We start from the raw sequence: 52,008 nt of genomic DNA on the forward strand, positions 1-52,008 counted from the left end.
TTGCTTAATCTTTCAAAAAATTTCGCTCCCACGAGTTTTCGACGAAGGGGGCGGGCCTGTGTAACGAAGAATATCGACCCGGGTTGAAAATTGACCCGGGGGTCATTTTTCAACGCTGACTATTGATCCGGGGGGGGGGGGGGTCATTTATTTTTCAACTTTGAAAATTGAGACCAAAATCGTGAAATTTATACCCGGGGTCATTTTTCAACGGTATGAGAAAGTTTTTTCTAAACTCTGATGACCTCGACACGTTGAAAATTGATCCTGTTGAGAATTGACCCCAACCTCAGAGTTTTGATCTGAACTGGAACTTACTCTACACGGTTTAAATATACAATCAAGCACATATTTGAAAGTTTCAGTTTTAAAATGTTCACACTGTCCGATACATATGCGGACGTGGCTAATTTCTTTATGGTTGATATGTCCGATTAATCATTAGGTTTGAGACTGAAAATATGATATCCATGTATTATTACAATACTATGTAAATAAAGCTAAGAAGATGACCGTTTGCCTTCGAATGGAACAGGTGAGTAGGGCTAGAATACTTTTTGACATAGATGACATAGTTTTATTCCCTGGTGTGACAGAATTTAAAGTTTAAACTTGTCATAATCTCTGATAAATATATCTAATTAATGTATTGCCCGTTATCGTCACTTTAAAGACAATTCAACATAGCTCTATTCGACAGGCACTCTGACGTATATTTTTCTAATAATTGAAAATATATAACCTCTATACTGTTTTATTGGGTAAAGGGTATATATATTTATATCAAGACAAAAGGATATAATGTCAGATACCTATGCTTAATTTGAAGAAGTCAGAATATTTCCCGGACAAAATAAAAAATGAATGGTTGTCACATTTTCCCCCTTTTTTATATATACTGTTTTATACCTATATACACAGCATATACATATTTACACATGTTTTTAATTTTTTTTTTACGACTTAGCAATAATTTTTCATAAACTTGTCAGATTAACTTTAAAGCACAATCCAATTTTCTGCATTTACAGAGTCAGAGTTCTATTTGAAAAACGCAATTTATATCTATCATTTTGAGTTTCAATTCTATTATTTACCTGTAAATTAGAAGCACAGGCAACTGACGTAATATATTTTCTCAAAATTAAAAACATATATCCTCTACAGCAAAAATGTTATCAATTTTTGAAAAAAAGTAGGTTTGTATCTAAATATACAGTCGGAGGATGGTTGATCTAATTATATTAATGGTATACATGAAAGGGCATGCAAAAAATTGAATATATTAAGATTACTCAAGCGTACAATTGATAGATAAACACTTGTTAAAATTCGGCTTTTATCAGACCTAGATTGAAATATGGTGATGTTGTTTGGAGCAGCTGTATCATGGAAAAATCCGAATTGCTTAAACATGTAAAAATTGAAGCAACCAGGACAGTGACAGGGATCAGAGTTAATTCTTCTAAAATCATTTTATATAGTGAGCTTAATTTGGAAACCTTGCAATCTCGAAGGGATAAACATAAACTAATTATATTCTAATAGATTACAAATGGTTTGACACCACAAGATATGTTAGATTGAATTCAGTCATATTTTCTAACTGAACATGCATATAATCTTAGGTCGAATGAGCTCATTTACTACTTACCACTATATACTTATTACAATAGCTTTGCTCCGTCTACATGTAGATTATGGAATAATCTTCATGCAGAAAAGAAAATTTCATCAACTTTATCTTTCTTTTAAGTCAAAACTTAAAAAACAAAATATACCTAGAGCTTACAAACCTTTCAGTTAAGGCTAAAGGAAATATTATTTTTCGTCAATTACGGAATAAATCTACTAAAGCTTACTTATTTAAGGATTGTTTTAACTGATGTGAGTCGATGTTTATACTGTGGGTCTAAATCTGAAGGAAGTGTGATTTTTTTCCCCCTTGGATATCCAAGATACACTCAACAAATTAAAGAGACGAACTTTTTAAACAACTTATTGACATTGGTGTACCTTTTTATATGAACTATATACTTTATGATAGTTTTGATTTTTTAGGTCACCTGAGTCACATTTTTAACTTCTTTTTAAAAACTACCAGGCCAATCGTTACCATTTTTGGTGTGAAGCATTTCTATGGTAAGAAGAATCTTAATTGTGAAATTCATGGCTCTACCACCCCTGGGGTGACACGGGCGGGGCCAAATATGCAAAAAAGCCAAATTTTCAAAAATCTTCTTCTCTACTTCCACACATGTGAGGAAAAAACTGAATGCATGGTTATGATGACCATGAGGCCCTCAACCAAAATTGTGAAATTCATGGCCTCTGGTTCAGGGGTTCACGCTCTAGGGTGGGGCCAATATGGCCATATAGTAAAAATGTATCATATCTTAAAAATCTTCTTCTCTACTCCCATTTATATTTGTTAAAAACTAAATGCATGATTATGATGTCCATGACGCCTTCTACCAAAATTGTGAAATTCATGACCCCTGGGTCAGGGGTTCAGGCTCTAGGGTGGGGCCAATATGGCCATATAGTTAAAATGTATTAAATCTTAAAAAATCTTCTCTACTTCCATATATATATTTGTTAAAAACTAAGTGCATGATTATGATGTCCATGAGGCCCTCTACCAAATTTGTGAAATTCATGACCCCTGGGTCAGGGGTTCAGGCTCTAGGGTGGGGCCAATATGGCCATATAGTAAAAATGTATTAAATCTTAGAAAATCTTCTTCTTTACTCCCATATATATTTGTTTAAAACTATGTGCATGATTATGATGTCCATGAAGCCCTCTACTAAAATTGCGAAATTCATGACCCCTGGGTCATGGGTCCAGACTCTAGGGTGGGGCCAATATGGCCATATAGTAAAAATGTATTAAATCTTAGAAAATCTTCTTCTCTACTCCCATATATATTTGTTCAAAACTAAATGCCTGGTTATAATGTCCATGAAGCCCTCTACCAAAATTGTAAAATTCTTGACCCCTTTGTTAGGGGTTCAGGCTCTAGGGTGGGGCCAATATGGCCATATTGTAAAAATGTTTTAAATCTTAAAAAATCTTGTTCTCTACTCCCACACATGTGGGCAAAAAACTGAATAAATGGTTATGATGTCCACTTACTCCTCTACCTAAATTGTGAAATTCATGGCCTCTGGGTCAGGGGTTCAGGACATCAGGTGGGGGGGGGGGCAATATGGAAATATAGTGTTTATGCATATAATGTTTAAAATTTTCTTATCTATTCTCACACATCTGTATTAAAAACTGACTTATAATTATATTTAATTTTCATTTCCCCTGGAGTATGGGTTTTGATTCTAGGACAGGGCCAAAATAGATGTATAGGTGTTAATGCATATAATGTTAAAAAATTATCCTCTTTACTCCCACACACCTGAAAGGAAAACTGAATTCATGATTTTGTAGACCAGATCTTTAAGATTTTTGCCAAAATTATAGGTTTCATAGTTCTTTTTGAAAGATTTCAGGCAAGGAGGTGGTCGTCATTACAAATTTATAATTTTTCTACTCCAGAATGAAACCTAATTAATTAAATACATATATGAGACTCCTCGACAAGTTTGTGTATTGGGTTATATGCTACTCGGGTGACCGTTAAGGCCAATTGGCCTCTTGTCATATAGATAAAATTGTTTTCCATGTTTATACTTATATTAGAGGTCCAAAGCGTTTTTGATTCTCTTATGGTACACTGTTTAAACACTTTAAGTATTATACATGTATATTTACTTATTATACAGTTCCCTTTTATTTACTGTTTTTTTTCAAATGGGCTGGATCAAGAAAATCTCATTCTTATGTTTGTATCTCTGCAAGTATAAATGAAGGTTTGTAAATGTAGGTGTGAGTGAACATGTCTACCAAAAATATGTCATACAATAATATATGATAAATATTCAGATAATTATTTAATATTCAAGTATCTCCTGTCTTATATACACATAATATACACATTTAACACGTTTAAATTAAATTAATAATGTAGGTGGCTGTGATAGGAAGATCAACCATCTACTCCAACGCTGCTGTATGATCTTCTACTACATATATAGTTTCTATTCAAATCAAAGTACTGAAGTACTGACGGGAGTTGATTTTATCGATTATCATTTACATGTATTTTAAAATCAACTTATCTTGCATAGCAATTAGTTTCTAGTCTATATTTGAATTATGCACTTTTTCATTATATGAATTTTAGACTTTTCCGAAAAGAATTTCGAGAAACCTCATTTGAGTCCATCTTCGCTAGCCAAGGGTTTTCGGTCCACTTTGCTCCCCATAAACCCTTGGCGGATTTCATTACGAAAACTCGGTGATGTGGTGGCGCTATCTAGCGAGCAACTTGAGTTGCGCCCCTTGCATATTTACATTTTAATCGAATTAAACAACGGGTTATATATACATGTACACTACGGTATTAATACAACTTAAAAACATGTTGACTACCGAATGTCGGAACATAATTAACGATGCTTTTAAACATGTTAAATACGAATTAAGTAATAACCAAGGGAAAGCACAGAATGTTTTATTCATCGTGTTTTGTAAGGACCGAGAGTGAGAAAGTCGCCGATTTATATGAAAGCTTTTATGCCATAAAACCAGGTATCGCTGTCGTTAGTATTGCGGACCAAAGAAATTAAATAAAACGAAGATCATCGAATCTTTAAAAGCAATACAAATAAGCAGGAACGTATATACTAACGGGATAGGCAACTTCTACATTCGCCATGTTTACTTCCCATGCTGATCACGCGAGCCTTGACAAGTTTGTAGAACTACATGTTCAATCCCAGTAAAATATATAGGTTTTAAAGCGATCTGGTTAGACCATCGTTGGAGAAGCACTGTACTCGAGAACTTGTGTCTCAACTTGTTAAAAGCACCGAATATTTTTACCAAAGATTCCACATGTGTTTCTTTTAAATTTTATATTTACATGCACTGTGATTGGATCAGCTACTCGCAGCTGCAGCCAATCATAAAGCGGAGCTTGTCACCGAGTTTTCATAATGAAATCCGCCAAGGGTTTATGGGGAGCAAAGCGGACCGAAAACCCTTGGCTAGCGAAGATGATTTGAGTCATGTTATGTAATATTTAAAGATAGATTTGAAACTATGTATAAGTAATCGAAGCAATTCTAAAAATTTTATGGATCCAAGCACTATTGATATCGAACTCTAGTCTCGTTCAACCAGACGCTCGGCTGTCTCCGTTAATCTCCGACAAGCAAGAGGGCCTTTTTGCTTGTCGGAGATTTACGGAGACAGCCGAGCGTTTGGTTGAATGAGGCTATATTAAACTCTGGCGTAGGAATACATGAGACTATAAAAATATCACAGTTGTTCGTATTATATAAAATCTGACTATTTTCAAAGTGTTTATTGATAAGTGTCCTTGAAAAACAATGCTTCAGCATACATTACTTTGAATTTTTCTATTATTTTCAAGAACTAAGTCTTGTCAGCGGTGATGATTTGTGCTTAGGTCCAAACACTGTTTCACTTTCGTTTTACCAGAGTAACTGCATAGGACAGTTGATTAAAATCAACTCCCAAAAATGCAATTTATTGACGAAAACAATTTCTGTTAGTAAATTTATGATAAATTTTTGTGATCAAAAAAATTCAGAAACTATTAAAGCAAAATTATTTTATTGTCATCCTGTACAAAAATTAGGTTGCTAACTTGCTACAGATTCCATGAAGCAGAATTGTTTATGCCTAGAAAAATTAGCGATTTGATGATATTTAGTTACATTAGAAGTTATCCTAACGGAACAAATAAAAAAAATATCGGCTCTCAAGATATATAGTTACTAAGCATTGTTCATGAAAGAGTACATGTTAGCATATGAACATTTTGAAAACTGTTATTGGCTGGATGCATGTGTGTGAATACAAAATTCAGATAGTCACAGTTTTAACAAACTGAGTGGGTGCAAACACAAAAATCTCCATATGACATACTGTAAATTTTGTATTTACACCCACCCAGAAAATTTGCAATGAACAATATCAAAGTTTCAATTTACTGGGTGAACATAGAACCAAAATTAAACATATGACGTATTGTAATTTTTTAAAAACATTTATATTTGTACAGTTCTCCAGCAAATTAAAAAAAAGGAGTTTTACTGAATTGAATATTTTAACGTGTAACCATGTATACAAATATTACTAAAAAACATATATTTCTTTAAAAGAAATAGACATCACACAAAACAGCAATTATACGCGAAAAGTTTATTATGAATAAAATAGTTATTACATATTTAAAGGGATAATATGTAAATTCAACAAATAATTATTTAAATCTCATCTTAACCCCCCCCCCCCCCCTCCCGGTGAAACATGTAAACATGTAAATATATAGAATAAAAATGTAAAAACTGATAATTTTTAATTAAATAAACTCAAGTTATAATATTGATTCGTTAATTTGTGTTTATTTGTTGTTGAATTTTGAACCGGTTTCATGGTCAAAATTCCACATCGTCGGAAACCCACGGCCAGTCTCGCATATGCTTACTCAGTAGGCGTATGCGAGACTGGCCGTGGGTTTCCGACGATGAAATTCCACGATGCGGGTCAATTTTCAACGGATTAGGGTCTTTATTCAACACGTTTGGTCTCAATATTCAACGTGGAAAAGTGACCCCCGGGTTAATTTTCAACCCGGGTCAAAATTCTTCGTTACACCGGACCTGCATGTATAAATAATAATGATAAATAATAAAGTTTATGTATGCTTAAAACAATATTAAAATATCTTTTAGAACAACAAAGAATTATATTTACCTCCACAGAGTTATCTTATAATTCTACTGCTATATATTTAAAATCCGGATATTTAATAACAGCTAGACAAAATGGCAAAATAAGGCGTTGGATTTAATGTTTTTTCTTGTTCATTAATCATTCATATGATAAATAATGTTGAAATTGTAGATTTATATCTTATTTCAATGATACACTTTTAAAGTACTCCTCCGGAACAAATAAAGTTTTTGCAACAGTGGAAAAGAGGTGGAGAACTTGAACTAATTCATGGACTTACCACAAACTTTTTTTTCTGACTGTCTTTCGTCAGGGACCTAGACATGATTTGAGCTCAAAAATTCAAATTTTACTTTTCAATTTTAATGTCTAGAATGAATATTATGTATTATATAGAGTACTTGTCCCCCGAGTCTCATATCTGAAGATGCACGTGTTTTCGATGCACTGAGTTACCAATCTATCAAAATTTTATTATGTACCATTTTATATGAGCAATGAAAAAAGAGCACGTGATTCTAGAAGTTTAGCGCACTACATTTTATGAAAGTTCCATCAACCTCGCCCTTTTAAGCCAGAATGCCGTGGATGACGATTGTGATTTTATGCTCTGGCAATTCTTAAGATATAGTGGAAACTGAATTCCTTAGGTAAATTAGGAAACCTAAACATTCACAATCTGTTGATATGCATCTCCGGGATGAAGATCCTAAACGAACACAAAGATGCTGAATTACTGGTTACGACGCTTTGTGTTATAGAGGTACATAAACAGGATGGCAGTGAATACCCCCCACGTCCTCTATTCATTGTGTGCGGATTACTGCGTCACTCATTCAAAATTTGAATTTTCTTGATGAACATGACCTCTCTGTCGTTTTCCGCAAAGTTTTAGACGTTTGCATGAAGGAGTTATATTATCAAAGGGCTCAGATACCAAAGTGCGACAAGTTGATTCGATAATGCCGGAAGATGAGGAAAAAATCTTGACTCGTGGAGTATTCGGGTTAGATTCTTCTCAAGAACTAAAGTATACAGATATTCGGTCTAAGGACAATTGACGAACACCGGATTTAGTTATTTATGGGTTGTTTTTTTTTCGAGCGATAAGTGGCTGTATAAGCAGTAAAAAATTGATCAGTTTTCTTGTAATAATTTTTATAGCTGCTTTAAACATTTCACAGAAACTGTTATGTTCTTTGAACTTCCTGAATGACAAAAATTTGTAAATGATAAATAAATTTTCTTATTTTTTGCTACTCTTTATTTTTTTTTAAGTGTGATCTATCACAGATACACCACATAGAACTGTTGTGCATCAAGAAAAAATGAATTGCTGACATCAAAGGAAAAGCTCACAAACAATAATACAAAGGTATATTTTTAATGCTTCATCAGAATTTGAAAGTCAAATATTAAGCACCGACGATGAATATTAACTTACAAGATTCAGAATTCTTTGTTTTGTAAACAAATCTCAAGTCTTGTGATTGTTTAAAAATGTATTGTAATGTTATAAGTTTCAATCATGGCCTGTTTTTTTTTTTGTTGATTTATGAACACAATAAATTGGTTTGCATTGTCACGAGTCATTTTGTCAAAAGAAATGGTATTTTCTTACATTACATTATTTGTAAACAAATATATGACTCGAGCTTTCTGTACATGATAATGAATTTTTAACCCCTATCTCGCTGGTAACGTGATCTCTAAAATTCAAATTTTGTTAAATTATTCAAAATACAAAATTAAAACCTTTTTATACATAAAAATAAAACGTAAAATTTTGATATCAAATCGTGTCTAAGTCCCCTTACCTTTTTTTATTTCGATTAGAAGAGGCTGATTGGGGAAAAAAATTACCTGGTACTTAACAGATTTGCCGTAGAAGTTTAAAAACATGTAGGATGTACATGTATTTGACCATAAACTTTTTTAGCGTTGTCTTGTTGTAAATTTTGAACCTACCGGGTGGCAGTAGATACAAAATTTACAAAATGACAATCATGTTGTAACTTTTGTAAATAAAGTAAGTAAGTAAGTAAGTAAGTACGTAGGTAAGTAAGTAAGTAAGATTTGAACATTTTCCAATATGTTTTGCGGAGCTCTTTGACTTAAGGATGTTAATATAGTCTGAAAATTACCATTCAATTAACCATCAGATCTACAGATTCCCAAGTTATACATGATCTTTTTAGCCATAAACTATCATTTAGTATACAGTTCTGTATTATTTTAGTCTAAAAATTTGAACATTTTCGTTTATTTTTATACAAATCTCCCTCTTATCATAAAGGAGATCAATAATAAAGTTTTGGCCACGACCATCCAATTACTCTCATTAATTAAACATACACTGTATTATATAAACTATGCAAACTCAAGGTTCTGAAGAAAGTTTTATACTCATACATGTATTTTTTAAATCATATCTTTGTTTACCGCTTGATGCTGTGTTATTTTCCTTTTCTTTTTTCATGTATTATGTGTTGAAAGTGGCATATAGGCCCGACGGGCCGGGTGTTTAATCGATGCTGACTATTGTTAATATTACACTTGGAAATGTATACACTTGTCACTATAAATAAACAAATTACTTACTTACTCTCTTAAGAGGGCTCAATTGTCATTTTCAGATTGTATTTGTCTTCTTGAAAAGAAAAGCTTCATATAAAAGTATAGAAAATTACCCAGATTTAAAAGGTATATTTTACGGATTTTTCTTTCCTTAATTATAGTTTATAGCTTAAAAATTCATTTTAGGTAGATCTGATGGTTAATTTGTTGATCATCCAGTCTCCTTTAAAGTTGTTGAGTTTTTACTAGTTTTGATATGAATAACGTTTTATCTACATGTACGGAGCGAGATACAGAGCTTACAACTCTTTGTTATGTAAACAAATGTTTTATCATATGTACGTATATTAAATATGAAATACATGGTTAAAAAACCTTGACAAACACTAAATATTGCTTCTTATGTGTTCAAAACAAACTAGCACGAAGAAATGGAGAATAACAATCTCTAAAATTGTTTTTGTTTTGTTACTTGATATATATGTGTGCTGCGTAGGATGAATCATGAAAATTTGCTGTCAGTTGTTTTCTTGCATTCCAGCACAACTCATTAAAAGAGACGTGTGCATGTGGTGCACTACGAACAACTAGCATTTGGCTGATAAGCTATTAGAGAAATGCTACAATCGAACAGCTGAATTTCATAATCATGCACGTGTAGATTTCGAGTTACAGTAAAAAGATAATTGAAAAGTTGAATATAGTCTACCAAATTTTATTGTCTTTAAAGCAAATCAATTAATGGTATGGATGTCGTAAAAATGAATATATAATACCAAATAACAATGATATATTTCGTACGAATTCACTGCAAGTATCCCTCCTTCCTATGCTTCGATTCTAACACCTATACTCGATCCTTCGTCAGTAGACATCAATATTTGTGTATAATTTATTCAATCAGATTTGTAAAATGAATCCCTGAAAGGAAAATCCAACTAACATCCCCATTCAACCTGATTTCGAGTAAAAAAAACACAATCACACATGAGGTTATTCTAAACATGCTAAAATCTGTCGCTGAGTTAAAATTTAACCAATTCATCATCGGCTAATGGATTACGCTTTAGGCACCCCCTATCTCTCTCTCTCTCTCTCTCTCTCTCTCTCTCTCTCTTCATGGACGTAGCATCGGGATGGGGTGGGGTGGGGTGAGGGTGGGGGTTGTCCCCTCACTGTTTTTTCGAAATGATTTTTAAAATAAAAGAATGCATGCATAGATCATCGCATGGAATGCAACACAATATTTATGCATTGGTTTTTACTGAATCTTTGTTTAAAACAATGGTGTTGCAAATATATATATCAATATAACATTCTTATTTTAAATTAATATGAGGCATGAAAGTGGAAGATTTTATCATACACGTACAGGTGCGCGTGTGTGTCTCGGGCACGGCATTCTGTATATATAAAATCTATTTCCGGTTGAAGAACATTTTCCAACAAACTAAAACAATGATAAAACTATTTTCTTTAAAACAACAGAAAAAGGATGGAATTGATTCTCCCGACAGAGGATCACAGAAAAAGGCTTCAGCGGCACAACTACGTATACAGAAAGGTGTCGTATTGAGTACTGAGATAAAGTAAAAGTAATAATAAACGGAAAAGGATCTCCTTTCGTTGTGATCGGTTTACATCATATTGCGTATTACTCATGACATGAATAACAACATAAAAATAATAGATTATTTTATGTACAGATTATAATAACCTAACTATATATGAAACCTTTAAATATTTATCCCAGAAATTAAATTTTCTCATTTCTGTGAGTGTATTATTTTATATCACATTTCTTCTTCTTCTTCTTCTTCTTCTTCTTCTAATTTGATCACTTTTGTTTTGAGTTATTCACCTCAGAGACTGATATTAGGATGATTATTTGAAAGGTTAAAACATACAGTCATTAATTAATTGATACCTTTACTGGTACTGTGCCAGTTATCTGCTAAGACCAGTTATTGGCTAAACTGAGAGTTCGGGTTTATAGCACGCGACTATCTGAGATTTTTCAATTCAGTCGTCTGTTTCGAATAAAGGAAAGTAAGTTTGCTTGAAAACTTTCTTAAATATGATTTAACCATGAGATTGAACGATCATTGTTTTCCGCTGATTTACATCTTTGCACTTTCAGCAGTGGGGGAAGTGGCGTAATAAGTTAAAAGTAGATAATTGCATCTTTGTGATACGTTACCATATACCTTCTTTGATTTGACATAATATCAATACATATTACATGTACAAACAAAAGGAATTTATTAAACTCCAAGAGATTCATAGCGCAGTTGAACGCCTGATTGCACAATATTGTGTATTGAAAAGTCAACGATTTTGTGTATTATCGTATGATAACAAAGTAACAAACGAATTATTTTATGATTTTTGTTAATGTAACCCTACTACCTTTAGTCTGACCCAAAAAGGGCCATAATTCAAAGTACATTATGCAGAGTATCAAATCAACATGTACAGGGATTTTACTATGTTATTATCGCAAAGCCTATAACTGATACAGTAAATTGTAAAACATGGCGAATTCGGGGCGTGCTATAAAGCACAAAAACAATAAGTTTTGAGTTCTTAACAATGATATAATCTAACAGATGGATAAACTTAAGTTAACGTATGTCAAGTTTTATCCAAAAATATAAAGAACAAGGAAATACGAAAAGAAAATGTTAAATTTTAGCCAATAACTGGTGCAGTGCCAGTATATATTTCGATTTTGCAATATTATCATTTAAGGAATGAATGAAATATTTTTTAGTTTTATATGATATAAAATGGTTTGGGGCAGTTTACGCTTTATAAACCGCGAAGCGGTTTATAAAAAAGCGTAAACTGCCCGTAACCATTTTAAATGATAATATTGCAAAATATTAGCAAAAACTTATAAATATTGCATTCATTGCTTATAATTTAATTTTTTGCTATTAATTGTAGATAAAAACAGTCATTTGACCCTTAAATGACATCAAATTGTACAAAATTCAAACATAACGTCAGGCGGATTAATACATTTTTGACGTTAGTCTTGCTATGATGTAGGCAATCAGAAAGCGTGTTACAACCAGAATTCAATTATTTTTAAATATTTATCTTTTATATCAAACTTCAATAGTCAACCTACTCATACATTGCAAAGAAATGATTTTACATGCATGAAATATTCTGTGAACAAGAAGATTTTTACTTGCAGTAGTTTTCTATTTATCAAAATATAGAATATGTACTCTAACAAACCCCAATAAATAGCTTAGGGTAAATAACAGATTAAATGTTAAGAATATTTGTATTTTTACAAGTTAAAATACCATATTTGTAAGGGCCAAGCCCTGCGGGTTCTCTATAGTGATTAGTCTGTCAGTCTTCATCCAACATCACCTGTCCTGGCATATTGTCACTTGTCCTTCTCTGGCTTCTACTACACTGTACCTTTCGGTAAAGGTGTGCAGTGACCTTGAACCAGGTCAACTAGGAACTCTGCCAAAGATTAAGGTCATAGCAGATGTAAAATCCTTGTCTAGATAGATTATATTAAACATGTATTTGCTCCCCTTGGTCCAATTTGGCTCATATTTTACCCATAGAGCATAGATCTAGATAAAGGATGAGCAATGATCTTGAACTAAATTTTCAAAGCAGAGGTTTAGGTCCAAGTAAAATCATCTAAAAGCTTAAAATCTTAAACATGTTAAAAGGATAAGAATTAGTGATGGAATTTGAAAAAAACCTCTTATGATTCCTTGAGGCCCCTTGACTTTTACTTTTTATGACAGAAAGTTGCAACATGGCAATTTCAGCCCATTGTGAAACTGTTTATATTGTCCTACATGTATTTGGGTGTCTATCTCTATAGTGCAATTGATAAAGCTTTAGTTTACTAGCCTGCAGGTCCAGAGTTTAAGTTCTGCAAATAGTTTTGTTTTTATGAACAGTGAGAAAGTTTTTAAAGTTTGATTTTTCTTGCATATTGAACCTATTTTCTGTCATTTTAAGGTAAACACATGCAAAAATTTCATATCTCTAAGAAATATAGAAGTTTTGGAGCTTTTACCAACAGATGTGGAGGAACCTTAGAAATCATTAGAAGTCTAACTTTGATTGTGTCCTAATGATAAATCAATTCAAAATTTAGACTTGAGCCTATTCTAAGCTCTCTGAGATTGAAATAGACACATAGCTTATGCAATAAACTGCTTTTAAAGTACATGTATCAGGAAGTAACACTAGAAAACTAACTTGACATTGTGTCTTTCTTCAGCTTTTCCCTATTTTTGATATATGGTATAACATGTTACATTATAGTTGAAAATTGGTCGTGTAGTACGTCATGTAGTACCGGTACATGTTTCTGTCACTATTTTTACATTTTCTGGTACTTGCTTCTTTTAATGTGGAGATTAACATAAAATTTTCATTATTGATTTCATGTTATTTTGTCAACATTATCCTGTATTCATGATATTCTTGATTGCTTATGAAAGCTTTTAAATGTTTCTTTTCAGATATAAATGAATTAAATTTACCAAAGACGTGTCAAGTAGATTTCCCTGACCCAGATGATTTACTGAACTTCAAGCTTATAATATCTCCTGATGAAGTAAGACTTTCAACCAAAATGTACTACATATTGTCATCTATTTATGTAAGCTTGCACTTGGCACATGCCTATATAAAGTGATATTTTTACACAATTCCTGAGAGCAAATACTTTAGATATACATGTATAATATATGAATACAAATGTATTAGATTTACTAATAATTAGACATGTTCAACAATTTTCATAATGAAGTCTTATGAGTGCATGTGTCACAAAAAAAGAAAAGAAGTAAGAATCTGAAATCTACTATGCTGTGATTTTTATGTCGAGAAATACCGGTAGTACTGGTAGTTCAAAACATGTCCATATAAGGAAGACTTGACTTGGGAAGACTTGACTCAGGCTATTAAATGTCTGATCTCTCATTCGATCCATATAATATAATACTGTTATGTTACTATCTACTGGTTAATATTGTACAATTATATACAGTAACACCATCATAGTGTCAGCTGTAAAATTAGGACTTGATATCGAGTCCACAAGGGGAGCTGACTAAATCGAGCCATTATATACTGTAAGACTTATCTTTGCTAGCCAAGGGTTTCTGATCTTCACTGCTCCTTACGAACCCTTAGCATATTGTGCTATCAAACGTCAGGAATTTTTTCATCACATGATCTATCCTATTTTTAAATCAACTAAATAATGAAAGCTTTCATTGCATTGTGTCCTCCTTGGAGTTGTTAAGATGCTGCTGACTTTATGGTTTGACAAGTCACACAGGAACAGCATTTTCAGCATCTACTAAAAAATTCAGCAAGTAGACCAACGCCTTCTTAGCGTCAAAACAACCAAGTTACATCACAAGACTGCCGAGATCTTTGACTGAAGTTTCCCATTATAAGGCTGCCGAATTCAAAAACTTTCTCCTGTACTATGGACTGCCTTGCTTGTACGGAATTTTGCCAGTGAATAAAACTACTATTTCTCCCTCCTTGTGTTTTTCCTCTACATTCTTCTACAGGAAAAGATATCATCGATCAACATCCTGCACTGTACTCAACATTCCTGTGCTTTATGGAGAATGATACTTGACATCTAATGCACATCTTCTACTCCATTTGACGGACAAAGTGATGGACCTTGGACCATTGTGGGCATCATCGTGTTTCTATTTTGAAGACTTTAATGGACAACTTTGGTGCCTTTTCCATGGCACTCAGCGTATTGAAACTCAGATTGCTTTTGCTGTTGGGGTTCATCAAGGTCCTCCAAAGTTGGCAAAGTCACTAAGGCATGGAACAAGTGAAAAAGATCTCTATGCGAAAATGATGGAGAAAAAACCCTCAGAGGACCAGTGAATGTGTTGGAGATAGATTCTCTGTTGTTGGTGCTTATAACAACAGACATTTGCTCCAGATGAAGAAGAAGCAGTTTGTGATACACTTAGAGATTTTAATTCTGCACTTTTCTTCTAACGACCGTCCATAGGTCATCAAATTGTTCATAGTACAGAGTGCAAATCCAATCTTAGAAGAAACAATGCCATTGCTAAATACAAAGACAATTTTGGTGAAGTTAAAACTTTCATGAAAGTGAATGTGAAGTTAAAACTTTCATAAAAGTGAATGTTCTTGCCTTCATCCACCTGATGGGAAGATCCACTGTTGTAATCCCCAACTGTCAAAGATCTGCAAGCAGCCACTCCGTACCATTGAGGCCACCATCAAGAAGAAACATTGTACTGAAGCTGTGCCAGTGAAAGATATTTGTAATGGATGTGTGTGCGTTTTGATGAGCGATGAACTTTGTTTTGTTTCGGCAACACCCAATAGGATTGAGAAGGAGTAAGGAACTATAGACTTAGCCAAAACTGTTTGACTATTGTGATCTGTTGAAAGACTTTCTAGTGAACTGATTGTATTTCTTAAAAATATTAAATCTGTCATCTTAAATGAAACATACTGTGTAATTGTATTGTAATAAATAAGATGTTATTATTGCCTCTGAAAGCACTCAATCTGTCTATTAAATCAGGTATGTTTTGTATTTTAAAATACTGATTGGTTGAATGGTGTCAGTAAACCCCAATCAAAATCCAGGGAAAAAATCCTGACTTTTGATAGCATGATATGCCAAGAGTTCGTGAGGAGCGGTGTGGATCAAATACCTTTGGCTAGCGAAGATGTATAAGACTCAGAACAGCCTGTGATATCAAGCTCAAATTTTTTCTAACTATGAATCAGCATAACTTGTCTGCATTCCCCTATAGATCCTGCCCTGAATAATTTGTTGTCTATGATAAATGAAGATTTTAAAGCATTTATTTGAGTGCATGAAGAATCGATAAATCTATGAGGTTTCACCAACCATTCTTGTCATACGTATCGGTTGTTGTACTTTAATTATGCACACACTCTTTACAGGGGTTTTACAGAGGTGGTCGCTTTGTGTTCAGCTTTAAAGTCTTGCAAGGATATCCTCATGACCCCCCAAAGGTGAAGTGTGAAACCATGGTGTATCACCCCAATATTGATCTAGAGGGAAACGTCTGTCTAAATATACTAAGGTATGTATTTACTATGTTTTCATTTTTAGAGTATGCTAAATAGTAGATTAGAGCTGTTTTAACAAGAGCGTGGGCTTTCAATGGGATGTTGCTATCTAGTTTGCTCATCAAATATTGACCTCCTACTTCTAATTTGCTATGAGAAGCTCATTAATATTCATAGCTCAAGATGTGAAGATCGGAAAGAATTTTCCTCCCAAGAACTGCTCTGTTGTGTGAAATTGACACTGTTTTAACTGAAATATACAACCTTGGGATGAAGTCAGACAAATGTCATTGCGTTTAGTGTATTCATAACTATTAGTTAATGAATGGACAGTTTACCATGAGTAAACCTCGCCTTCATCAAATCATAGTTGAACACATGCTGCCAAAAGTCCAAGTCTTTGTTAAAGAAATGATATTATAAATATCATAATAGAAATAGATATGAATTATAAATATGGAGCACAGGAAAACCTTACGTTTTGATAATGAGAATAAAATCTAAGTGTTGTTAGAGAAAAAATAGGCAGACATTTGCTAAAATCAAAGTCCTGGCTATATAAATGGGCAAATTCCAGTATTATAAATAACGCAATACGGAAGAAACAGAGAATCAAATAGTATCAAAGCAGAAGCTTCTGGTATACAGAATACAGAGTTAAATAGTTTGTCAAATCCATATTAAAAAGAAATTTTTGTTTGAGAATAAACCTGAGCAAGGAAATAGATGTTATTCTCTGATATCTTATCCAGGTTAAGGTCACAATATTGAACGTTTGGATGCAGGTACACGACGCTCATTATATTGAAAATCATTTGAACAGCTTTATTACTATTGGGTAGTGTTGATGATAATTTGATGTTGGTTTATTTTGGTTAGTTGCAATTATTATTGTCTGACTAAAACTTTATTTTGAAAACATTATGAATGCTTTTGTCAATGTAACAGTTAAAGCTCAACATTACCCTATATATCTATATATCATATTTTGTTTTACAGAGAAGACTGGAAGCCAGTGCTTACAATAAATTCTATTGTGTATGGATTACAGTATTTATTTTTGGTAAGGAAATTACAGTACACTGACTAACATTTCAAAATGCTGTAGATCATTTAAAAGACCCAACTTTGAAGGAGCCCTCTGCAGCAAAAATTGAATGTTAAGGAAACGGATGTAGTGAGCTTGTGGCTATGATTATCAGATATCAATAAAATGAACATGGATATAATGAATTTAAACTCTTTGGAAACGGTTTCCTGGGAATATTGGCTTTCATGCACCAACGGTTTCAGTTAACCCTCTTGCACTAATGTTTGCAGTAAACCTTAAACTTAGACTTACTAAATTCACTCAAGCAAATAATTTATTAAAAGCATTTAATATTTTAGCATTATTTTCCTCTAAATTCAATCTTAACAAAGAAGTGCTTACAATATCGTAATAAATGTCTAAGTTGACCTTGTATACCTTTTAACTTTTTGACCTTTGTCATTCATCAGGAACCTAACCCAGAGGACCCACTGAACAAAGAAGCTGCTGAGGTGCTCCAGAGTAACCGGCGCTTGTTTGAACAGAACGTCACCAAGTCTATGCGCGGCGGCTACATCGGTTCCATGTACTTTGACCGCTGCTTAAAATGATGATAGCTGAGCATTAACAATGGACAAATATTGTGATCTTTATTGTTTGCTCTGTAAAAAACTGTGGCAGGAATTAGTTTATTTGTTAGAATGGCTCCTGTGAATGTGTCTGATGATGTTTTTTTAATTAATATTAATTACTGTAAGTTAGCAACCAGGATTTGAAGCTGATCTTTGTGGTTAACAGACAAACATACTGAATGTTGGAAATGAAATGGAGAGAGAGAGAGAGAGAATCATTAATGTGCGATTATTTAAGCATTGAAATAGGATTGTTTTTTCTGGTGAGCTTCAACAACCTTCTCAATCTTGCTCCATTCATGTTACTTTGAAAATTGTTTATTCGTTGTTTAAAATTCATGCATTTATTTAAGAGTATCAGTATATTCTTTATATTGTTCTATTCAACATACATGTATGTACCTTTTCACTAATTACTGGTATGTGAAATGTTAAATTTTGTCAGTGCTTAGTGTGTTGATATCCATAGACGCTATTTTGTGTGAGACTGATATATATATATATGTATAACAATATAGTACATGTATTTGTATCTGCTACACATATAGCATTGGAGTATTTATTATAGCCAGCAAGTGCTATGGAGAGGGGTTCACAGTGTTGTAATGGTATAAAGTTGTATCATATTAAAAAATGTGATATTTCCTCTTTAATAGATGTTTTAATTCTGTTGTTTGAATGTGCAGAAAATCAACCCTAGCTACCTGTCATGGGCTTTGTGTGAATGTATTATTGTGTAAAAGATGGATGCAGATTTGTCCCAATGACTGAAAAAATGATGCATATTATTTTAAGCTTCTCACTATGTTGATAATACTTAAATATCATTAGAATATATTTTGTAAGTGTGTCAAATTCAGAGCTCATTTGAAATTCTCCAGATCTTGTTTAATTTCTTAAACGAATATTTTAAATTCTGAAATATTTTTTGTTTGAGTTTATTTTTGTCCATTTGAAACAAGTTTGACACGCTTACGTACATGTAACTGATAGAAGTTTGCATAATTTTCGTATTTCGGATATTGCTTTCCTTTTGATTTTGCCTTGAAAACAAGAGAAAATTCAATAAAGAATCATTGATACATATATATTGACAGACTTTGATTTTCAATTCAACACAACCCAATTCTCATCTGCATTATATTTAAACCTAGAACTTTTTAAAATGTTGTTGTTCATGAAAAAGATTACTATTGATTTCTAGAACTAGAACTTATGATGGTTTACTTTGAAAACACAATACAATACATGTATTTGAATTTAGTCTGTTAAATGTCTGTAAATGTGGTATACTTAAATAAATGTGCATGCACTATACACATCTACAAAAGTATCTCAATTTGATACATGCATTCATGTACCTAATGGTTTACATTTAAGTAAAAAATTTGGTTTCGTATTGTTCATATAATGTATAATATCATTTTTTCTTTAAGGAACAAATATGATTGCAAGTAATTTATAGTAATTTCCAAAAATGATTGGAAGTTTATATATTTGCGGTTAAATTATCGATTTTATTTGATGAAATGAAATCTTGCAAATTATTGACTTTATCTGATATGGACATGTCACCTAACGGCAGAATAATTTTCCGAAAGATTTGATTAGACAGTTTTAAATTATCGGTATAATATATAAATCTATAAAAAAATAATCGAAAGACCTAAATTCTTTTTATGTATTTATGCCAGTCAATATGGCTTTTGTTTGTTTTACTGTGCTTCAGTCTAGAAGGTTTAACATTGTCATACTGAATGAATAGAAAGCACATTCTTAAAACAGAAAAAAACAACCACATTCCATATTCTGCCACCCCCCCCCCCCCCCCCCCCCCCGAAAAACCGACTGATCTCCAGAACAAGTTATCTTTTTTATGAAAAAACCTATTACTTCCGGTTTGGATTATCGCGTGAGTTTGTTTTCGTCAGTTCTCCATGTGAATGTTCGACGCAATACAATACTTTTTATTCAAGGATATGAATGACTAATTTACAAAAATAACAGACAGGTAATTTTTTATTTGAGGAATTTTGGCATGTGGAAAGAATAATAATTTCTCCTATTTTGTTTACAATTGTTTACTGACATGTTGATGATGTTGCATGTTGGTAACGTCTTTTGAAAGTATTACATCTGGAATTCTTGTTGTAGGTAAAGATAAATATAAAAAGGTAGTTAATATGAATTGTAGATTAAGTCTACGGAATATTTTTAACTATATGACAATTTCACGAGCATGTGATTTGTCAAATAAATTCAGCATATTAAGGGCTCTGTAACTTTCACGTAATCTGTTAAAATTCGGACGCATTTCTTTCAGAAGATTTGAAAATTTTAATTTGAACTACACAAAATTCAACGAAAACTCTATTCTTATGTGATTGTTTAGAATGCTCCTAAAGAATTGTTACGTGTAGCCTATTTAACTGTTTAATACACATGTAGTATCAGATTTTGCCATATAATTTTAAAGAAGCCACATCTCGTGATTTTTGAAGTCTTGACAAAAAAATGATCCTTATACCGGTAATTGGTAATACTCACACAATATTTTATAGAAAATATATTTAACCATTTCTTTGTTTGATGCAGTACTTTTTGTTTGTTAGAAAATGAGACAAAAGAAATTTAAAAAGTTTGCTTTAATGGTTTAATATCAATTTTTAATGGAAGGGTGAGAAGGTGTGTTGGGAGAGGCTAGTTCTTCTAGTGTAGAGCCCTAGGAGAGGACTAGACAGTCATAATGGCAGCGGTGAGGAATACCCCAGACCACATCCTAAAGTTGCACAGTACCACCGCCCACAATTGGGAGGAGGAGAAGAATAAAAACAAAGACATTCAGGATGATGGAACCATGACATTCTTCTGGTAATGCACCTCTCTATTAGTTTTATTTAAAGATCTGAAATGGGTGAAACTGCTGTGTTCTCTGTAGTTTAAATTGCTTAGTTCTGACATGAGACCATAGCAATGATAGATGAAGTCTTAAAATTAAGATAAACCAGATATATATGATCTACATATAAGCAAGAGAGAGACTAAGCTATGCAATAGACAGAGGGATGAATAGAGACAGTCATTTATGATTTAATCAATATTTATTTTTAGTGTGACTGTCAAGATCTCTTATTACCAGTTGGCAAAAAGTATAATGAAAACATTGTATTGGCAATCCCAAAAAGGAGATTGAGATGCATTGTTTGTAGATACATTGCATTACATTGTAAGGTACATGACTGATGGAATAATACAGAGTGAACAAGGTCACGGGGACCTGTTCAAGATAAACTGGACCAGTCATGGCCACTGGCAGTAAGTACCTATCAGGGTAGCCCAATTTACCTAGGATGGACTCTGTATCTGTGCTTACCTAAGAGTGTGTTCCCGCATGTGTATGGAAAATAACTGTGTCCTACCAGTTTTTCCATGTCACAAAACCACAGTTCATTCTCATGATTTTTCTCTGCAAACATAGGGTTATTTTGTAACAAAGGTTATTTTTGTTTGCATTAAAGTTAAACTTCTGTATGGATGTAAGATAAACAGCATTTGTTGTGGGCTGTTCTGACCAAAGAGCTATCCTCTGATTATCTTATAATGCTGAGTTACTGTTAAGAAGTTAGGGTGTATTTTATAATTGGATAGATTGTGGGGAAAGAAACTTTTGAATTTCCGAAATTATTATCAAGAAACTTTAGGGGGGTTATTAAATTTGAAATGTGTTTATCATTAGCGCAGGGTTCTCAGTTATTTAGTGTTTTACCGTGGTGCAAAATGCATTAACATAGATTTCAGAAATCAATGACATTTTGTCATTATGATCCACAGATCTAAATTTTTGGTGTATTACTTCTCATAATATTTAAAGTATTAGTCCCTGTTCTCCTTGTAGACTTCAGTAATTGTAGTTATGAATTTTATTATGGCAATAAAAAAATGAGATTTTATTATGACATGTTAAAAATTAACTGGTGTTCATACAAAGTAAAAAAAAAACATGAAAAAGGCATATGGAGAACCCCAATGTAAATATCCACCCTTTATAATACACACCCCCAAAATAGAATGAAAAATCTTTTCAAAAATCAAAAAACCTGTTCTTATGTATAACAATTTTTTCTTTCATACATGTTATTAAAAAAATTAAAAAATACATAAATTAAAGCATTAACAGGGCAGTTAAAATGTATATGTACCTGTAATGTAACTGTATTTTCAGGAAATGTAACACTGACTGTAGAGCTTTTATTGGAAAAAAAATTCTAATAAAACTTTTTGTTATGATAAATAGTATGATGCTCATGTATAATTCAGCATGGATGCTCTAACAGTTGAATGTATTAATCTTCATAGGTTACACTGTTAGATTGATGCAGATAAAGTGTCTCCATTAGACATACACTGTCAGGTGTTCACTTGCTCCAAGGAGAATTCAGTTGAGCACACATTTTTTTTACTGTTAAAAATTCATGGTTGAGTAATGAGTAGTGTATAATTGAAGTTTATGATGGGGTAACTTAAAAGATGAATCCTTCTCTGAGCCATGAAATGCACCAGGCCAGTGCTTATCCCTGGTTTCCGTGGTGCAAAGCAGATGAGGGTCATTGACTCCCCCTGGATGGGAGGGACACCAGTTCATTGCAGGTTAACTCCCAGCGTTAGCTGGTACTCAGTTTCAGCTTGGTGGACTGAGATATGTAGATAAAGAGCCTTGTCTGAGGACATAACACTCAGCATCAAGTGACCACTGCAGAGTTGACTGTTGATCTAATATTATGTATATAAATGTTATTGTTTATATTTATGACCGATACACAAATATATATATGTAATTTCTTTCTTTACTAAAGAACTATGTTTTATATGGTTTAATATAAGCCACCATTTCAACAAAATGTTTGAGGATCATGTTTATATTCACACAGAGAACATGTCTATCACAATAATCAAGTTATAGGTAATATTGCTCAGTATACTTGTATTAAAGACAGCAATGAAATAAAACAGCTCCCAGAAGTTCTCAAAAATGTGAAAGTATTGTTTTTCTAACTACATACAATAGAGCTACATGTACATGTCAGTACCAGTATACCATATATCCAGTAATTTTGGCAATGATCTAATTTTGCTTTTTTCGTGATCTCTGTTAAATTGCAAATTATTGAGTATGCAGAAATCATATTCTATATTATTTTCAATAAGAAACTGTTTAAATCGCAAAAAATGACTGATGCAAATTAAAAATGCTTCACATTTTATGATTTTCCCGTTTTCGCAGATTTTGTGACACACGATAAAAACCAGATATACGGTATTGGAAGAAGCACCAATATATAATTATAGAATTGATTTAGCTCTGTAAAGATGTCAGATCTGTGATTTCCAGGCAGGCACACACAATCACAGTGCTGGTGATGTTTAGCTGTATCCTGGTGTATGTTACGCTGTTTGAAGAGGAAACCTATGGTGCAGATTACAACAACAAAAGGTACATTCTTTGATTCTTTGTGGCTTACGAGGAAAATTTAGGAGAATTCCAAGTGGAGTACAAAATCTGGTTCCTGGTTTGCACTGACCTGGAACCAAGATTCCAGATCCAAGGTCATGGTCATAAGAAATCAAGAACAAAATATCTATATATGGTCCAAGGTCATATGGATCTGTATAAATGGGTATACAATGTGCAGTGACCTTGAATGAATTTCTGACTCCAAGCTCAAGGTCACAGGGAATCTTGTTCAGTGCATTATTGTTCTCTTCTTGAACCTATTGGCTCATACTTGGAGAACTTTAGTAATGATTGCCTGATACATTATTTACATCCTTCTATCTGAAATGCAGGAATACAAAAATCAAGTACATGTAGTTCTCTCCAGAACATGAACATAAACATAGAAATCAGTCAAACACTTTAGAAAAACTACCGGGAATAAGGGTCTTTTTTTATGTGATATGTATATCTAAAGGAATGGATATCCTTATTTTTATTATTGAAAAGAAAACTTGTTAAAGAGAGTAAAACTCAAAGTACCAGCTGAGAATATTTTGATGCATGTGTTTCAGGGGCATTGTTGCAATGGTGTTGACGTTTTTACTGTTTGGAGTGACACAGACCCCGGATGGTGTGTTCCGTAGACCCCACCCAGGTAAGCACTGAGAAGCACAAGTGCTCTTCTATATACTAGGATGCTATCTTATATAACTGTGTTTATTTTGAAGTTATTATTTACATTGCTTCTGCATGGCTCCTACTTAATGCAAAACACTTAAATAAATGTCAGAAGTAACACAACATGTTATCACTTCAGAAAGGAAGTGGGAAGGAAACGGCAGAAAGATTGCTTTAAGAATAATTTGAGATGCCTAGAATGAGATTACAGTACATGTTCTGATGTATATCAGTGTGTCCATCTTGAGGGGAAAAATTATCAATTTGATATAAATGAATGATTAGAATGACAGCTGATTAGATCCTACATGTATTATCAGCTGGGAAGGGATCAGTGGATCAATGTCAAATGAAAATTTATATTCATATACAGCAATTAAATAGGGGGGTAGGGAAGGAGGGAGGGGGAGGGGGTTAAGAGCCTTAAAAGTTTGTCATCCAACATGGGTGACTGCGTAAGTATACAGTATCCTAAAATATCTCTTTATTAGGGGTAATATCGTATTGTAAAATGTGCAATTAGGTCGGTCATTTTAACAAAAACTTAACATTGAGTGTAGATCTGAAACATTATTAACCCTGTTAACAACACCCGTGTTCTTCATCCCTACCAGTCTGATCTCTTAAGACACAGACTGTGATATTAAAGAATCCTTGGAAATATGATATCTCACTAGGTACAGGAGTATTTGTATGTGTAATTAAGTTAGTTGGATTGGGTCTAGACATTCTATCTGTGCTGTACAATCCAACAGTGAGGCAGTAGCTCTCTTGGGAAATCAGTTTATATTGCCTTGTCATGTCATAATTGACGATTCTACAAATGAAAACTGTACGTCAGCCATTGAGAAGTCTGAGGAAGAACTTGTGCTGTTCGTGTTTGCATGATCTTGTTGTGTCCTTTTGTATAAAGAGTTTTGTAGATTAATTGTATTGTTTAATTTACAGTGATTTTTTACAGTCATAGTAATGCACAGATGAAAGATATTAATTGGATTTACTTGTTTTAGTATTTGAAAAATTAAATCAAAGATGTTTATTGGTTTCTGTATTGTAATCAATCAATTAAAAATAAATGGGTAGAACCTTGAAATTTATTTTGCTACATTTCATTCCAACACAAGCCCATACCCAAGATTTGAATGTACTATTTGAACATGGCAATTGTAGTTTAGATAAAGACATTTTAGAATCAATAAGAATGGGAGAGGGCCAAGTCCCTGGGCCATAAAACTCAGCCAGCTCACTTTGGAGCTTAGGCTCACCTTTCAGCGGTTTACAGGAAAATATTAGCACTCATTTTATTTTTGCCCCTTTTGCCCTCAATGTCAGTGGGCGAATTTAAGACAGGGCAAACTCATCTGTCTCAAGCCCTATCTTTTTTAACACAACTTTTGTGGGCATGCAAATTCTAGACGGGACGAAACTATTTGCAAGTGTAGATGGGCCAAAAAAAATTGGTAAAATAAACCTGAATACACAGTGAGTATATTATATTTGTTTTAAAAAGCAAGATTTAGATAAAAATTGAGCTCACCAAGTTTTATGGCCCCATGGCCAGGTCCTTGATAGGGAATATTTGTGCCTTAGGGATATAAAAGGTATTGCTGTATGGTTTACTGCTGTCTTTAAATGTATCAGTAGTAACTAGTTGATTTATTTCAGTTGTAGAACAAAAAATAAAGGCTCTTTTTTGAATATTTCAAATCTGGGTATGGGCCAAATGGTAGAAAAACCCCAATGGATACAGAACTTCACTAGTGTTAAGCATGATGTTGTTTTTGTAGTGTTTTACTATTTATTTGAAATTTGAACCTTCTTCAAGTCACAGTATCACTTTAGATTATTTTTTCCTGGTTTACAGCCTTTTGGAGACTCATAATGTGCATGAGTATAGTTTATGAGCTGGGGCTGGTTTGGCTTTTATTCCAGGTAAATCACTTTTACAACTTTGTTTCTTATAAGTTTATTTATCTAGAAAATTTACTGCAATAATTATCAAAATCATCATTTGGTTTATAATTTAAAAAGTTATTCTTTGTTTCATAAAACATATCAATCGATTTCTTTCTTTTTTCCCCCACATACAGTACTTTTCTGTATAATAATTATATATTTGAAGTTATGCAGTTTCAGCAGTTCATAATATTCTGACTATTTTGTCATTGCCATTGTTGACTCAAAAAGGCAAACTCTGTTGCTAATGTAGAAAAAATAGTGAATAGTCATGTACCAATATACAAACAGCTAGAATCATTAGCATCGGCAAAATATCAAATTGGTTCATACAAATATGACAATATCCCATTCCTTTTCATTGTCTGGGGCCATCATATTAACATTAAATGCACAATCAAATAGCAACTGCCGCTGTAACAGGAAGAGAAAAGTCCATACATACATGTACTCAGTTTGGCTCCTGGAATCTGGACAGAGTTGATTCCCAGGTCACTCAATGACAGTCATGAAGTGCCTGAGCCTCTGATAACAAGTTTCTATGACTTACAATAACGGTAATACATGTACAGGGATTGTTGAAGGTTAAAGGGAAAATAGCAAACATAACTTAAGCATGGCTTAGGTCTAATCCTAATTATCAAAAAGCTAAACTTAATAAATTAAACATAGCTAAATATGTAATACTATAACCTTATGTGATCTTAGGTTTTCCCTGTGATAAAAACTAAAATTCAAAGCTTTCTGAATTGTCAAACTTGTAATACCATTTTAAAATAGTTGATACCATCTTAAAATAGTTAATACCATCTTAAAATAGTTAATACCATTTTAAAGAGGCTTTGTGGTCAACAAATTAACTACCAGATCTACCTAATTTTATTTTATTTTTTATAAAACTTTAAACTTTTTTTAATAAAGAAAACTATTTTTTATAGCTTTAAAATCTGAACATTTTCCTTTATCTTCATACAGGGGTCTTCTTCTTAGGTAGATTAATATACCCTAAAAACCGATTCAGCTCTCTTAAATGCAATTTTCTTTGACTGAATATGTGGTATTACATTTCATTTTACTACTCTAACACTTAATCAAATTATCGATATTTTTGCCAAATTATAATAATATGATAATATAATAATAGCCTTATCTCCTCTTGCAGGTTTAAGAATAAAAATATGGCTATTACTAATTAATTGTACTATAATTGAAGTGACTGTTAGTTTTAACTGAAACCAAATTTATCTTAGAAACCAGACAATACACCTCTCTCTCTCTGAATCTTTAAAAAAAATCTATTTTCAATCGCTCATCAATCAACCCAACACCACCTACGTTTCATTTAAATCTAGAAGATTTTGAGCCAACATACATGTACATGCACACACACACACTTGTTGAATGGAACTATCACAATAGTAAAATGTAATGATAAATTGCCTTTCAAAACCATCTTTAATAAGGAGCAGAATTCATACTATACACAGGTCTTTTGTTGAGTCCACTAAATTTTCTTTTCTTTTAATGGGAGTGTAGAATGTTTCGGATGCCAGGGCAGTGATGAAACATTTTGATGGAAGCCTGGGGGTAAGGCTGCCAGAGAAGGCGTACGGTGGAAGTTGTCTGCTGTTTGACCCCAATGCAACCGATCCATGGCACAATCTCTGGGTAGATATAACAACACGTTCATATCAAGTTTAGAAGAAATATCCATTTTGCTTGTACAGTAAGAACTCAGTAATAAGGAACTTAGTAATAAGGAAATTTTAGTTACGTAATTTTCCCATATTCCTCATTCTTTCTACCTGTAGTAGTCTGTATAGAAATACAAAACTGCTGTGGTACTTTTGCCAATACAGATTTCTTAATGTTTTAATATCAAATGAGATGAACAATTATATGACGTAACTAGTTGCTGTGTAATCCTGTGAGAATTTTGTCACATGCTGGCTCTGTAATGTCACAAGTACTGCTGAGCTGTGATGTATGTTGCTATAATGGTAGTCTAAGAATGACAATTGTTATAATATGTGGAGCAATTCTATATTAGATCATTTGGTACTCATACTCCTTTATTCCGTACATTACAGGATAAACTGGATGGATTTGTTCCTACTCACTTCTTTGGATGGTGGTTTAAGGTACGTTTTATATTCCATGTTCACTGTTTTTGCATTGAAGTAAAGATTTTAGAAGATAGAGAAAACATGTACTTATATACTTTTGATCAGACTTCACTGATGAAGATGAAATGTCTGGTCGGTAATTGAATCAGATTGTTTTTCCATATTTAGATTGAAAATACACTGCGTCTTTAGAGATCTTTATATAGTCTGTGTGTTTCTTAACAGACTATAACTCAGTAGGTTTTATAGGCTCTGTTTATTATAAAGAATCTAATTTTGTAGGCTTTTTTTTAGGCTGTGTATTTCTATACAGTCTCTGATCCTGTAGGCTTAGTCTCTGTATCTCTTTTACAGACTGATCCTGTAGGCTTTAAAGTCTCTGTTTCCCTTATACACTAACTGATCCTTTAGGCTTTCTAGGCTCTATGTATCTTTCATACAGAATCTGATTTTGTAGGCTTTATAATGGTTGTATATTTTTTATACAGACTCTGATCCTGTAGGCTTTATATAGGCTGTGTCCTTCTTTACATACTCTGATCCTGTAGACTTTATATAGGCTGTGTCCTTCTTTACAGACTTTGATCCTGTAGGCTTTATATAGGCAGTGTCCTTCTTTACAGACTTTGATTCTGTAGGCTTTATATAGGCTGTGTCTTTCTTTACAGACTCTGATCCTGAGGGACTGGTGGCTGTGCACAGTGCTCAGCATCATGTTCGAGATCCTTGAGTACACTTTAGAGCACCAGCTCCCAAACTTCAGCGAGTGCTGGTGGGATCATGTAAGTAATATTTTTATATTTTACAGAATTTCTGTTTTATACCGTAATATGTATATCTGTCATTTTTGTATAAATGTTTATGCTAATTTTAAATGATGAAAAAGTATACATTTCTCCTAATTAAGTCATATTCCCCATGTTTCTTGTCACTTAGACAAAGTGCAGCACTAAAATGAAGTGGAGAATTCTGATTTATCTGAATAGATACACATAACAGAGGCAGCAAATGTGTACAAATGCAAAATAACAATGTTTCCATTAAATGTCTAGCATTTAACATAAAAAAATGATAATTCAGACTTTCTCATCTCAGTTGCTTATTGCATATAACGTCTTGATTTTCATATAATGAAACAGAAAGTATGGAAAAGTGTCTGATAAAGTTTCTGCATTCTGACTTATGTATTTCAGTGGATTATGGATGCTGTCGTTTGTAATGGCTTAGGAATTTACCTTGGAATGAAAACACTGAATTATTTATCCATGAAACCTTACCACTGGAGAGGCATGTGGAACATCCCTTCATATAGGTAGGAAAACTTAGACAAACTTACAGTTCTGGCCATCTCTCTGCTGTCAACCATTTTCCTTTCATTGTACAATGTATTATAATTACGAGTGTATTTTTCATGAAATACAAGACTGAAAAGTACACAGCACCCATGAACTAGCTATTAAATACATCCTAGAGTAATGAATTAATATTGTGGAGTGAATTAGATTACCAAATACATTGTTTTCACACTGAGCTTGTGTAATGAACAATATGCAGAAATATCCATGTTAACAGTGCTGAACAGCAGTATTTTGGAGAGCTATTCTTTTCTTATCCTTTTTAAGTGTCCTGGAGGCTTCTGAAGTGCATTCAATATAAATTCTTGCTTTAAGGCATCAGAATTGAAGATTATGACAATAATTTTGAAAAATACATGTTCTGTAAGTTTTTTTTTAGCTCACCTGAGCCAAAGGCTCAAGTGAGCTTTTCTGGTCACAATTTGTCCGTTGTCTGTCGTTGTCGTCGTTGTCGTTAACTTTTCACAATTTTATCTTCTTCTCAAGAACCACTGGGCAGATTTCAACCAAATTTGGCACAAAGCACCACTAGGTGAAGGGGATTCAAGTTTGTTCAAATGAAGGGCCACGCCCTCTTTAAAGGGGAGATAATTAAGAATTATTGAAAATTTGTTGGTATTTTTCAAAAATCTTCTTCTCACACAGTATTTGGCCTGAAAAGCTAAAACTTGTGTGGAGGCATCCTCAGGTAGTGTAGATTCAAGTTTGTTCAAATCATGGTCCCCAGGGGTAGGGAGGGGCCACAATTGGGGGATCAAGTTTTACATAGGAATATATAGAGAAAATCTTTAAAAATCTTCTTCTCAAAAACTATTGGGCCAGAAAAGATCAAATTAAAATGGGAGCATCCACAGGTAGTGTAGATTCAAATTTGTTAAAATCATGGTCCCCGGGGGTAGGGTGGGGCCACAATTGGGGGATCAAGTTTTACATAGGGTTATATAGAGAAAATTTTTTAAAATCTTCTCGTCAAGAACTATTAGGCCAGGAAAGCTCAAATTTGAGTGGAAGCATCCTCAGATAGTGTAGATTCAAGTTCGTTCAAATCATGGTCCCGGGGGTAGGGTGGGGCCACAATGGGGGATGAATTTTTACATAGGAATGTATAGAGAAAATCTTGAAAAATCTTCTTCTCAAAAACTATTAAACCAGAAAAGTTCAAATTATAATGGAATCATCTTCAGTTAGTGTAGATTCAAGCTTGTACAAATCATGGTCCCTGGGGATAGGGTGGGGCCAAAATGGGGGGATCAAGTTTTACATAGGAATATATAGAGAAAATCTATAAAAATCTTCTTCTCAAAAACAATTTGGCTAGAAAAGATCAAATTAAAATGGAAGCATCCTCAGGTAGTGTAGATTCAAGTTTGTTCAAATCATGGTCCCTGGGGGTAGGGCGGGGCCACAATGGGGGATACATTTTTATACATAGAGAAAATCTCTAAAAAAAAATCTTCTTCTCAAAACTATTAGGCCAGGAAAGCCCAAATCTGAGTTTGATGAAAGCATGATACCCTAGAAAAAAGTGGGGCCACAAAATGGGGGGGGGGGGGGTATATAGGAATAGACAAAAATCTTCTTACAGGTACAACAACAAAAGGGGCTTGGTATTTACCAAAAGAAAGAGGTGGATAAAAATTAGCAGATTTTCAATTTTTTTTAGCAAGATCTACTGTACTTAGTTGTCAAGATATTTTGATACTGTAATGCTAATTTGATCAGAATTAAGGCAATTGTTGCTCAGGTGAGCGATGTGGCCCCTGGGCCTCTTGTTTTGAAAGTTTTGGCAAGACATGCCTCTCAGTTTTCTATTACCGGTACATCTTTATTTGTACCGGTAATATACTTTTACATTTTCCGAGTTAGGGTGTACTGGTACTGTACCAGTTATCCGCTAAGACCAGTTATCGGCTAAATTGAGAGTTCGGGTTTATAGCACAGGACAATCCAAGCTTTTTTAATTCAGTCGTCTTTTAAGAATAAAGAAAAGTAGGTTTGCTTGAAAATTTTCTTGAATATATTTTATACATTAGCTTAAACGATCATTGTTTACTGCTGATTTTACATCTTTGCACTTTCAGCAGTGGGGAAAATGACGTAATAAGTTAAAAATAGTATATTACCTCTTTGTGATACGTTATTATATCCTTTCTTTGATTTGACATATAATATCAATACATATAACATGTATAAACAAAAGGAATTCATTAATTTCCGAGAGATTCGTAGCGCAGTTGAACACCTGATTGCACAATTATGTATTGAATAGTGTACGATTTGGTGAATTACCGTATGATAATAAACGAATAATTTTATGAGTTGTGTTTATAATGTATCACAACCCCGACTACTTTAGTCTGACCCCACAAGGGACATAATTCAAATTTCATTTAGCAGAGTATAAAAATCAACATGTACAGGGATTTTACTATGTTATTATCACGAAGCCGATAACTGGTACAGTAGATCGTAAAAACTCGACAAATTCGGGGCCTGATAAAAATCACACAACAAGATGTTTGGGGTTCTAAATAATGATTTAAACTAACAGATTGATAAATAAGGAGTTCATTATTTAAAGTATGGCAAGTTTTATCCAAAAATATCAAGAAATATAAGAAAATACGAAAAGAAAACATTAAATTTTAGCCGATAACTGGTACAGTGCCAGTAGATTTTCCTGATCTTATCAATGATAAAGTGAAATTGTCAACAATTAAAAGCATATATTGGGAGTATATACATGTACGTCATCAATTCTGCCTCTTGTTGAAGCTAGATCTATGTTTCTTGTATAACAGAGGGAAGATGAAGAGAATCGCCCTTCAGTTCACGCCGTACAGCTGGACAGACTTTGACTGGCGACCATTAACAAGTCTAAGGCGATGGCTTTGTATGTTGGGTGTCATAGCTATTGTAAGTTAACAATCATTATATACATAATATATACATAAAACGTAGCATTGAATTCGTAAAGATAAAATGTTGGGTGTCAAAGCAATGATAAGTATACAGTCACTGTATACTTAATAGAATAATAAAATCTAGTGATGAAAAGTGAGATCTAGCTGAGATAAAACCACCATTTGTCTACAGTTGTCTGATGAAATGGAAAAAAAATGATAAAATTATAACGGAGAGAAAGTGTGTTTTATGTATTAAAAATGTATTTTCTCATTGACACTTGTGAAACTAAAGCATTAATCAACCTATTTTTTTTGTTCATTTCAGTTTCTAGTTGCAGAGTTGAACACATTCTATTTAAAATTTGTTTTGTGGCTTCCCCCCGAGCACTACCTCAATTTGACTCGACTTGCATTCTTCCTTTTTATGGGGGCTGCGGCCATGAGAGAAACATTCCAATACCTAGATGATCCGTAAGTTGTTAATTGGGTAAAAAGCAGTAAAAAAAATTTGTAGCTAATATACTTTACTGAAATAAAACTTAACTTCTTTAAATTTTGTGAAAAATTTAATTGTTTATGATTTATAACTGTATAAATTATGATCTAGGTTGAATTTTAGGTTAAGCATACACAATGTTATAGTGATGGGTTTTAGGAAATTTAATCGTGTGTTAGAAAAAAATTGTGTGTTTGGACCTAAACATTTTCTGTTTTCATTATATTTATAGATCCTGCAAAAAGTTGTGTGTTTGGGCCGTAATTTTTTTCCTTTACATTATTTACAGATCCTGCAAAAAGTTTGGGCGCCAGTCTTGGTTGATTGCCATGATAATCATCACAGAATTCCTGATTGTGGTCAAGTTTGACTGGGAAACTATCAGTAAGCCATTGCCTCAGCACATTGCCTTGTTCTGGATAGTAGGAGCTTTAGGATTAGTGTTCTTCACATTCTGGAAATTCTTCATATACAGAGATGTCAAAAATGACGTGTTAGTAGAAGAAAAGAAAGAAACCAACGGAGTTAAAAACGGGAACGGAAAATACAAAGCCGCGTACGTCAATGGTAATGGTGCTGCGTCTAGAGCAAGGTTACGGAAAGAAAAATAATTCAGTTATAGTTTATGTTTATTAAAGTCAAGATATATATTATATTTTTTAGAATAACTCTGTTCTAAGACAGAGAAGCCATATTGTATGCATTGTGATATGATTTTTACGAGTCCTGCCCATAAATGCTATTTTATATTTAAATGTATTCTACAATTCCAATTAAATGTAGCTAATCTGTTTATTTGGTTTTCACGTCTACTTTTTTTTTCTTTATATGATACTGTTATCTGTATACATTATAATTACTTGCACTTATAAGAGGTAATAGTCTTGTAAATGTGTCAATAGATATGCAACTTTAACTCAGTATCCCCCCCCCCCCTTTCCAAGGTCAAATTGAAATGAACATCAATGAATAGAATTTTTTTTAACAAAAGTGAGATAAAAAAAAACAACTAGTATCTATCATCCAGTTAAGGGTTTCCTATATTTAAGTTAAGAAAAAGTTTTGTATCTTTATGAGAGACATAATATGTAAAAGTGGAATATGTACATGTACCTTCATTTCAGCATGTGTCAAAACTTCTGAAAATTTTTAAACACTCAAACAATGCAATTGTAGTTACATGTATTTATTCAAAACCTTGAAATCCAATTATTTATTAAAGTGGGTTGTATTTTGAAAGATCATATTTAGTTATAGTATATATGTTAACAGTAAATAAAAATTGCAATGGTTGAAAGAAATTAAGAAATACTAGATTTAAATCAAGCTTGTACCTATTTTGACGTAAGTACCTTAAATCACCCTGGAACATTGTGTGATTTCTGTTATGCTTGTTTATGGTTTTTTGTAGTCTTTTTTTTTTTTTTAGTTGAAATACTATGTGTTTTTGTTTATTAGAGAAGTTTTTTTGAAATCCAAAGTAGGAAGAAAAAGTCTCATAACATTTAAGGCTGGTCTAGTTTAAAGGTTACATAATTAATTTTTTTTTTTTGAATTCTTATTGAATTGAATCAGATAACAGTGAGGAGTCTTGCAATAAGGGATTAATGTTGTCAATTAGTCAGAACGGAGTGGTATTTGACCCAAGTTATGCGAAGAGATTCACTTATTATGATGCATATGATGTCGAGAATTGTTTTAAAAAATTGGACTGATCCTCAAAATATTGTCATTTTTACTTATAATAAATGGTATTTATTTATTGATCTTGTTAAATAGGAAATGTGTATTAATCGATGCCTCATTGCTCAACCATTGCTCTTTACAAGGGCATTAACTGTGCTGTATGATTAACGTTGTGATAAACATGCATGATAAAGTATAGTTGAAGTCTCAACTACAACCAAGTTCCATCAATCTGCAATTTAGTATAGGTTTGTGAAAGGTCTTGTAAAGGTTGAAATATATATTCAGGGCTTTTAAGTGCTTTAGGTCCATCTCCCTCCTTGAAATAAAAAAAAAAAACCATACATGCACTCTTAAAATTGGTCAGGCATATTGTTACAGTAGTATTTATGGAATGTGTAATTCATTGACAGACTAGACATGAATCATCTATGTAGCATTTCCTTGAAGTTTTAAAGGCAAGCTGTACTGCAGCAATAATTGATATTTCCTTAAGTATTTAAAATTTTTTTTTTTTATATGTACATGCATGTGGGGGTAAAAAACAAACCTTGCGTGAAGAAATATAGAATTTCTTTAAGTGCAATAGTTTGTGTCAAATTCCTGTTATTTTGTTATTTTCTGGTCATTCAGGTCAATTTACCTGTGTTCCTTAGCCTTTGTTACCTAGACATATGGATGGTGTTTTGAAAAGAGACTTTTAAAGAGACAGTACGGCACATCTTATTGAAAAACCGACTTGAAAAAAAATTCTGATCTCGTTCGGTATTTTTGTACTACTTATAAATGTATATACTTTCAGAAAATTACAAATTTCTCCATTTAATGTAATCATTTCATTAAAATAATGATTCCATTAAAATTAAAAATTATTTATGGTCCATAGATATACACATTGCAACATGTTACGGGGTTTGCCTTCTAAACTATTACGCATGCGTATTTACTATAAACATAATAAACAAACACTTGCAGGGCTCACCAAGATTCTCTTAGACAGGTTTGTTGATGGAGATATGTCTATTCTACTCCCTGGTAATTATTGTTAAAAGTTTAAAAAGAACCAGAACTACATAATGTATTAAGTTCATTTTGTAAGTGAGGCCCCCTGAGGGGTTACATGTATGGTATTTGTCTGTTTATGTTAAAATGAACTGAAATTGGTAAACCATTTATAATTTATTGAGAAAGTGATGATGTGTTCTGTAGAGTCCCTTTTACCTTTTACCCTTTTATTCCATGATGACTGTAGTCTGGCGAAGATCTTTAATTTTCAGCACTTGTCAATTACTGTCAATCAAAATCCATGTGGTACAAATAATCCGGTTAATCGTACAACCCCTCAATTTCCTGAAGCTCATAACATTATTAAGCTTATGAAAGGAATTTTTATGTACTTCAACTGTCACAATCAACATTATTTCTTATTTTCTAACAATACAATGGGTAAACCTGAACTTAAACACACATTTTTCAGCCGTACTGTCTCTTTAAGTTTTCTTGTGACAGAGAATAAGTTGTGTTGTTATAGCAGATTTTTTTTTCACTGGAAAATAGTGTATGGTTGTTCAATTGTTGAAAGTGCTTTGTTTCAGATGTTAAGTTTATTGTAATCTTGATTTATCCATGGAATCCATTTATTGATACTTATTATGTTTGGTTTGCGGGAAGCATACAGATTTTGTGGAGGCAAGTTTTTATTAGAAGAAATTTTTGTTCAAAGAGAAAAGGGTACGAACAGAAAAAGAATACATGTATAACCAAGATAAATCCTATGTGTTATTTTGAGGATTTCTGTCATGTTTTCATGATTGCATCCACATTGTTATTGATCTCAGAATTTTCCATCCATCTTGCAGGCACATTTCTTTGTAAGAAAAAAATTGTACCTATTTTCATTTTAATTGGAAATTATTTTATAACAGAAAGGGTTGCTGACGTAACAATGTTACAGTGGTTTTAAATGTATCTGATGTTTCAATATGTGTTGACTTCAGTATGGAAAAAACTATAGCCGCACATTTTATTTTAGTGTTTCTGTAATGCACATTGTTCTGCAGTTTGGAGCTTGTTTCATTTTTTGAACCACTTTCATTAGCAACATGTACAAGTTCAGATATAGCTAAGTATTTTACAATAAAGTGGTTTACTGTTCCTTGTTACTTAAATGCATGCTTTCCAATGTTTGTGCATCTAAGTACAGAAAAACCAAACCAGTCAATTATATGTATATTTTGTGTACAAGAGAAGTAAAGGGAGACCATTGTGTGCCTAAGTTGTTAGATGTTTGTTTCATATAAGACATATGTCAGATGACCTGAGTTTATAGATTTTCTATTCATACATGTAGTATTAGATAGTTCTATTTGTACACGGTAGAGTTTTATTGTTAATGAATCATAGCACAAATGGTCAGTATATCCTTGTTTTATTGCACAATATATATATAAATTACAAACCATTTATATTTCTGTTTATCCTGTAAAAAATTACTTGTAGCAATATATCTTTTTTTTTTCAAAGTAGACTTTCAGTTTTATTTGACACTATAAAATTGATATAAAAATTTCCACTATTGAACATTGTAAATGCAGTGTTTGCCTATAATGTAAAACCCACCTTAATGCTAAATGTGATGAAGCACCCTTTTTTTAGCTCACCTGAGCTGAAAGCTCAAGTGAGCTATTCTGATCACATTTTGTCCGTCGTCCGTCTGTCCGTCCGTCCGTCCGTCCGTCTGTAAACTTTTTACATTTTGAACTTCTTCTCTAAAACCGCTAATCCAATTTCAACCAAATTTGGCACAAAGCATCCTTATGGGAGGGCGAATATAAATTGCAAAAATAAAAGTCCGATCTTTATTCAAAGCGGAGAAAACCTTGAAACTGTAGAAAAAGGGGGGTGCATTTTTAAAAATCTTCTTCTCAAGAACTACCGAGGCAAATTCAACGTAGTTTAGCATAAATTATCCTTATGGGAAGGAAAATATAAATTGCAAAAATTAAGTGCTAATTCTGTTTCAAATCTGAGTTATTACGAACATAATAATAAAGGAAAGGCGTGTTTCAGCTTCGCGTTCGGCATCCGGTAAAATGGGTAGGCAAGACTTGGTCTGGGCAAAACAAAAGATTGGCAGTTATTGATCTGCCAATCTCATTAAAATTTCAGGATATTTGATGGACCAGTATATTTGTATTCGCTGTAAATATTGTGCAAAATAATGCGTATTTGGAATTGACGATTGTCGATCTGCCCCGGCTTTTATTTTGCCACGGCCCGGGTTTGCATACCCATTTTACCAAGACTCGTATTCCATACTTCTTGTTTAAAGCAGCCATGGCATTATACGAAAAAGGGTCGATTTGACTATGATAAATTTGCATGTTGTGCAACAGTTTGCGTATGAAGGGAAATTTTTGAAACATGCAAAATATATTGGTGCCGATTTTGTGAAGTAAATTGAGGCTATATATTTCAAGGCGTTGACAGTTTTCACACATGACGTTGGTGCATGCTAGCTTGTTCTGATTTTCGTTTCGTTTTCATTATTTATGCTTTGTAACCTGGGAACTATCGTCTGTATTTCGTGATTTTTACGTATCAAATCAAACAGAGACTTCGGTAAATCAAACAGTTAACTGTTTACCTGCGCAAATTAAGCAAAATCTGATGTATAAAAAAAGTACTGAAATATAATTCATTCTATCGGTAATTCGGCAGTATCTTTTGGTAGATTAATGCAATAGGTTTTGTTGAGATGCTCGGCATTTTCTCGAGTTTATTCAGTTTAAATAGAATTTGATATCGCTGACGGAAATATGTAGGTATATACTTGTATATATATGATTCATTTCGAAAAAATAAATTGTGTTCCTTATTTGTTATAGTGCATGTTTCTTGTGTTTAATTGTTTACAATTTCAATTTACTAACCATATTTGAGTGTTAAGCTTCGAATTATAAGCAAGATACAGAGATTTGCTCACAATTCTATGTTTGTACACAGATCTTAAAAACTACAGATTAAAAAAGTAAAAAAATTGTCAATATTTATTAAGAAAATTTTCATAGTCTGTTCTTCCAGAAACCAACTTTAACAACTAATTGTATTGTAAACTTAACCTTTTTTCGTCATTATTACTCCTACTGTACATGTGATCCTGGACTGTGTTTATGTACATTTGTATAAACTGATTTTGAACCTCAAATACCAGTGAACTGGTCTTCGAGTGAATTAAAGAATTGAAAATCTTAGACCATTCTTTTTTCCCATTTTAAATGCTGAATAGGAAATACCAAGTTAAAAATCTTTAGCTGAATGTAATAAACTCATGTGAACAAAATATGACTCAAACCTAGGCGAACTGTGAGCTCTGTATCTTGCTTATAATTCTACGATTGACGCTGAAATTTTGGTTGAACATTAGAAATTCTATATGAATTAGAGTATGTTAAGGTAATGGTCCATACCCCACTAGATAAATAAAATGCGTACAGAATTTTTTCATATTTTTCAAACATGAATCTGAGGATATGTTCTCATCAAATTTTATCCTGTTGGGTGGTCCATCGGTATTATAAAAGCTAGGGTCGTTGCTAAAAATAGAACCGATTGCGGAAAATGGCGCTTTTTCATACATAAAGAATATAAGCCTAAGTCTGAAATTAGAATTTCACAAAATAATTTTTTGACTTATATCCTATGTAAAATAAAGGAATTATTATTTCAAAACAAAATTTTTTATGTTACACTTGCTTATTTATCAAAAATAGATAAATCTGCATACAAATGAGATAAAATGAAATAAATTTTCAAAGAGAATTTAAGCTCTTATAATTTTATTTACGTACAGAATTCTCTAAAATTTTGATATTATTTACACATTAACGCCCTTAATCAATTGGAAATAAAATTACCCAAGGGATCGGCCTTTTCAGGATCACAATGGGCGTATTTTGGGTAAAAATCATTAAAATATATATTTTGAAAAAAGATCCGTAAAAATTAAATTGTGCATAGGTTTATTATTTCATCACTCTAAAAAAAATGTTTAGATTATTGTTAAATAGAAAACATGATTTAAACAAACTGTTGATCAATCTGTATTATCTAGTCCGCAAAAGATTGTATCTTTGGATATCGGTAAGTATTATGGATCAAGATCGGTGTTTAGAAATTGCAGTCCCACGCTTGGATAATGCTAACTACCTGATATATGCCTGTAAGACAAAACCTCTATTCAACTTTTTTTTACTGGTTTTAAAGACTGTTCTTAAAATGAAATAACTTTTCTTAAGCGCATGATTTTAATTCTAAAAACATTTTTTGTGGGAAAATATATCTATGCTCGTTGCTAAGCGAATATAGAATATAGATGAAATAAGTCAAATTATTTCCCCTTGTGTATTTATCTCCCTTATGCACTGGAATATAGATCTCGGTCAGGATGTTTATGCATCTTCAGGGATTAACGTTCAAAGAATTGGATTAAGTTCAACCTTGTAATGAATTGATGTTTATGCAGGTCAAAAGTAAGCGGTATGTATTTTCAAAACGAGTACTCAATCGACACAACCCAGTCAATTTCTCATTTCGCTGAGTAATAGGCTAATTGATTGCAGTTTTCAGGATTTTTAATAGATTTGTTTTGAATTAATTTCTAGGTCAGCTTGATTTTTTTGTTTTGAAACACATGTACACCTTTTAGCGTTAGGTCTCGATTAGATCGGGCACGGAAAAGACGTAATAACGCGTGAATTACGTCAGACGTTGTTTTGTGACGTATGGATCATTACCTTAAATACTTGTAAAAACAAAATAAAAGAATGATATTCTGTATATACCTACTCTCTGGGGCCCCCTCTTTATACAATAAATAATGTGAAATCTACATCAATTTTGATAGTTTTTCAAACACGAGTAAATAAAAACGACATCTTTAAAACAGTTTCCATAGTTCTGACACATTTCTGTTGCGGGGATAAAGTAATTATCGCTATTCCTAAGAAAATATCACAGCGGAAAATTATCCTGGTTTGTACGCGAGGTAATTTATTTTACTGTTTGTCGTTTTCGCTATCACCTCCACAAAATCCAAAAAGAACTTCATTACACAGTCATTTAATTATAATGGAGAAGACAAATTAAATTTTTGAATGTTTTAAATTTGAGGAATTGAGCACATTGAGGTATAATTTTCTTCTTCACATCTAAACATGCAGTATTTTTTAAATAAAATACAATAACTATTATATATTTTTTTAAAATACGATAACTAGTAAGTAGTTGATGAAAAAAATGTACCTATATGCTTTCATATATTTTGATCGCTTTACAAAGGGGGGGGGGGGGGGGGGCAGAACGAATATATATAGGGAATTGGAAGTTAACAACTTAACAGTGTACACCTACTTAATGTTTAGTTTTATATCTTGCGTAGGATTTTCTTATTCTGGTAAAAAACAGTATCTCATGAAGGTACAATGTCAAAGATTACGTGTATGCAAAAATAAGTGTAAAATTCGAATACTTGACAATATTTATTTTTTGTTATTCTACCGAGGGACCATATGGCACAATATCTTTTGAACGCCCATTGTTGCTCAGGTGAGCGATGTGGCCCCATGGGCCTCTTGTTTTTTTTAGACATACATATATATAAGTAGCTATTGATCCTACTGGAAAATATTGTTGGTTTCTATAGATTTGCACCAGATATTCAATGTTTTATTAAAAATAGATTAAGTTTTATAGATTTAGATTCATGTACACCTCTGAAAAGTAGACAACTTCAGGAAAAACATCATAAAGCACTTTGACAATTTATAAAGTACATGTATCATGTTAAAATTCTAATATTTAATTTTCTAGCATTTAGATAAAGAATTGAAACTCAAAATATGTATATACAAGGCATATGTTTGGAGGTTAATTTTCATGGGAATTGTTATGGAATTTATTTAATAAGGAAATTGTTATTGCCAATGTTTACAAATTGAATCAAGGCATTTTAAAGCTTTTTAATTAAATCTTGATCTTCCAAAATCACGAAACCTTAATTTTATTATTGAACAATGATAAAAGGGCTGAATTTGCAGTCCCTTGAGAAGGGTTAGAGATTAATAACGGATCATGCTGTGTTGTCCTGAATATTGGCAGTGCATGTGGATGAGTAAGTTTCAAAGAATAAATGGTAGACTTTCTTCGTTAAGTTCAATACTTTCAACTTTATGGCGCTATTACTGCAGATAATTTATTGAATACCATGTATTTATTTTTTTGTTTACTTCAAATTTATTTCACTTTGTGCCTTGATTTAATGCAAGTATTTTTCATTTAGTGAATGATGTAAGAAATAAAAATACATGTATATTTATGTGCAGTTTGTTATTTGGATTTTGTAAAATTGAAAGAAGTTTAATATGTTGAGCAATGGTATATTAGAGTGTTACTCTGGACTGATAAAATGGCCCCAGAAGTTGTGCATACATAAACTGCCTTTCAAAACCTCTCAACAACAAGGCTATGAAATATAATTCCAGAATGCAAGCATTCTGTTTTAGTGTAGAATTGTTTGTTCAAACTGTGATCCCCTGGACCAATAATTGGGCTTGATTGTGGCTGGGAGGGAAATTATATAATATTCAGTGCTTGTTGGCCTTTTTAAATTGTAGTCAATTTATATTTATATTGCACCATTGTTTGAAATACTTCCAAAATGTAGCAAAAGTAACTAACTGCACTGTGATTTGGTCCAATTGATTACTGCAAGGATTACTGGTAGACAAAAACTTCCTATACATGCACACACTCAGATTAGACTTTATTCTTTTGTGTAAAATCTAATAATTTTTTTTTAAAAGTACTGTTTGCAAGTTCGCAAATGCTACCCTCTCTTAGAAAACATAGTAACTCTAGTATTTCCCTGATGGAAAGTAATGGATGTACCATTTTTCTTAAAGTGACTTTGAACTTGCACAAATGACCAAAGCTCAAGGTCAGGACATATTTTCAGATCACAGACAATCTTTGTGTCTTTTAGCTCCTAATCATTCTCCATTACAAGATATGGCCTTGAAAGGATTTATGCATTTTTTGACAATGACCTTGAGCTTGCACACCTGACCTTGGGTCAGTTTCATGACACACCCTTGGGTCATAAGCAAAATTAATTAATGTCAAGAAGGAACTTCCAATGTTTCTCCATAGAAAGGTCTAGACCATACACAAATTATAACTTTAACATTACTTAGGTCATAAGCACTCTTTGAGTGAAGCAAGAACTTCCAATGTTTCTCCATAAGAAAGATATAGACAGGATACAAATAATGACTGTTTCCTTCCAGTAACCTTGAACTTAACTAAGTGATCTTGGGTCAAAATCATGACCTCCCCCCCCCCCCCCCCCAACCCAGATTCGAATGGTTTACTTAATTCTCTGTGCAGAAATTTAACCTATTCCAATGCCAATGCTGCAATAAAAAATAAAGAAAAGATTAAAAGATCTTTAACAAATTTACTGGTTTTGATATACAGGAAATGACATCATGACGTATAAATTATACAATTTACTGATCACAATGGGATGAGATGAAGACTATATAATGTCAGCATTATCTTAAACTAGTATACTACTGGTAGACATATGTTAACAGCACCAGACGGATCACTATAAAACCTTGTGCTCTGCAAGATGATAAAAATTTGGAAGGAGTCCATGCAAATGTTTATTTTTTTTTTCAACTTATTAAAAGAATATTATCACTTTAAGATTTATAACAGTACATACAACATTCTAGTTTATACCCTTTTCTCTGAGGCTAAAATGTTAAAAGAAAACAACCGGGAAAGTAATGATCGATGAACAGATCAATTTTGACATCATACTGTAAGTTTTGGTTTTACCCATCTTTCCATTATCCCAAATTACACTTAATGAATGCTTAAAAAACAGAGAAGTGCAGCTACATGTATATCAGAGCATTTAATCAGTATCTATATGAGAGCATTTAATCATTATATCAGCAAGATGGAATTCAGCGCATATTCAAAGTAATTGAATTACCGTAATCATCAAAGAAGAAATCCAAGAGTGTTGAGTTGGGTAACAAGATTTCAAATGTATAAAACTACATGTACACCAAGTTGCACTATATTCTTCAGGGCATTTTGAAATGTATGAAATTTTGGTTAAAACTTTGTATTTGAGCATATATATATATATACCTGTAAATATCAAAACTTTTTTTTCTGTAAAATACCCTGAAGTGTAATTAAGTCATAAAAATGATAAACAATGAATCCATATAGGTTCATGATTTCTTCTACTTTAAAAATATTCAGCAGTAAAAAGAGGGTAGGGGGATTTAACAAGTTCATAACAAATATCATATATATATTTATATATACACACAAGTCATGTAGATAGAAATACACATGACCACATATAGCCATGCAAGTCATGAAATAGTAAGATACACTACTTAAATTCTACATAAAAAAGCAGATTTGACAAAGAAAATTTTGATTACATACTGTATAACAACTTAACAGATCAACAATCACAACCATACAATCACTTAATCCTGCCATTTTATTCCTACTGTACATCTCATACAATTATATGTACATCCATTCCAATCCTACTGTACATATTACACAGAATTGTACTTGTATTTCTCAAAACAAAAATAAAGGCTTTGAATTCTAAATCTTGAATTATTTTAACACAATATGTATTTAGTGGTCAACAGAATTTACTTTCTAGTATACCGAGTAAAACCAACAGTATTATCTAATACACTATATGACTTTGTATGAAAGTTTTAAAGGTGAAAATAAAATAAACTCAAAACACTGCTTAATATTGGTAGAACTCAAACATTTATTTACACGGAGGTAGAAAAGAGCTGGAAGAATTTTTTATGAGCAAACTGAAAAGGTTCCCATTTTAGTTTTTTTTTAACAAATATTTGGGCAAGTACCTATAATGTATGACAAAATACACAACCATCAAGAAATATATATACATATTCTTCTGAGAAAAAAATCGTATGCATCTTTTCAAAATTAAATCAATAAAAAAAAAAAAACACCCACAAAACTCAAGACAGATTATGCTGATATTGCTGCAACAGGAACATATGCCACAGGGAAAATTCAGGAACTGAAATTACTAAATACCAAGTAAACCCCTTACACAAATACAAGAAATGTGTGGATAAGAAAAAAAATAGAAAAACTAGGCAATAAAGATGGGTGTTTTAAAAAGGGATGTGTTTTAAACATCAGCATGTGTCATATAGTGCATATACATATAAAAAAATCCTATCAGATTTGATTACAGATTTAATTCACAGGCACCTGACGTTATATATTTTCCTCATAATAAAATATATGCACTTTCTACCTTATAATACAGTATATTTTTCTCATATTAAAAAAAATATATGCTCTACCTATTAATATACAGTTATTATTATAGGTAGAAGGTGCATATTTATCATGAGGTGCATATTTATTATGAGAAAAATATATAATGTCCGGTGCCTGTGGTTTAATTGAATTATTAGATCGACATAAACTATTCAATGAATTATCGATTAGGTGGTTGTTGACAGGTTCATATTTAAAGTGTACCTGTACAAATGTGCACGTACATGGCTGTACAAAAAATCTTTGGGACATGTTCAGACACCTATGATACAGAATAGAAAATTTTAATATTATATAGCTCTGTATAGTCTCTGACAAAACAGAAAACTGTCTTGCTAGCCTTCTTCAATTTGCAAAAAGTAATTTGGTCTGTAATAACATTTTGTCTGATAAAAAATAGGCAATTAAAATATAAAAGTGGAATGAAGAAACAAACAACATTTATACAAGTAATACATTTCTGATTTCCACGCATTGACACTATTTTTGGGAGGATATTTTGTTTTGGATAAAGTCAAAAAACCAGTAGCGAAATACTTTTTGCAAAAAGTCTGTATAAATCTGTAGGCTTGTTCATGAATATATATTGCTGCAGCAAAAAACATGTAGTAAAGACAAATATAAATAATACAGGTAGAAAAATACTTATGGTTTAATATATACAGGAACATGCAACAATATACAGGTACATGCAACAGAAAAGGTTTTGGGAATTAAGATAATTATGAGACATTTTAAATTGTAAAATGCTCTTTAATAATAAATGTGTGAACTATCCCATTTAAAAATAATATTCTATGTTACAAATCTTGATGCTGCTTTTTAACTTTTTTTAAGGCATAAATATTTTGGAAAAATACAATCTTGTACAATATTATCAAAGTCATTTTTGTCAAAAAATAGTTTGTTCTTTTAATTTTTCTTATCAATCCTGAATTTATTGAATTTATTTAGTTTTCGAACAAAAAAATATACTTAAAAATTTTGCTAGAACTTTCTGAGGACCAATGAAAACATGATTACAAGCTTTGAAGAAGATAAAATCCAATTAGTTGCTTGGACTAGATTTCATGCCTTTATAATTCCTGATTCCAGATGGAAAATGTTGCAGATTTTGGGTCTTTGGTATTCCTGGTTGAGGAATGGCGCTGTACAGAAAGACCTCACCCTCTCTGACTCTTATAATCATCATTCCCTGCCTTGGGCTGAGTGGCGCTGTATAACCCCTTCATGGGTAAAATCAATATGGATCACAAGTATATGTACATGTGATGAATCATATACTATAGTACATGTAGCACATATACACATCATATGAAGAGGTTAAAGTACAAATGTGGTTCACAAGTATATGGATCACATACCGTAGTTAAATTACACACCACAGGTACGGTATGACACCAATACTCATCACAAGTATGGTGTATCAATTAACACATGAGCAGTGGATTACTATCACGATGGGTTCCGATTAAACTTCCTGTTTTTCTGGCTGAAGCCTTTCCCTGTCATTCATTTCCTGCTGAATAAAAAAATAAAAATCAAGCATATTGTATGATGAAATCAATGATGTGGTGGATGACTTGTATAGAAATTACTGTACATGTATATTCATTCACCTAGTATATAAGTAAATTATAAGTTCTGCCAATTATTTATAACTTCTAAATATCCAATATACCCACTTCACAGCACATTCAATGATGAGTCAATCTTTACAAATCAAATAAATACACACATAACTTAACATATGGTTAAAGTATTATGTAGCAAGCGAAAAAGTTATTAAATACACATGTACCAGGTAACTGAAAATGAAAAATTATAGTTGCATTAATATTCTCACCCCTTTAGAACAAACACATGTACATATAGAGATATATATTTATACACAGGTGGAAACAGAGTTTGATCAAACTGGTGTCTAGCACATGCTGTCCAATATAAACTTAATGCAGCAGACAAAATTATCATAACATTCTCTACCAAACTGGTTCACAATTAGTGTTCTAGCCCTTAATTATAACACTAGCAATGACTTAATTATCATCATGTTTTCTAAGGTAATAATGCTCCAATTAAGAAAACATTCACTGTGATCATGCTTTTACAAGGATCTCGAATTTGACTTGCTACAATTTACTTACTAGGATCTGTTAAACCTGTAAATTTATTCAATGGCCAAATATTAATAGTCATGCATGTATATTTTACAAAAATGCACAAAGAAATTTATCAGGAAGTTCATCTGTGTAACTATTCACTGTTTATTCCAATACATGCACTGCCCAGTGTAAAAGAATGCACCTTAAAAGTTATCCTGCATGTATTTAATGTGAATGAAATTAATGTGAATTCTTTAGTGTTTACATGAAAGTCAAATGTGATTGAGGTAAAGTACTGGACATAAAACTGTGTCAAGCTTTTCTCAGAATATAATATGAACATAATTAATTCTCTCACTTGAAATTCACTTATTGATAAAGTAAATGCCAGTGTAAGGTAAAGGACTATATATGGTTTGAGCCTAAAATGGCCCCCTAAAATGAACATTGTCATTTTACTGTAATTCTTTGTTTTATTTGTACAAATATACATTTGAAGTTTTGTCATAATTTTCATTTTGATTTTAGTGCCCACAATTTAAAAATATGACATCATAAAGTTTACCATTTCCCGCCATTTTCTCATTTTTAGCATAAAACGGCTTGTTTTAAGGCAGTTTTTCTTTAAGGAAACATTGAGCGACTACTTGAACAAACAAAATTTTTTCACCAAAGATGTATCTTTCCAATACTATTAAGTGACAAAAAGTTCGTTCTTGTTCAAAGAGTCGCTCTATATTTCCCATTCGAAAATAGATAAGAAAATTGTCAATTTTTGGTTGATTTTGATTGAATTATAAAAAAAGCGTCACTTCTGACATCATATACTGCCAGTGAGTGCATATAAATCAAATAAATGGGTGAAAAACATATTTCATGTCAACTCTTTTATAAAATAACACAACAAGTTAATGTACCTGAATCATTTTAAAAATAGCGAATTTTGGGGGCCAAACTTGACTAATATCATATATAGTTCTTTAACCAATATTCTTAAAAAACAATAGCCAAAAAATAAAAATAATAAATTGAAGCATGAATTGCTTTTTTAAGCAAGTTACAAGTTTGATACAGATGGAACCCATGCAAGTTAAATTGTAATAGGCAATAAATAATTGGTATAAATTTGAAAACGCAGCAGTTATATTTGATGATTACAGCTGAGTACTGTAAACATATTTAAGGACTGCGAACGATAGCATTGTCTAGCCGCCTAACTAAAAGTCATTTTTTGATAACTGTCTAGTAATTAAATTAATTTTCTTTATTATAATGTAAACATTAATGTATATTTTCATTTTAAAAATATCAACGATTTGTTCATACAAAGACAGATTACTATGTATTTTGGGATAAAATAGCTCATTTCATAATAGAAACTAAAATAAAATGAAATTTTCTTTTTTATAAAACATCTTTTCCCACTGTGAAACTAAAATTCCCTTTCAGGGATTATATATATTGTTTTTTAGCATATTTATACCAAAGGGTTTGTTGTTTCACGGGAGGGGGGGGGGGGCATATGTCTACAGACCAAAATACATTCCCAAAAAAGCATTTTGCTTTGTAACGTTTCAAAATATATTTAACAAATATGAATTAAAATGAAAATTTGCTTTCATATCCAACATTAACATGTGAAAATTAAGTTTTTATGCACATATTGGCCGCTAAATGATATTTTCCTCACTCATAGAGACCGATTTCAATGAAAATATTTTAGCAAAACTTTTGTTTAAAAATTAATTATTTGATTCAATTTTTTCTTTTGATATAAATTGGTTAGGATTTGATTATACTTTATAGTAAAAAACTTAGTTTTTGAATATTTGACAAAAATTCCGAAAATATTTGGATGTAAAGTGTAGGCGGGAAACGGGCGTTAACGTTCGCAGTTCTTTGGCACACTCAATATTTAAAAACACAATCCTACCGAGAGAGTAATTATATTATATTCTGTATTCATAGATTAGCGCATTTGGAGCCAAATTTTTTTAATTATTCCTTTGAATAACAAATTATTTTGAAAAGGAATACAAAATATACTGCTACGTTAAGTACCAAGTATGTTCAATTTATAAAGATATATGAGCAATTATACCCAGTTGGAAATATTCTCTTTTGTTAAAGGAAAACAAGTTTATAGAGAAAGATAAGCTGCATTCAGACTAAAAGTACCTGTTCTCCATTGGGAGGTGGTCCTGACTTTTCACCTTTATCCAAGGTCACTTTAACTTTGATGTCTTTCAAACGTTTGAAGCCAGGGATAAATGTTAGCACAAAGAACATGATTGAGAAGGCTAGTAACCACTCTGTTGTCGTGGACAACAAAAACACACCCCGTAGTGTATCCTGCAAATTCATGAACATATAATTATATGTTTGAAAAGAGAGAGAGAGAGAGAGAGAGAGAGAGAGAGAGAGAGAGAGAGAGAGAGAGAGAGAGAGAGAGATGACCAAGAAATCAAGAATCCTACCCATTTAGTTCCCATGTTTAACTTCCTCTGCATTTTGTATGTTGCCTTAGATACAGAAACTATGCAAATTAAGGAAACACAGGCAAGAACAAAAAACAAAATTGCATTTCAATATATTTGCATAACTTCTACTGTATTTCTGTTTTAAATTCTGTATGACACACATCAAAGGATACATAAGATAAGTAATATGGTGGAGGCAGCACTATTTAGGATTTGCCAGATCCAAACAAACTTTCGGATAGCTCTCCAAACTTTCCCATCTTGCTCCTTTTGTGCCACATGTCTCAGTTTCCAAGTGATGACTGTCTGTAACCATAGATACACAATGGCTATCACAAAGCAGAGAAAGGCTCCAAAGTAGTGGGGAGGTTTCATCACATCCACCTGTCAAAAGACATCAGTCAATCTATGTTTAAATTATTGTGTACATAAGTAAGTGTACAAGAATGAGAATTGAAATAATACTTTTGATGATGATGATGATGATGATGATGATGATGATGATCAAAATCATGCTGATATACAACAGGAATTAATTAGAAGGGAGCATTCACTCCTGTTTAAGCATGAACTGAATTCTATCCAAATTCCTGATGTGGATTATGATGAATTTTGTCTGTTAAATGTGGGTTTTGCTTCTGTTGATTTGATGCAATTTCCATATGCTAACAGGCACAATTTGCACAATGATATAGAAAGATGTTTCCATTAAGGCTTTGCATATATATCAGTAAGCTGTCTCCATTTTCTGTCTATATAGGGAGAAATGGCATTTCAAAGAAAATGTTAGATTTGTTTTATACGTTGTTTTTACTGTATTGACCCAAAATGAAGTCAGAAGGATAAAAAGACATATTTCACTGAATATGTCAAATGGGTATTCAAGACCGTTAATTTTCCTTTTGACAATGTACTTATACTAGCTCTTATGATTTAATACTTTGGAAATGATATTAAACAATCTAAAGGATGAAAAAAATTTAATTTTTTTTTTTTCTTATACTTCATATGCGGCAAACCTATAATCTAGGATCTGAATATCTGGTTTCTATGGTAGGTGGACTGTGAGGGTCCTGGGATACCAAAGGTGGTGTGCAATATTCATTGCACACTGTAATATCTGATTACCTGGAAACATCCGACCAGGAGCAAGCCCAAGGAGGAGATGAGCCCCAGCACAAGTCCAGCTACATTTGTATTCTTCCATTTCTTGTTCATTTTTTTTTCATGAAAAATTTCCTTCACGAACAGAAATCGCATTTCTGCATTGGCAGCAACTGTCAATAAATGTTCAAGGTATGATTTGATTTACAATGTCAAACAAATTAATTATTGAAATTAAGCAACTTTTAAAAGTCTTTGTTAAAAATCTAAAACCAAAGTTCACATTTAAGTCTAATCTTATCCATGTTTAAGCCTGAAGACACTTATGTACACATCAAAAAGAAATGCAAGTTACATATTTATCATACTTCTGGTTTTTTTTTCACATTTTAATTTCATGCAATGATACATTTAAAATTCATCAAATAAGACTAGTAAGCTACATGCAATAATCTCCCACCAACATGAAGAAGGTATGAACTTATATAATTCACACTACACCCAATTCACACTTGAGATACTTGATAATCTTAACATGCAAACAATATGGAAACAGTCATAACGGAAACAAACTGGTCAAGTACCACTTCATTAGAGAGCATCAATTCCAAATCGGGATCAAACAGTGTCAGCCATTGTCAGACAGTTAAATGCTGGGCAACGGTGGGCAAACTCTCATCTTGTCAAAAAGCAATCCTCCATGTGCCCTTCCTTCCTTTTTAATTGTTTTATTCAAATTTAATGAAAAAAAGGATGTCTTACGCATAATGGCAGTGACAGCAATTGAAAATGTAAATATTCCCCTCTCCGGAACTTCCACACCTGTGTAGCTGCAAGGATGACAATTTATTAACATGCATTTCAATTAATTTCTGCAGTCAGAATAAACCCAATTATTATGAAAGTCATTTGTCCTAGCTATCTTATTTAACCATACTTGGCATAATATTTTCCTGAATACCATATATATATTATTCATGTTTTACCATGGAGACAACTTTATTACAGGTCAATGAC

At 32.4% G+C, this 52,008-nt stretch overlaps 3 protein-coding genes across 10 annotated transcripts in view; 2 read left to right on the forward strand and 1 right to left on the reverse strand.

Annotated features, from left to right (window-relative positions):
- Positions 1-10,815: 10,815 nt before the first annotated feature.
- On the forward strand, positions 10,816-19,261 carry LOC128158973 (NEDD8-conjugating enzyme Ubc12). The gene is made up of 5 exons (XM_052821990.1): positions 10,816-10,963; positions 13,914-14,008; positions 16,381-16,523; positions 17,509-17,572; positions 18,010-19,261. Exons 1-5 carry the CDS (start codon positions 10,858-10,860, stop codon positions 18,148-18,150), a joined length of 549 nt encoding a protein of 182 aa, XP_052677950.1. The 5' UTR covers positions 10,816-10,857; the 3' UTR covers positions 18,151-19,261.
- A 796-nt stretch (positions 19,262-20,057) lies between these two features.
- Positions 20,058-37,106, forward strand: LOC128179377 (phosphatidylserine synthase 2-like). Of its 2 annotated transcripts, none has more exons than XM_052846790.1 (12): positions 20,058-20,182; positions 20,848-21,042; positions 23,561-23,662; positions 24,238-24,320; positions 26,208-26,275; positions 27,836-27,967; positions 28,390-28,440; positions 29,094-29,207; positions 29,619-29,737; positions 32,582-32,696; positions 33,012-33,157; positions 33,472-37,106. In XM_052846790.1, the coding sequence occupies exons 2-12, from the start codon at positions 20,918-20,920 to the stop codon at positions 33,791-33,793; spliced, it is 1,377 nt and encodes a 458-aa protein (XP_052702750.1). In that variant the 5' UTR covers positions 20,058-20,182; positions 20,848-20,917; the 3' UTR covers positions 33,794-37,106. The 2 variants fall into 2 exon arrangements, with proteins under 2 accessions (XP_052702750.1, XP_052702756.1); XM_052846796.1 differs by lacking the exon at positions 20,058-20,182 and adding an exon at positions 20,218-20,325.
- Positions 37,107-44,174: 7,068 nt separating this feature from the next.
- The window catches only part of LOC128190581 (DNA damage-regulated autophagy modulator protein 2-like), a 10,365-nt gene continuing 2,531 nt past the window's right edge, over positions 44,175-52,008 (reverse strand). For 4 of the 7 annotated variants that reach the window (XM_052862692.1, XM_052862683.1, XM_052862709.1 and 1 more), the window contains exons 4-9: positions 51,754-51,821; positions 51,016-51,164; positions 50,061-50,271; positions 49,885-49,943; positions 49,586-49,759; positions 44,175-46,824 (exon numbers count right to left, since the gene is read on the reverse strand). In XM_052862692.1, the coding sequence (XP_052718652.1) occupies positions 46,774-46,824; positions 49,586-49,759; positions 49,885-49,943; positions 50,061-50,271; positions 51,016-51,164; positions 51,754-51,821 (712 nt within the window). In that variant the 3' untranslated portion in view covers positions 44,175-46,773. Of the gene's footprint in view, positions 46,825-47,449; positions 47,465-49,585; positions 49,760-49,884; positions 49,944-50,060; positions 50,272-51,015; positions 51,165-51,753; positions 51,822-52,008 lie in introns of all 7 variants that reach the window. The other 3 variants (XM_052862732.1, XM_052862723.1, XM_052862717.1) reach the window with 3 other exon arrangements.

Source organism: Crassostrea angulata, chromosome 1, assembly GCF_025612915.1.
Source record: "Crassostrea angulata isolate pt1a10 chromosome 1, ASM2561291v2, whole genome shotgun sequence".
Taxonomy (NCBI): domain Eukaryota; kingdom Metazoa; phylum Mollusca; class Bivalvia; order Ostreida; family Ostreidae; genus Magallana; species Magallana angulata.

Excerpts from the sequence above, each read along its gene's own strand:
- LOC128179377 (XM_052846790.1), top strand. The coding sequence starts at position 20,918 with ATGGCAGCGGTGAGGAATACCCCAGACCACATCCTAAAGTTGCACAGT. Across the intron at positions 23,663-24,237 it reads GCAGATTACAACAACAAAAG|GGGCATTGTTGCAATGGTGT; the intron begins GTACATTCTTTG and ends CATGTGTTTCAG. Across the intron at positions 29,208-29,618 it reads GCGAGTGCTGGTGGGATCAT|TGGATTATGGATGCTGTCGT; the intron begins GTAAGTAATATT and ends TATGTATTTCAG.
- LOC128158973 (XM_052821990.1), top strand. The coding sequence starts at position 10,858 with ATGATAAAACTATTTTCTTTAAAACAACAGAAAAAGGATGGAATTGAT. Across the intron at positions 10,964-13,913 it reads ACAACTACGTATACAGAAAG|ATATAAATGAATTAAATTTA; the intron begins GTGTCGTATTGA and ends GTTTCTTTTCAG. Across the intron at positions 16,524-17,508 it reads GTCTGTCTAAATATACTAAG|AGAAGACTGGAAGCCAGTGC; the intron begins GTATGTATTTAC and ends TTTGTTTTACAG.